This window comes from Manis pentadactyla, chromosome 1 (assembly GCF_030020395.1).
Source record: "Manis pentadactyla isolate mManPen7 chromosome 1, mManPen7.hap1, whole genome shotgun sequence".
Lineage (NCBI taxonomy): Eukaryota > Metazoa > Chordata > Mammalia > Pholidota > Manidae > Manis > Manis pentadactyla.
In genome coordinates this window covers 91,416,276-91,477,223 of record NC_080019.1, presented here as the reverse complement: position 1 = coordinate 91,477,223, position 60,948 = coordinate 91,416,276, and the positions used below count along the sequence as shown (strand labels likewise).

At 35.9% G+C, this 60,948-nt stretch overlaps 2 protein-coding genes across 6 annotated transcripts in view; both read right to left on the bottom strand.

The window, feature by feature from the left end:
- Positions 1-1,039: 1,039 nt before the first annotated feature.
- MLF1 (myeloid leukemia factor 1) lies at positions 1,040-36,377 on the bottom strand. 5 transcript variants are annotated; one of them, XM_036904101.2, is made up of 8 exons: positions 36,217-36,377; positions 14,579-14,726; positions 11,088-11,129; positions 7,501-7,584; positions 6,296-6,424; positions 4,451-4,610; positions 2,739-2,877; positions 1,040-1,342 (listed from the first exon to the last, which is right to left on the bottom strand). In XM_036904101.2, exons 1-8 carry the CDS (start codon positions 36,261-36,263, stop codon positions 1,237-1,239), a joined length of 855 nt encoding a protein of 284 aa, XP_036759996.2. In that variant the 5' UTR covers positions 36,264-36,377; the 3' UTR covers positions 1,040-1,236. The 5 variants fall into 5 exon arrangements, with proteins under 5 accessions (XP_036759996.2, XP_036759998.2, XP_036760000.2 ...); XM_036904103.2 differs by having other exon boundaries at positions 7,501-7,560; XM_036904105.2 differs by lacking the exon at positions 11,088-11,129 and having other exon boundaries at positions 7,501-7,560.
- Positions 36,378-53,489: 17,112 nt separating this feature from the next.
- The window catches only part of RSRC1 (arginine and serine rich coiled-coil 1), a 470,761-nt gene continuing 463,302 nt past the window's right edge, over positions 53,490-60,948 (bottom strand). Inside the window, exons 9-11 of the mRNA XM_057488446.1 lie at positions 59,751-59,857; positions 54,462-54,614; positions 53,490-53,826 (exon numbers count right to left, since the gene is read on the bottom strand). Of these exons, the coding sequence (XP_057344429.1) occupies positions 53,734-53,826; positions 54,462-54,614; positions 59,751-59,857 (353 nt within the window). The 3' untranslated portion in view covers positions 53,490-53,733. The remainder of the gene's footprint in view (positions 53,827-54,461; positions 54,615-59,750; positions 59,858-60,948) is intronic.

Here is a 60,948-nt window from a genome sequence, read left to right as displayed (position 1 = left end):
CATAAGAGGAAAATTTTAACATCTTTAATACATGCCCAGTTACTGTCTATTGTAAAAATGTACTGAGACATATGTATCTTAGTATCTTATTTTAGTGACAAAAGGCCTGACATGCTGACTAGTAAAATAAACACGATATGATATAGAAAATTAGAAAAGTATAAGCACAATCACATAATTCTACTTTCAAAGTTAAAATAGATATTAGGATTATAGAATGATAGTAGAGTTTGTTTTCCCTCCTTGAAACAACAAAGACTGAAGAGTTAAGATTTTATATTCTCATACACTTCAAACCTAACTTTTATAAAAACAGGTTAATGCTTGAATTCTAGAATAAAAAAACTAGAGCTGAATTTTTAAATGGTATAAAAGGGAACAATCGAATCATTAAGTACCTTGCTCAGATACACACATCATCTGCCTAAGGTTTGCTGAATACTAAATGCATTTTTCTAAATGTCACAAAAAGGCTGAGCAGAATTTCTCCACGGGCAATCCAACTTTAGAGTGTTAGCCATGGAGATAGATTAAGCTGTCTGTGGGAAAGGAGCAGAAATATGCTACCTTATGTCATTTAAGAGAAAGGTGAGTGTAAAGTCTGATGAATGTTAGGAATGTAATATAGAACAAAGAAGAGTAATAAACTGTATAAAGAAGTTATAAGAAGAAAATTTGTTTATATTAGCAATTTAAAATCTCTTTATCAAAATGATTAACTTATCATAAAACAATATTAGTATAGTTTTGCTATTTAGTCCTTAATCTAGCTGGCTACATAACACAAAATCTGAGATGAATAATTTTAACCTTTATTAGTATCAGTCACTTAGTATAGTGTTAGTGAAAATTAAGACTATTCTATAACATTTTATTTTCTTGTAACTAATTATATATAATAGAACTAGCTCTACATTCAATCTTGAATATATAAAATACACAGTCAATAGGAAAATAGTTGGGAAGTCAAAATCAGCATGTGAGCTTTAAAGCTTAATGTTTTAAATGAAGAGTTTTATAAAATGTTTTAACAACTTACTTGCATTGGTGAAAATCAAAAGTTTTATTTCTAAAAAATAGGGACAATATAAAGCTAGCACTTTCAAGAACATTTGAATATCAGAAGAAAGTTGCTAAGTACAGTACTGATTTAACAAGAGATTGGTCGTATATATATTACCCAGCACCATTACTTTCTCTGTTAAAACAACCAAAACTAATCACATGCAAGGCTTTTTATTTTTTGTTGATTTTCACAGGTGATCCTTTGATGTTCAGTTTGTCCACAAAGACATCTGATCTTCTTCCACATTCAGTGGCTGGACTTTGATGAGGTTTCTCCCTGAGAAATATACATAGACACTAATGACATTTTTTAAATGGTCAATGGTTTATAAATAAATATGAACTTAGTAAAAATCACCATAATTTAAGGGTAGTTTTGTCTCAAATATTCCTTGACAGCTTGAAAAACATATGGCTTGCTATTCCACTTAATATTTAAAAGAGCAACAACTGCTTTTCTGAGATAGATTTAACTGTTAATGGCTTGACAATGCTGTCCAATGTGGTACCCACTAGCCACATCATTTATATTTGAATTAATTACAACTTAAAAATGTAAAATTCAGTTTTTCAGTTGCATGAGCACATTTCAAATGTGAGTCAATAGCCTCATGTGGCCCCCATATTGGACAGGACAGATACATAACATTTTCATCACTGCAGAAAATCATTTCAGAAAGTTCTGTTAGCAGTGCTAGCTTATAGAAATGCCACTGACAAAGCCCTAGATGATAGATCATCTATAAAGAACATGCTTTCTCTAAGTGGGACCTGGATTTCACAGTCAAACTTAGCACTTGTACATATTATCTAAAATTATTAAGGGAGCAAGTTTTCTATAGAAGATATTAGATAAAAGATGCTAGCACGTGAAATTGTGCACAAGGCTTCTGATTTACTTGATGCCCACTTGTCCACCGCTGGATCTGTGAAGCCTTCCACCTTCTGCAGCAATTCTCCACTCTCTTACAGCCTCAAGCAGATTTCTGGTTTAAGGCCTTGGTGAGCCCTCTCTCTGTCTTAGTGTATTTTCAATAGGAATTAGATATTGTTTTCAATTTTTTCCCCAAAGAACCAAATTAAATTGTAACTCTAGAATGTACACTGTGTAAAAATCTCTATACACTTTAAGGGGTGGTTTCAGTACATTTATATTTCACTGCTATGCCAAAAGGTAAAGGCGGCTAAAGTTTAGCAAAATTCTCCCAAAATATCTAATACAGATGTTGTTATATACTATACAAGTGTTTAAAAATGCTTTTGCCACTAAATACTGAATTTTGACTTGTTAGGGAAGTTTTGTTAAGCCTTTCAGGTACAGACCCTCTCTATCATATCTCTAGATATCTTTACCTGGTATGAAATGTAGGGTCCCTACTATGTCCAGATTATAATTTGTTCCCAAGAATAACTGCCTTAGAGTATATCACTTTCCCTTTGGAGGAGCTTAGCCCTGTCTTCTGAAACATAATTTGCTAGGGAGCTACTAATCATACAATCCTAAAATCTTAATGGTTTTTAGATACAGATTTAAATGTGTGTGGAATACTCAGATATAATGTAAAATTATTATATAAATTAAACAAAACTTCCTGACAACAAAGGTAAAATTACATAACCTTTCTTCTAATTCTGCTTTAAAAAACACAACTTGTTTTACAAGTAACTTTTACCTTCTTTTAAGTTCTCGGGATCCTGAGTTCTCAAGACCAACACTTCGCATCCTGGTGTTTTCTAGATTGCGCCGTTGTCCTCCTGGTTTGTACTTCAAAACCTCACTTTGCCACTCATCATCAAAAGCATGAGCATCACCTACATTAAATATCAAAATAAAAAGGTAAGTAGTAAGGTAATTACCTTTGATCCCCTTATACTTCATTCTAGCCTGGTGTTTCTATCGACCTAACCTCAAGATAGAGGCAGGAAATAACTTTAAATACAAAGGTCTCTGACTCAAGGTAATATTTCCTTTTCAGTTTGTTATTCTCCTATTCCTACTGATAATTTGATTGTTGATAATCTGCTTTTCCACGCATCTGCTTGGACATCAGATTATTCTACCAAATGGACCCCTTGGTTCAATCACAGTGACTTAGTCTTTCTTCCTGGGTTACCTTGTGGTGACCATGCTTTTCCTCTGCATTTGGACACTCCTTCTGTAGCTAGGTCTTCCTGTTAACCTCACCATGTTCCTACATAACTTGGCCTCACAAGCTTCTGTTGTCATTTTCCTAAAACAGGTTATTCATCTCCACTGTCAATTTATGTTCTTATGAAGTAGGAAATGTAACTTTCATAATAATGACAATAGGTAAATGTTAATACTTATTCTTTCAGGTTGCTTTTATAATAATGTGTTCGTTTACTAACTTTTTTCTCCTACAGGTTAATTATTGTGAAGTATTCTATATATATATTAGATATGACAAAATTAAAGGTTAAAATTAATAAGATGATGTAGCTTTGATCAAATTATTCTCATTGCCTGAGAATAACTTGATCAAACTCCAACCTTAAGATAATTTCTTTTTCAAAAATGACATAATAATTTAAACCTTTTACTACAATAAAATATTTTTATTCAAAATACTTTCTGAAAAAAATACTTCTTGAAAATAGCTTTAAAATATAATGAGAAGAGTTCGGACAATGCAAGGACTTAAATGCATTGAAGAATGAATATAAAATGTAGAAAATGGAAAGATTTGTTTGATGTATGCATGTTATATTATCTAACAGTGCCAGAAATTAAGATATTTTCTATTCAAAAGCTTAAGTACCCAACAATTCAGAATGATTTAAATAAACTATGGCCTATTCATGATAAAATTGTTAGGTAGCCATTTAGAATGTTTTTGAAAATAACATCATAGATGACTATTCACAGTTATTATGGTGAATCAAAATAAGCACAATATAAACTAGATAGTAAAATACTAATTTTGAAAACAGTATGAGTGTTTATATATGCATAAAATGATTAGGAAGAAATACACTAAAACATATAGTATTTTGGGTTCGGGTTATGGCTAACTTTAAAATTTTCTGCTTTTTTTATGTTTCAAATATACTTCTTTGATAATCAGAAATATTAAAAAATTCATTTTGTCTTGACAGTAAATAACAATTCAAATTTTCCATTTTCCAAGTATAAAAGAAAAAAATGATACTCAACATTACCAAAAATCCTATAAAAAACAGATTTACTGTGAAACAGTGAACTACAACTTTATTACTTTGATAAGGTATTCCTTACACATATTATTCATAAACTATCTCAAAACATTTTACGAAATGTTTCTACAAAAAATATTCATCAAATTCTACTAGTACAGTTGCTATTTTAACTTTAAGAGGAAGAATGCTATTCTCTGTAATTACTTACATTCGTTCATATTGATGAACTCTTGATTGACCTCTTCATCTCCAGTCTTCTTGTTCTTTGACTTTTTAACGACATGAGCTCGGTCATGGAGATGATGACCAATAGCCATTTTTTCTAGTCCACTGTCAGAATCTCTTAGTGCTCTCCTAGTTTCCTTTATCTGCAAAAGGAAAACAAAAACTAGTAATTATTTAAATATAGAATGGATATAATTCTAAACTCCTCGGGGCCTGTTTACATATAGAAGTTAAGATCATATATCTACTGTTTTAAAAATAACAAGTACTTAATCCTACTACTAACTTGGCAGTAAAACTGTAGTAACAGTTCTCTGATGTTTCCTTAACTGCTTATAATTAAAGTGTCTGGGAAAAACAGAACAAATACCGTTTAACCTTTTTCCAAATTATAATCAGACATTAAAATAAAGAATAACAATTCTTGTAATAAAACTTAGTTCCTTCAACACTGTCTTTGAAAATGTAATAGTTGGGAGTGCCACTAGCAATCCTGTAAGTAAGGGCAACTAACTAGTCAGCAGTTCATGTTGATGGGCTTGAATATCACGGCTCCCACCTCCCAACTTTCTGGGTTACTAGAATATTTATGACAGCCATGACTATCAGCATGGCTTGCTGTGGGACTACTACAGTTACATTCTGTGTACAGGTAAGATATCATGTATAGCAAGTTAAAATTAAAATGTCTGAGATGAATTAGCTGTACTATGGCAAGAACATTATTAAAAAGTATGTTTTGATATGTAAGAACTAAAAAATGAACTACTCATACCCATTACACAGGCAAACCTCATTTTTTTTTACTGTAAGTACTAACAAGGAAGTGGAGAAATAGGAACTCTCATACCAGAATTTGTGGGAGCTGTTTCCATCACTATGTGATAGTAACTTGGTAATTTCTAGATAAAGACACACACCTAAAACCTCACAATATCATTCTTAGACCCTTTGCACAAGGAGACATGTATAAGGATGAGTAAGTAAAATATTAGAAACACCTAAATTTTACCAATAGAAAATAGAACACTGTGGTATATTCATATTTTGATATTATATATAAGTTAAAGAATACAGAGCTACACACATCAATTTGAATAAATCTCAGAAGCATATTTTTGAGCAAAGTCAAGTTGCAGATGACACATGGAACATGAAGCCATTTATACTGTTTAGAAACTTGTAAAATAATCCATTACATTGTTTATGCAGCATACGTAGGTAATAAAATTATAAAAACATACATGAGAATGGTAAGTTCTATATATAGGAAAATGGTTCACTTTAGGGGATGGAGTAAAAGAGAAAAGGAACCAAGCAGAGAGGTGTGGTGGAAGCTTTAACTGTGTCAGTAACATTTTTGCTTAAAACAAAGCAAAGCAAGAGGCAACTTAAAGTAAATAGAGAAGAATGTTATGATTTGGTTAAACTGGTTGGATGGAACTTAGGTATTTATTATATTATTCTTTATATCCTTTCTGTACACTTGAAATGGTCCATGAGTTTAAAAATATTAATTAAAAACTTTACTACAAATATAAAAGTAGACAGGTATTTCATGAAATACTTTAGTGTCTACTTACCTTGTCAACAAGGTAACAATAAAGGTAACAAACATAAATAGATATTTACATGAAAAAAGGAACCTGGGATGGGGGTAGGAGTCTCAAAAAATGTCTGAAACTAAGTAAATACAGTAAGCTTTACTGCTTTTCACAGTGACTTGTTATCTTCTCCCCTACCCACATAGTATCAGATCAAATTTGATACAGATAATGTATCATTTCACAACTTTTTTAAGCTCCAAGAATGTTCAGAAAATACTTACTCCTCCTGGAGCCCTACGGGTTTGAGTCGAGGCCTGGAAAACCTTTGGTGGTTCATCTCCTACTTTGGAATAAGTCATAACTGAAGAAGAACTAAATGAATGTCCATTTGGATCCATTGAAAGGTGATCCTAGAGGTAAATATAAATTGTAAATCCAGGGAGTTTAGTCAAATATGAAGATTTAATGTCAGAGGATTCAAATAAGCAACAACACTAGCTAGAGGTTCTACTAAGGATACTATCCTTCCAGTATAAGGTGTCCAAATGGCACCCCCAGGAGGGCCCTAACCTCCTTCCATTTTAGGGACCAATCCCCACTCTCCCTGGGAGGAAAAACAAGAGATTTCACTCAGAGATGCTTAAGTCTTGGGGATCAAAGATTTGTGCCTTAGATTTAAATACAGATGCTGTGCCCTGAAGCTTGTGGTACTTTTTCAGTCAGGGGTTGACCCCTGTGTGCAACTTTGCCACTGTGGAGCCAATCAGCCATACACCAAGAAGTTTATACCTCCTGTGGGTACCAGATTGTTACATTACTAAAATCATTAATAAGTTCCTAAATTTGGACATTCTGAAATGATCCTTAGATTACAAACTGGATGACAAAAATAATACATGGCTTCTTCAAACTGAATCAAGTTATTATTTTAATGTTAATATTGTAAGTAAAAAATAAAAATATTAGTACTAGTTTATAAGTATTTGGACTATACAATGCCTAAACATCATTCCTGACATTTTTATTTTCATCGGTTTTTTTTTACACCCTAAAAATGTAATTTCTTAGATGCTCCCAATCCTTTTGGGTTGACAAGTTATAAATGATTAAATTCATATAAAACATTCATTTATAATAGTGACCTTCAGCAGAACAAATGTTTTTGAGGTTTAGTTTTTCTTAATTTGAAAGTTAATGCTATTTTTCAAACTCTAGTTATGAAATCAGTTTGGTGGGTTGTGACCAGGATTTTTGAACTATGAAGTCAGATAGAAAATACCAGCACACACTGTAAATTACACAATCATTTTCTCATGAATTTTTGTTTCAGGTATATTTATACAGTAAAAAGCATGTACTGGGTCATGATATAAGATATATACTTTTAACCACTGTGGACTGTGGTTAAAAAAAGTTTGAAAGACACTATAATAGAGGATTACCAATAACTGAAAACAAATGTTTTCATCACTTTTTTTGTACTTACAAAGTTTCTCTGTAATTCCTGCATACTGTTTCGCATATTTAACATCATTCGGTCCATTGCCTGAAAAGGGTTGACATCTGTATGCTACAGGATTTTAGGAAGTATGTTATTAACTACAAGTACAACATAAAAGAAGCAAGTCAACCTTCCCAAAGAGCTGAAAATTTTTTTTCTCAATTTTGCAGTGGTATCTCATGCAGTAATCAAACAGGAAAAGATAATTTAAGAACTATACAGTGAAAGTGATTTGTTAAAGGAAAAACTGAAGCATACACAAAAACACAAGCAGTCGACATATAAATGATTAGGGAGTTGTAACACTATAAATATAGGCATACATACATGTGTATATATGCACACATATGTACATGCATGAACACAGAAATATACACACACATATCACTCGTCAACTTTCTTAAAACATAATTTGATTAGTGTTTAAAATACTGAATAGTGTTTTCTGGGCTGCAATTCTGGGCTCTCAATACCCCACTATGCAAGTAAATAAAACTTGGGTATAAGAGACCAGTGTCATCTCCACCAGTACCATATGGCCCCCTCTGGAGTAGCCAACCCTCCTTTTCATCATGGGAAGCATCTAAGCAATAGAGGTTAATTCACTCTACTAATAGGCCTTGAGTTTGCTGCCCCCACTGAAAGTTGAGTAGGGCATACTCTTGAAGCATGAGGTATGCTCCTTTAAAGGAACAGTTAAGAATTTCTCTAGAACAGTGGTTTCTCAACCAAGAGTGTTTTTGACTCCCAGGGGACATCTGGCAATAATACACATTTTTGTTTGTTACAGTTGAGGAGGGTGTAAAACTGGCATGTGGTAGGTAGAGGCTAGCGATCAGGCTAAACATCCTACAAAGTGTAGGACAGCCCCTCAGAACAAGAATTATCAGGCCCCAAAATGTCAGTAGTGTCAAGGCTGAGAAACTCTGCTCTAGAAAAATCTATTTATTTTACTTTTATCACTGGAACACTTATCAGAAATTAAAAAGCGAAGCACACATTCTTGTGTGTCACCCAGTACATCATCATTATTATAAAATGGAGTGTTTGCTTCAAGGAACTCCTCTGCTTAAGCAGGAGAAGTCTTTTGAATCCTGGAAGGCACTGTGGGTCATGGCTGGGATTCAATCCTTCTGGGGATTCTTTTGCTGTGTGCCAATGTGGTGCTCAATAAAGAATTATCAAAGGCCTGTTTATGTCTCTGCCTTCTATTGGGTTTTTATTGCTAGAAACAATGGGAAATAGATGGGAAAACCAAATTCCTCTCTAGAGCCTGTGTTTGACACAGTCGGGAACAACAAAGGTATTTAGAATATACTGATACATCTTTGGGTACAAAGAGACTGCAGTAAAATTAATGTGCATTGCAGAAATTCAACACAATTCAGGAACTATTCTGAATATTTTGTTTCAATGCTAGTGGAGAATCAAGGCTGTATAAGAGACAATTCATGAGATATGGAAGGACTAGCCCTAGGAAAGAGAAGAAGAGGAGATAGGATATTTGGATATATTCCACCCTTCAATTCACTGTCAAAACAGCGATCAAAAGATGTATCTGTACTTGCTATGGGGTGGCCTAACCACCATGGAGTAACAAAAAGTGGGGGTACAAATTAGAGCTGGGATTCCAGTGGGCATTAAAGGCCTTCAGGAACTTTGGACACATGCTCTTCTCTCTGTCCTGAATGCTTTCTCCTAACTCTTGGCATAGTTTATCATTCAAGTAAAAAGGTCACCTGTCTAATCTAATCTCTGCCTCACCTCCCATCTGTCCCTACATCATTACTGTGCTGCATCTCCTTTAGAGTACTCTGAAGTACTCTGATTATCTGAAATTATTCTATTGTTTATTGTCTTCCCACTCTACAAAAATAACCTCTGTGAAGGTACTATCTTCTCTGTCTTATTCACTACTGTATTTCCAACACTTTGAAAGTAATTTAAAAGTGCCCCTCCAAGGCACATAGGAGAGAGCTCAATAAATATTTGCTGAATGAACAAATTATCTCTAGCTCAGTTGAAACCCATGTATCCAAAGGTTTACTAGATAAATCCACCTGGACAGCCAAAGATGCCTCAAATGCAAAACACCCCACACTAAAATAATATTTTTGACCAGCCTGCCCTCCCATCTGCTGCATCAGTGCCACTCCTTAGCTCAGTGGCATTCCTATCTACCTAATTTCTCTATTTCTCTCGCCAGAAGAATGAGCGTAATACTTTCCCTCTTCCTTTCTTTTGTTCCTTCAATCTAGTCAATCACCAAGCTCTATCATTCATCTCTTTCATTTTCTCTCAGATGAGATTATTTCTTTATCGCCACAGCCATTATCCAAGTAGAAGTAATCATCAATACTTCCCAGAACACTTTAACAGGCTCCTGGCCTCCCTCCAGTCACCCTTCTAATCTCTCTCCCCTCTGTAGGCATAATAATCTTTGAAGATGAGAACCTGACTCTATTACTATATTTTGATGAAAATTCATCAACTGCTTCTCCTGCTCTTAAGATCATGTCCACAGTCCTTACCAGGGCCCAAGGAAGTCCCTGGTTGCCTCTGTCCTCATCTATATCTATCTTCCAATTCATATTCTAGAGCTAAGTGATTCTAAATATCTTTGAGATCCAAACCTCCAGATCTTTGCACATGCCATTTCCTCTGTGGTGAATACTCTTCTCCTCCCCTCCCTGCTTTTCCTGGCCAACTCCTATTAATCCTTAAGGCTCAGGAAGTCTTTTCTGATTGACCTCCCCACCACCACCCCAAAAGGTCTGAGTTATAGGCTTTTTCTATCTGTGCTCTTGCAGCATGCAGAACTTCCTGATCATTTTACTAATAACTCTGCTGTAATTGCTTTTTTTCTTAGTCATTTGTTCCACTAAAAACTCTGGTCAGGAAGGGCAAATGTTATGTCTAACCTTATGGAGATAAGTGGTTGAAATCTAGCACGAGAGAATACAAATAAATTTTTTCATGAGAGTGTAGATGCACCCATAGGAAATGTTCCAAAGACATGCTATTTGTTCTCTGCTACTCCTCAGATTGCCTTACAGTGTTACAAACTAGTATCACAGAAAACAGATCCAAAGCTAAAAGAAACAGTGGGGAGAAAAGCTGATTGCCGAGTAGCCATACTTGGACAAGGAAAAGGAAAAGCAGCATCAACAAACTGACGACAGAGTCCTAGAGAAAGCAGTGGATCTGAGCTTTTTCAAATGTCCTGTCTACCGTTTGGTGCTTTTTCACCTTTTGGAAAGTCATCATAAGCATGTGAAGTCTCCAACTTTCAAACACAACTATGGGGATCTCTTTTAGAAATCAAATGAATATTCAGCTATTAAAATGTACTTTTTCTTTTTGAAGACTGCTTTTATATATGTTGATATGACTTCAGAAAACACATGCCTAAATACTCTAAAATAAATTTAATAACATGCAATAGGTTTTCAGTACAAATATTAAAAAGCCATTATGAAAGTGAGACTGCATTCCAATTCAGTTTGAGTTAATGAAAAATATATATTTGTCAGGAAATACTGCTGAAATGGTTTGTGTCTCCTGATACAAACCATACCACCCAAACTGCCAGAAGGCACAAGAGAATTCACTGCCTAGAAAAAAAAAATCCAATTAGTTTTGGTTATATTATATGACAATCCCTAAAAAAGAAATGAACTGAAAAATCACATAGTTAAGAGCTAACAAAATTACAGAATCTTTTAATCAAAAAAGAATTGAACATATATTTTTAAAATTTGCTTATAATTCATTATAGAGCCTGACAGGAAAATATGGAGGCCATATATCAGTTTTAAATATGACTGTTTTAGTATTTATTAAAGGCAGTTGAAAAATAAGTACTTACTATAGATTAAGGCAAACATTTCTCAAAATGCAAATCACACCAAAATTAATTAAAACATAAGGCACAATGATGATACCATCTTTCCTTTACTCAACTATTCTGCATTTTTAAACATCAGTTAATCCTGTTTGTGACCAATGAAAAATAAAAATTATGTACATTAATTAATAGTTCAAAAGACTAGTAGGGATATTGGGCAAAAAAATTAACAGAGCACCTCCAAAAACTAATATATGGAATAAGAAATACAGACACAGATTTAAAATAGATTTAGAGTCTTTGATAGATAAAAGAATGTTGAGAATTATAGATGGAATAATCAAAATTATTGGCTCACAAATTGTATTCCTCAGTAGGCACAGATGAATAAAAAATTTTTAGACACAGATTAAAAAATTTTATTTTTTGACGGTTTCAAATGTTGAATTTATAAAATTTGAATTTCTGGCTGAAAAGGCATATATAAAGTTTTACCATCATTCAGTGAAAATATTCTCCCTGCGTAAGTTTTGTTGAAAAATAGAGAAAACTTTGTTTATGTTAAATCATAATAAATTATGTCAGATAATATATTCTTATACTGTATGCCTAGAACAGTAGTCTCCAAAGTGTATTGGATGCATTAATAACCCTTTTTCTGTATCTTTTAAGTGAAAGGAAAAATGGATTTTAGATTGACTCTGGCACCTCAATCTAAATGTTGGATGGTCAGATGTCATATCTTAAATTATAAATTGCCTAATTAAACAAACATACAGATTAGATTATCTAGTTTTAAACAAAACAGATCCTCCTAAAGTGGAAAAGGTGAAAATATCCCCATAAAGAAATAATGAACTGAAAAACTGCTAATAAATACCCAAAAATGGCAAAACTGATGCTTCTCCTATGTTTATAGAAATCTCTGTCTTCCCTCATGATATGGCTGGTAAAGATGACAAACATCAAGAAATGGCCCAAAATAGAAGAAAAAAATTATCAAATTATCTATTTGAAATATAGATTTTCATTCACTATACTTAAAAGCATCTGCATAATGGCTCACTGCTCAATCAAAGCAGTCATTTAAAAGCTTATAACTTCATGAAAAGAGAGGTTTTGATGAATTTTTATTAAAAGTCTGAATAGACTAGGACAGCTAGCATGCTCAAAAAGCCTACTGTCTTATTGGCTGTGCTCTATTTGTAAAACTTAACAGTCTTTTCCATCTTCTGCATTTAATTTCTAATTTCTGTTCCTACCTTCACATGTAGTTATGAAACACTTGCTTAGAAAAATCAAGGTAGGATAGAGGTCTTTTGTTGTTATTGTTGTTTGTTTTTGTTTTTTCTTAATTAATTTATTACTTTTGCTATTATTAAAGTCCTTCATACTTAGGCATAAACATGTCAAATGTATCCCACTGTAGGGGAAAAAAGGAGAGCCACAGCTCACCAGTGTATAGGAAAAAAATGAGTTTTGCCTAAAAGAAAGGCTGAATGTTCCTTGGAAAACCTGCTATAATTGGATTGGAAATTCCTGTATTTTAAAAATTATTACTGCTCTTTAACTTTTAGGACAATGCTCAAAACTCTTGGTTGGCAAATTTTGAACAAAAAAAAATGCATTGGTGTTAGCTTTCTAAGACAATTGATACAATATAATGTAATTAAAGAACAATGTATATGGCTTGATATTTAAATGTCAGATAGTAAATATCAGAACTTCACAGCTGAATTATAAACCAATCTCCTTCCTATGCTTACACGGGAATAAAATTATCACTTCTTGTTTCTTCCACAAAAGCTATGAGTAATTCATTTGTGTATATAAATACAAAACATTATATATAGCACTACTCTTTCACTTTGGTGCTCATAGAAAGCTAAAATTTCAGAACGTCTTATCTGACTTTTCTGCTCTCTTTGATAATTTCTCCTTTGGTCTTAATTTTAGACTTTTATGGAAATCGATGGTCCTAAAAATAATCATATATATATATATATATATAATTTATATATATATAAAATGATACCACTATTCACTATTAAAAGAAAATGAATTGGAATGTGAATTATATGTGTATATATATATATATTCATATATATATGATATGAATAACATTCATATGAAAAAAAGGTGAAGATTATTTTCACTTAAATGGCAAATGTAATTTTATCCATCAAAATTCTTAGATGTATTTGAAATATTTTGCTCTGTTAAAGAGTATTGCAAACAGAACATACAAAAATGTTTTTCTGCACTGATGGACAGTGACTGTAATGGGTATGTGGTGGGGACTTGATAATGGAGGGAGTCTAGTAACCACAATGTTGCTCATGTAACTGTATATTAATGATAAAGAAAGGAAAGAAAGGAAGAGGAAGGAAGGAAGGAAGGAAGGAAGGGAGGGAGGGAGGGAGGGAGGGAGGGAGGGAGGAAGGGAGAGAAAATGTTTTTCTGAAACATTCTGGAAGTTTCCCAAATGACTGGTTCAATATTTACTGATTTCTAAATAACTACATTTCAAATGCAGAGATTCATATTTACAGAAACTCCTGTGGATTTGTTATCCTACAACTGTCATTCCTGAGGCTGAAAAAGCAACAGAAAAAACAAAAAAGTAAGATATGTAAATATTCCAGGTTGTTTGGTTTGTTTTGAGTTGAGTATGTTTGTAATCTTCAAACTTTGCTCTCAGACATGACTTGTAAAGATCTACAGCAGTTATGCAAGGCTTTTGAATATAGTTAAAAGTGAATCTTAAGTTCTGAAAAGTCCAACACAGCCATGCAGAAGATTGTTTCTCTTGGTTTGATAGAGATAAAGCATTGTACTATAGCTTTGGCTGCTATTTTAAAGTGGAGGGAAAATTACTGTATGGGACAAGAAGGATATTTCCTTGCCTGTTCTAATTTAAGATATGGGAGGAAATTCTAAGGTGAAAACAAACCATATATACATATATGAAAAATAATGCTTTATGTTTGGCTTATGATAGAAAACCCTAACATTAAAGGGTTTGGTGACACACTGCAATTCTATACAGCTAACAATTCATTGTTAAAGGATTCACCTTTCCAATAGCTTCCTCCTTTTACATCTAGTTATTTCTATAACATAAGTATTAGTAATGTATCATCATAGATCTATTCTACTCTAATACTCTTCTTTAAATTCCCACAAGACTTTCTAATTTTAAAATAAAATACTCACAGTTAAGGAATTTTCACCATCATCATGCCCCATATGATTATGAGCTCGTCCTCGACCATCAGAAATGCTGAGCAAGTCTCTTCCAAAAGGTTCAGAGAAACTTCTCATCATCTGTCGCATACTTTCTCGGTGTGCAATAAAAGAATCACTGTTGAAAATGTATATAAATCATGTTTAAGAGTAAGCATTGGGATTTAAGTAGGCTGCTAATTACTATAAAGAATTATTTTGGGCCAATATCCTTGTTAAAGAGACAAAAGAAGAGCTTAGGAGAACAGAATTATCTCCTAAAGACATTATTCATAAATACAATTTAAAAATTGAAAAATTTCATAAATAAAAAAATTCATGAATACAAAAACTTTTGTTACTCACTATAATTCACTTATGTATAATAATAAAAATACACCTTTATTTATCCCTTACTGTATAAAAATGATAAGCACAAAGTCACACAGCTCACGTAGCTTTAGCCAGTACTAAAGGAAATGGTAAAAGGACTTCAAAAAACACTGCTAACAAGTAGAAGCTACTTTGGATAGTCAATAATATAATTGTTAATGAGCATTCATACAGAATGCTGGCTTGTTTTTTATTTATGAAATATGAGCATTGAGAACTACAGCTGTGTAATACATTATTTTAATAGACAAACACAAAACTACAGATCTCCTCTATAAGGCTAACTTTTATTTCTAAGAACTCTTAAATACTGGAAGTCACCACATAGAAAAATATCGCCTAAGTCTGAAGATAGTGGTTCTCAGACTTTTTCTGAAATTACCAACCAACCAGTGAACAGGTAAGAGATGCAAATTCCTGTCCCCCACAACCTCCCATTGGCTCTAGGTGTGTTTGTGGACATGCATCCTTGTTGATTTTAACTCAAGTAGCCCCTTTCCAATCTTTGAGGAGTATTTCCCCTTCTGTGTTTGTGGTACCTGAATTAATTAGAACCTAAGCCTCTTTTTCTGAGCCTAAGTTTCCATAGCTGTAAAATGAGGATAATATTGCATATCCTTCTTAAGGTTAAATCACGTTATCTGAAAGCCCAAAGCACAAGCCCAGATAAAATATTGAATGTTAATTTCTCTTACCTTCTTAACTCATGTGTGAATGGCACTCCCTATTATTCTATTATTAAATCTTTCATGGAAAAAGATGTATTTCATTTAAAAACACAGCAATAATCATGTTCCAGGCCCTTTCCTATGTACACAAGTATTAATGTTCTTAATCTGAACATTGAATACACCATTCACCCCAAGTCCTATTCAATCTAAAAATCTTTATTGCCTTATCACAGTGTAGTCCATTGGAGTCCCCACAGTTTGCCTTCCTTTTAGACTTCTTCACCTTAGTTTCATCCTCAAAGGTCATCCTTTCCCCTTCTAATTATAAATTCCAGTCTTTTGATATCATCATGAGGAAGCTCAAAAATTGTCCTCTTTCAGTAGTACCAGGCAGAAAGAGCTTTTCCTTTACATTCTGCAGTATTTGTATGCATAAACCTGTCCCAAGGGAACTCATATTTATTCATATATATATCACTTGGGAGGTTAAAAAAAAGGCGTCAAGTGCAATTGATTAGTAAAGCACTTTACTGGATTTGTGTTTGGGTAAATAAGTTTTAATTCACCTTTGTTTAGGTATAACTTACATAGAGTTAAATTCATCCATTTTAATTGTATAGATGGATGAACTTTGAAAAACGTATACAGTCATAACCACCACCACAATCAAGATGTAGAACATTCCCATCACCAAAATTTCCTCTTGCTCCTTTGCAGATAATTACCTCCCTCTAACCCTAAATACTGCTGGTACAGGCTTTCTGCCACAGTCGTTTGGACTTTTTCAGAATTTCATATAATGGAATCATACATTATGTTGCCTCTTCTGTCTACCTTCTTTCACTTAGAATAATATTCTGTGATTCATCCATGCTGTTCCATTTATCATAGCTCATTTAGTTTTATTGCTATGTACATAACTCAGAGTACGTATATATCTCAATGTAATAACAAAACTGTTTCTAGTATGGTTTCATTTCTCTTTTTAGTAAATAAATGTAACTAGTAAAATACATAAAATATACATGGTAAAATACTAGGAGTGGGATTGCAGGTTTGTAAAGTAAGCATTATTTAACTTTATAAAAAATGTGAACTGAGAGTTCCAGTGGTGCTACATTCTTGCTGACACTTGGTACTGTCAGTCTTTTTAATTTTAACCATTTGAGTAGTGGTGTAATAACCTCACTGGGATTTTATTTTGTATTTGTTATTTGTATATCTTCTTTCATAAAATGTGTGTTCAAATTTTTTCCCTTTTAAAAAGCCAGGTTGATTATTCCAAGGAGTTGTAAGAGTTTTTATATATTCTAGAGATAAGACATTCATCAGATACACATCTTACATATTTTTTCCCAGTCTTGGATTTGCCTTTTCATTTTCTTTTTTTTTTATTAAGGTATTATTGATATACACTCTTATGAAGGTTTCACAAGAAAAAAAATGTGGTTATTACATTTACCCATATTATCGTGTCCGCCCCATACCCATTGCAGTCACAGCCGATCAGTGTAGTAAGATGCCACAGAGTCACTTTTTGTCTTCTCTGTGCTACACTGTCTTCCCCATGATACCACCCACACAATCTGTGGCAATCATAATACCCCTCCATCCCCACCTGCCCTTTGCCACCCCTCCCATTTGGTAACCTCTAGTCCCATCTTGGAGTCTGTGAGTCTGCTGCTGTTTTGTTCCTTCAGTTTTGCTTTGTTGTTATACTCCACAAAAGAAGGAAATCATCTGGTACTTGTCTTTCTCCTCCTGGCTTATTTCACTGAGCATATCCTCAAAGCTCCATCCATGTTGTTGCAAATGGTGGGATTTGTTTCTTTCTTATGGTTGAATAGTATTCCATTGTGTATATGTACCACCTCTTCTTTATCAATTCATCTACTGATGGACACTTGGGTTGCTTCCATATCTTGGCTATTGTAAATAGTGATAACACAGGGGTGCATATGTCTTTTTGAATCTCAGAAATCATATTCTTTGGGTAAATTACTAGGAGTGGAATTCCTGGGTCAAAAGGTATTTCTATTTTTAGTTTTTTGAGTAACCTCCATATTGCTTTCCACAATGGTTAAACTAGCTTACATTCCCACCAGCAGTGTAGGAGGGTTCCCCTTTCTCCACATCCTCGCCAGCATTTGTTGTTCTTAGTCCTTTTTATACTGGCCATCCTAACCGGTGTCAGGTGATATCTCATTGTGGTTTTTATTTGCGTTTCTCTGATAATTAGTGATGTGGAGTGTCTTTTAATGTGCCTGTTGGCCATCTGAATTTCTTCTTTGGAGAATTCTCTCTTCATATCCTTCGCCCATTTTTTAATTGGGTTATTTGCTTTTTGGGTGTTGAGCCATGTGAGTTCTTTATGTATTTTGGATGTTAATCCCTTCTCGGATACGTCATCTACAAATAAATTCTCCCATACTGTAGGATGCCTTTTTGTTCTATTCATAGTTTCCTTTGCTATACAGAAGCTTTTTAGTTTGATGTAATGCCATGTGTACATTTTTGCTTTTGTTTCCCTTGCTCAAGGAGATGCACTCAGGAAAAAGTTGTTCATGTTTATATTCAGAAGATTTTTATCTATGTTGTCATCTAAGAGATTTATGGTTTCATGACTTCTTACATTTGGATATTTGATCCATTTTGAGTTTACTTTTGTGTATGGGGATAGACAATAAACCAGTTTCATTCTCTTGCATATAGCTGTCCAGTTTTGCCAGCACTAGTTTTTGAGAGTTGGCATTTCCCCATTGTATGTCCGTGGCTTCTTTATCATATATTAATTTACCATACATGTTTGGGTTTATATCTGTGCTTTCTAGTCTGTTCCATTGGTTTATGGGTATATTCTTGCACCAGTACCAAATTATCTTGATTACTGTGGCTTTGTAGTAGAGCTTGAAGTCAGGGAGCATAATCCCCCCAGCTTTATTCTTCCTTCCCAGGATTGCTTTGGCTATTTGGGGTCTTTTGTAGTCCCTTGTGAATTTAGAACCATTTGTCCTAGTGCATTGAAGAATGCTGTGGTATTTTGACAGGGATTGCATTGAATCTGTAGATTGCTTTAGGCAGGATGGCCATTTTGACAATATTAATTCTTCCTATCCATGAGCATGGGATGTGTTTCCATTCATTGGTATCTTCTTTAATTTCTCTCATGAGTGTCTTGTAGTTTTCAGGGTATAGGTCTTTCACTTCCTTGGTTAGGTTTATTCCTAGGTATTTTATTCTATTCTTTTTGTTGCAATTGTGAATGGAATTGTTTTCCTGGTTTCTCTTTCAGCTAGTTCATCATTAGTGTATAGGAATACAACACATTTCTGTGTATTAATTTTGTATCCTGCAACTTTGCAGAATTCAGATATTAGATATAGTAGTTTTTGAGTGGATTCTTTAGAGATTTTATGTACAATATCATGTCATATGCAAACAGTGACAGTTTGACTTATTCTTTACTAATCTGGATGCTTTTTATTTATTTATTTTGTCTGATTACCATTGTGAGGACCTCCAGAACTATGCTGAATAATAGTGGAGAGAATGGGCATCCTTGTCTTGTTTCTAATCTTAAAGGAAAAGTTTTCAGCTTCTGGCTGTTAAGTATGATGTTGGCTATGGGTTTGTCCTATATGGCCTTAATCATGTTGAGGTACTTGCCCTCTATATCCATTTTTTGAGAGCTTTTATCATGAATGAATATTGAATTTTGTTGAATGCTCTTTTGGCACCTATGGAGATGATCATGTGGTTTTTGTTGTTCTTTTTGTTGATGTGGTGGATGATGTTTATGGATTTTCGAATGTTGTACCATTCTTGCATCCCTGGAATAAATCCTACTTGATCATGATGGATGACCTTTTTGATGTATTTTTGAACTCAGTTTGTTAAAATTTTTTGAGTATTTTTGCAAATATGTTCATCAGGGATGTTGGTCTATGATTTTCTTTTCTGCAGTGTCTTTGCCCCATTTTGGTATTAGAGCGATGCTGGCCTCATAGAATGAATTTGGGAGTATTACCTCCTCTTCTACTTTTTGGAAAACTCTAACAGAATGGGTATTAGCTCTTTAGTAAATGTTTGATAAAATACAGTGGTGTAGCCATCTGGTCCCGGATTTGTTCTTAGGTAGTTTTTTGATTACCAATTCAATTTCATTGCTAGTAATTGGTCTGTTCAGATTTTGTTTCTTTCTGGGTCAGCCTTGGAAGGTTGTATTTTTTCTAGAAAGTTATCCATTATTTTAAGGTTATCCAGTTTGTTAGCATATAATTTTTCATAGTATTCTCTAATAGTTCTTTGTATTTCTGTGCTGTCCATAGTGATTTTTCCTTTCTTACTTCTGATTCTTTTATGTGTGTAGACTCTATTTTCTTGATCTAAGTCTGGCTAGGGGTTTATCTATTTTGTTTTCTCAAAGAACAAACTCCTGCTTTCACTGATTCTTTCTATTGTATTCTTCTTCTCAATTTTATTTATTTCTGCTCTAATCTTTATTATGTCCCTTATTCTACTGGCTTTGGGCCTCATTTGTTCTTCTTTTTCTATTTTCTTTGTGAGGCTAGACTGTTCATATGAGATTGTTCTTCTTTCCTGATGTAGGCCTGTATTGCAACATACTTCCCTCTTAGCACCACCTTTACTGCGTCCCACAGATTTTGCGTTGTTGAGTTATTATTGTCATTTGTCTCCATATATTGCTTGATCTCTGTTTTTATTTGGTCATTCATTCATTGGTTATTTGGGAGCATGTTGTTAAGCCTCCATGTGTTTGTGGGATTTTTTTGTTTTCTTTACATAATTTATTTCTAGTTTCATACCTTTGTGGTCTGAGAAGGTGGATGGAACAATTTAAATCTTTTTGAATTTACTAAGGCTCTTTTTGTGGAGCCTCAGTAAATTCAAACGTATTCTTGAAAACATTCCGTGTGCACTTGAGAAGAATGTGTATCCTGCTGCTTTTGAGTGGAGAGTTCTGTAGATATCTGTTAGGTCCATTTGTTCTAATGTGTTGTTTAATGCATCTGCCTTCTTACTTATTTTCTGTCTGGTTGATCTATCCTTTAGAGTGAGTGGAGTGTTGAATCCTAGAAAGAGAGCATTGCATTCGATTTCCCCTATTATTTATTCATTTATTTATTTTTATTTTGGTATCATGAATATACAGTTACATGAACACTGTGGTTACTAGATTCCCTCCATTATCAAGTCCCCACCACATACCCCATTTACAGTCACTGCCCATCAGCGTAGTAAGATACTAAAGAATCACTACTTGTCTTCTCTGTGCTATACTGCCATCCCTGTGACCCCCCCATACATTATGTGTGCTAATCATAATGCCCCTTTTCCCCCTTATCTTTCCCTTACCACCCATCCTCCACAGTCCCTTTCCCTTTGGTAACTGTTAGTCCATTCTTGGGCTCTGTGAGTCTGCTGCTGTTTTGAACCTTCACTTTTTGCTTTGTTCTTATACTCCACAGATGAGTGAAATAATTTGATACTTGTCTTTCTCTGCCTGGCTTATTTCTCCAAGCCTAATACCCTCTACGTTCATCCATGTTGTTGCAAATGGTAGGATTTGTTTTCTTCTTATGGCTGAATAATATTCCATTGTGTATATGTACCACCTCTTCTTTACCCATTCATCTACTGATGGACACTTAGGTTGCTTCCATTTCTTGGCTATTATAAATAGTGCTGCGATAAACATAGGGGTGCATCTGTCTTTTTCAAACTGGACTGCTGCATTCTTAGGGTAAATTCCTATGACTGGAATTCCTAGGTCAAAAGGTATTTCTATTTTTAGTTTTTTGAGGAACCTCCATACTGCTTTCCACAATGGTTGAACTAATTTACATTCCCACCAGCAGTGTAGGAGAGTTCCCCTTTCTCCACAACCTTGCCAACATTTGTTGTTGTTTGTCTTTTGGATGGTGGCGATCCTTACTGGTGTGAGGTGGTATCTCATTGTGGTTTTAATTTGCATTTCTCTGATGATTAGCAATGTGGAGCATCTTTTCATGTGCCTGTTGGCCATCTGAATTTCTTCTTTGGAGAAGTGTCTGTTCAGCTCCTCTGCCCATTTTTTAATTGGGTTATTTGCTTTTTGTTTGTTGAGGTACGTGAGCTCTTTTCATATTTTGGATGTCAACCCTTTATCAGATCTGCCATACTTTAGCATGCCTTTCTGTTCTATTGGTGGTGTCCTTTGCTGTTCAGAAGCTTTTCAGTTTGATATAGTCCCACTTGTTCACTTTTGCTTTTGTTTCCCTTGCCTGGGGAGATATGTTCATGAAGAAGTTGCTCATATTTATTAGTCTAAGAGATTTTTGCCTATATTTTTTTTCTAAGAGTTTTATGGTTTCATGACTTACATTTAGATCTTTGATCCATTTTGAATTTACTTTTGTGTATGGGGTTAGACAGTGATCCAGTTTCATTCTCTTGCATGTAGCCGTACAGTTTTGCCAATACCAGCTGCTGAAGAGGCTGTCATTTCCCCATTGTATGTCCATGGCTCCTTTATCATATATTAATTGACCATAAATGCTTGGGTTAATACCTGGAGTCTATATTCTGTTCTACTGGTCTATGGGTCTGTTCTTGTGCCAGTACCAAATTGTCTTGATCACTGTTGCTTTGTAGTATAGCTTGAAGTTGGGAAGTGAGATTCCCCCCTGCTTTATTCTTCCTTCTCAGAATTGCTTTGGCTATTCAGTGTCTTTTGTTGTTCCATATGAATTTTAGAACTATTTGTTCCAGTTCGTTGACGAATGCTGTTGGTATTTTGATAGGAATTGCTTTGAATGTGTAGATTGCGTTAGGCAGGATGGCCATTTTGACAATATTAATTCTTCCTACCCAAGAGCATGGGATGAATTTCCATTTATAAGTATCCTATTTAATTTCTCTTAGGAGTGTCTTGTAGTTTGCAGATAATAGGTCTTTCACTTCCTTGGTTAGGTTTATTCCTAGGTATTTTTTATTCTTTTTGATGCAATTGTGAATGGAATTGTTTTCCTGATTTCTCTTTCAGCTAGTTCGTTAGTGTATCAGAATGCAACAGATTTCTGTGTATTAATTTTGTATCCTCCAACTTGGCTGAATTCAGATATTAGTTCTAGTAGTTTGGCATGGATTCTTTAGGGTTTTTTAGGTACAATATCATGTCATATGCAAACAGTGACAGTTTGACTTCTTCCTTTCCAATCTGGATGCCTTTTATTTCTTTGTGTTGTGGCTAGGTCCTCCCGTACTGTGGGGAAAGTGGGAAACCTGGTCTTTTTCTCAATCTTAGAGGAAAAGCTTTCAACTTCTCACTGTTAAGTATGATGTTGGCTGTGGGTTTGTCATATAAGGCATTTACTATGTTGAGTTAGCTTTCCACCCCCACTACTAACCAGAGCACCATGCAATGTGCATTCATGCCCCAGAGCAGATCTCCAGGGCTAGGTGTTTAGCAGTCCCAGGCCTCCACTCCCTCCCTGCTTTTCTCTTCCTCCTGCTGGTGAGCTGGGGTGGGGAAAAGGCCTTGGGTCCTGCCAGGTCATGGCTTTAGGTATGTTACCCTGTTCTGTGAGGTCTGTTCTTTTCTCCAGGTGTATGCAGTCTCGTGCAGCCTTCTTTCCTGTTGCTCTTTCAGAATTAGTTATATTAATTATATTTTTGTATTACATGTTTTTGGAGGAGTTCTTTGTCTCACCTCTCATGCCGCCATCTTTAATCCTCCCCCTTTCATTTTCTTAACATCAACTTAGCCACCCAACCATGAATCTTTATTAGGTCCTCAGTCCTCACCAGACTATGACATTTGTTTGGCAGTTTTATTTCTTAATTTTCTCCATCTTTCCTTGCATGTTTGTTCAGTCTCAATTCTTACCATATTTTACATTTCTCTATAAGATGCTTTTGATTTTTAGAAGATGAGTAATAAGCAAAATTTTAAAAGGGAAGTATTGGAGTGGGAAGTTAGAAGCATATTATGAAATCATGGCAAAAAAAAAGTAAATCATGATTATTCTAATATGCTTCTGAACTTCCTGTCTAAAGGTTTTAAAAGGCTTCCATTTTTACTTTACTCTTCTGTTAAATTTATTTGTAATTTTTTAAACAAAATGTTGGTATTATTGAACTTAATTTCAGTTAGGAATATTATAAACTATCTAGTCTCTGATAATCTAATTTACATGTGTGGAAGGCAGCTTCTAAGATGGCCCCTAATGATCTCCATTCCCTTGTATTCATGCCCTCAAGTAATTCTCTCCCCTTCAGTATGGGCTGGTCTTAATTGATTGCTTCTAATAGAATACAAGAGAGGTGATGTTAATTCCAAAATTAGGTTTTTAAAAAGACTGGTTTCTGCTTGGGTGTTCTCCTAGCATGATGGCTCACTCTGGGGAAGCAATGCCATGCTGTGATGTAGCCAGGTTACAAACGGATTTTTGAGACCAGCTATCAGCCCCATGAAAGAACTTGGAGGTACATGCTCCACCAGTCAAGCCTTGAGATAACTGCAGCCCAAATAACTTGACTGCTGCCCCTTAAGAGGCCTTGAGTCAGAACCACCCAACTAAGCCATTTCTGGATTCCTAGCCAATAGAAATTATGTTATAATAAATGTTTGTTGTTTTAAGCTGCTAAATCACAGCAGCAGTAGATCACTAATATATGTTATATCTCAAAGAACACACTTAAACTGCCATCTTCAATTTTGTTGGTTTTCTCTATAATGACTGGAAGGGAGATTAATGCAAATCTGTAAAGATTAGATTGTCGGTCTGTTTTTGCATCATAAGAAAATATAGATTCTCTCCAAATTCTGTGACTATGTTTGGGATGGTATGAGTTAAAATATAAGCTTCTATGGCATAAAGCAAACACCCTCAATCAAGAGTGGTCTTATTCTAGAACAATTGAAACTGAGACACAAGAAGCCCAGGGAACTGTTGATCAGGAGATACTAGTCCATGCATTAAAACACTTGGGCCAGAGAAAACAAAGTCTGGTTTAAATGAGTACCTCTTCCCCTATCAAAGTCACTAGAGAAGAAGTTCAGAACTGCTCCTATTGATGTCCATGGAGATGCTTCTCTAAGCACATGCACCCAGGTGAGTGGAGGCTCCAAGAATGGTAAGCCACTATAGGGAAAATGTAAGTTTCTATGGCCATGATCCTCACCTGACCATAAACTACTTGACGTAATTGGCCTACTGTATAGCTAATGCCTACAGATATGCTAACAATGAGCCATTACTGTCAGCATTACTATATAGAAAGCTCCAACCAGCGCTCTCCCAGAGGCAGAGATGGAAACAGATTGTGAATGCCCTAGAGGCAGACAACTCCAGCACCCAACCTGCCACTATGGGAATAAAGCTTTGTATACACCCTTTTACCCCTAACATTCTGTTGTTGTTATTTGGTATCACAGAATCCAGAGTGAACTTCCCCATGGGCAATCCCCATCAGGCAAGAAATTTGGCATTATCAGCAGGATAAGAGATATAGTGCTGCAAATGTCTCCCTTGTCCCTTTGGGCCCTTAGTGGTTGTATTTGCTCCTCACCTAGGGCAGCCCATAAATAGGTACCCACACTGTGGTAGGTTTCAGAGGGGTGGAAGCAATGCAGGCACAGTGGGGAGTATGGTCTGCGACTGAGAAGGGTCTAAAGTGCCTCATGAATATAAGAGCATCTTACTGGGGAGTTTTATCTTTATAGCTAGCGCATGCTCCTCCAGTAGCACTATACACAGACCCCTCAGTAACCCCCAGAGAGAGAGAGGGGTAAAGGTATGGTATACTAGACCTGGACAGACCCCCTTCCTGCCATGGTCCTATCACAGGACCACTCTCTTGCATGTATCCTACCTGATGGACAAGATTTGCCTATGTTAGCATCATTAAAATGTGTCTTATTGCCCTTAAGGTTAACCTCCTCTAATGTCTTCATGGACTGGGCACATACACCAGCAAAAACTGCTACTTGCTGGGTGTGCATTGGGCTCCCTATCAGTACCGCTACTGACCTTCTGTGGAAAGTGTGAATCGTGAACTGGGACTGGTTTGAATACAGCTGGAATGACCACTTGGTGGCAATCGCTCTCCTCAGGCTTGAGGACAACTATTATCATCATAATTTTTGTTGTTACAAGGTTCCAGCTTTCTTGCACAGGGACCATTGCAGAAGATTGATTTCTCCTGTGAAAAGTCAGAGTCATGAACTCATCTGAGTAGAACTGGTCTGAATGCAGCTGGAATGACCACCTGGTGGCAACTCCTCTGGCGTGAGGATTATTATAGTTTTTGTTATCTGTATCATAATATTGTTATCTGTATGTTGCTGTCATCCTCTGTTGCTGTTGTGGAATCTAGTTACAATGCTCCAGCTTTCTTGCACAGGACCATTGTGGAAGATTGAGAGCACACAGATTGTGAGGTGAGAATCCAGGTGGGTGAAGTATAGGGAAAATGGAAGTTCCTATGGCCAGGATCCTCACCTGACCCTAAACTACTTGATGATGTAATTGGCCTACTGTGTAGCTAATGCTTACATGCCCTTTGTCAATGACCCATTATTGTCAGTGGTACTACATAAAAAGCTCCACCCAGTGCTCTCCACCCAGTGTTCTCCCTGGAGGCAGATGTGATTCCAGCACTTAACCTGCCGCCCATGAGAATAAAGCTTGGTATAAACCCTTTTGCTAACTTCTGTTGTTATTTGGTCTCACTGAATCCAGAATGAACTTTCCTGAGACACTGACTCTCCCAAGAAATGGTGGAAAGACCATCTAATATATAGGATAGCTCAAACTCAATAAACATTTATCATGTAAACTGTGTCAAGCACAGAGGTTGATTATTATTCTGCAGGAACTGAGAGTCTGAGAGAAGTGAGATTTTATGTTTTAAAACAGATTAAAAAGCATGTGTATTGTATTAATTTAGTATTGCTTCTGTAACAAATTACCACAACTTAAAACACCACAAATTAATTTTATCACAGTTCTAGAGGTCAGAAGCCCAGCATGGGTGTCACTGGGCTAGAATTAAGGCATTGGCAGGGCTCTGTTCCTTCTGGAAGCTGTCAGGGGGAAAACTGCTTCCTTGCCTTTTCTAGAGACTGCATGTGTTCCTTGGCTTGTGGACCCTTTCTCAATTTTCAAAGCCAGCAGCATAGAAAGCATCTTCAAATCTCTCACTGCATCTTTCATATTTAAAGGATCCTTTTGATTAAATTGAGTCCACCCAGATAATTAAGGTTAGATGATTAACAATCTTAATTCCATCTATAACATTAATTCCCCATTGCCATGTAAAATAATATATTCACAGGTTTTGAGGATTAGGACATGGGCATCTTTAGGAGGGCCATTATTCCATTACCACAAATACAGTCATAAAATCACATTAATTAAAGCAATTCCTAAGTGTTCCTGCCAGTCTGCATAAAATAGTCTTGTAAGATTGAAATGCTATAAAATACAGCCTATGATTAACCTGGCACTAGAATGCTGAATGGTATTTCCATAACTGCTTATTAAGACAGTAGATTATAGAACATAAATCTGAATTAGGACAAGACAAAAAGGATCCTGAAAGCATCATCTGAATAAGCATCCACACCAATGATAGCATTCTCTCCACTAATGGCCTGATTTGTAATGATTATTTCCTGGTATAATTCAAGGGGACTTTTGAGTTCCTTTCTCAGACTAATAAAATGACAATAAAGCTAAAAAAAACAGTAATTAGTGAATCCAGGCCAATGAAAACTATTTTCTCTTCTTAAGGTAGCTAAGAAAAGCTTCTATTATACTTCCCTTCTCCCTCCCCTAAAGCCCTTTCCTGACAATCTCCAGCTATTGTCTCCTTTCCTTTTGCACTTAAAATTTTCCAAGTCATATATACTTGTGTCCTTATAGCTCATTCACTGTATTTCTTTACAAATGCCTTTTTCCTTATCTCAACTCTGCATTAAAACTTCAAGGATTCCCGTTAATCTTCCAGTGATTGAAACTCAAAGATCATTCCTTTTCCTTCAATACTCAGCAGCATCTCTAACTTTGGGGCAATGCACTGGTCTCAGTCTTAGATGAATTTCTTCTTTAAATTCTCCTTTGATTGTTCATTTTCCTTGCCATTGCCTTGACAGAGCTTCCTGAGTGTCACATAGACTACTGCCATTTCCAAATGTTGATACCTTCAGACTTGAGGCAGCCAGTGGGGCCTGAGCCTGTCAAGGTTACTTGCCCAGGTTACTTCCGGTTTCCATCATTCTTCTCTGGTACCCCAAGGTGCTCTGCAAACATTTTCTAACTATGAATGACATTAAAATGTTGAAAGCACTGCCTCCTAAAGACACAGATGGTCCCTGACCTAGGATGGTTTAACATACTGATTTTTTTACTTTCACAATGGTGCCAAAGCAATATGTGTTCAGTAGAAACCATACTTAGAATTACGAACTTGGTAAGTTTCCCAGGCTCTTGATATGCAGTATGATCCTCTTCCAATGCTGGGCAGTGGCAGTAAGTGGCAGCTCTCAGTCAGCCATGCAATTACAAGGGTAAACAACCAATACACCTACAACCATTGTTTTTCAGTTTCAATATAGTATTCAAAAAATTACATGAGATATTCAACACTTGATTATAAAATAGGCTTTGTGTTAGATGATTTTGCCCACCTGTAGGCTAATACAAATGCAAGTGTTGTGAGCATGTTTAAGGTAGGCTAAGCTAAGCTATGATGTTCAGTAGGTTAGGTACATTAAATACACTTTTGACTTACAATATTTTCAATTTGCAATGGATTTATCAGGACATAACCCCATTGTAAGTGGAAGAGTATGGCCCAGTAATCTGCATTTTAGCAAGCATTTCAAATAATCCTAAAGTAGATGTTCCAAGGACCTCACGTGAATAAACACTATGCTCTTCAACCATTTTATCAGGGTCTTCTAGTTCAATTGCTGATTGTTTTGATGCAGTGGTCTCTATTTAATAAATATTAATGAATACCTATGTAAAACACACTGTGCCTGGCAGTGGGCATAGAGTCCTGAACTTCAGAGAGTGAAAGCCAATTTTCTTGAAATGTTTGCTAAAATGCAGATTACTGGGCCATGCTCTGAATATACTGAATCAATCACTGGGTGATTATCTCAGGAATCTCTATTCTAATAAGTACCTTCATTGATTTTTAAGCATGTTCAAGTTAAGTAGAATAGTCTACAGAGGGCAGGGAAAAGCATACTGGATAAAAGATAAAGCTCAAAGAAAATACAGATCTTCTTCCACTTCAATGGGGTTATGTCTTGATACATCCATTGTAAATTGAAAATATTTTAAGTCAAAAGTGTATTTAATGTACCTAATCTACCAAACATTATAGCTTAGTTTAGCCTACCCTAAATATGTAATACTTTCTGAAGTACTCAGAGTATAAATTACAAATGATGATAATTATTGAACATTTGACCTATTTCTATCCTAGTTTTAAACCGAGTATTTTCAACATTGTCTTTTTCTTTGGCCAGCTTTTCCTCTTTTTTTTTTTTTCAGCTTTTCCTCTTTGTGTCTCTATTTCTATTAAAGGCATAGTCATTATTCTCTTAAATCATCCAAGTCCAAATGTCAGGACGGATGTTGGGCAGGTTTTAATCTGTCCTGTGCTAGCTTCGAGAGGAAAGGGGTCAACTTAGCTTCCATGGTAAGAATAAAGGAAGTGGCAAGTGCTCAAATTCAATTTCCCTCCATCAAGAAAAGTTCAGGTTGGTTTATTTCTGAATTACAATTGCTTCTTCTACCTTACTATTTCCTTCCTGGATTTGAGCACAGTAAACTTATAGTAGTCCTGTATCTAAATGTCTATTTCACACTTAAATGGAAACAATGGCTTATCTGGGCATAAAAATCTACATTACTTCCCCTCTGTATTTTGAGGATATTGCCTCATTATTTTCCTTATTTGGTATCATTAGCCAATCTGGTTCTCATTCTTTCTAAGTAATCTATATACACCCTCGGAGCTTTATGATTCTTTGAAATTACATTATCATGGGTCCAAATGTAGAACTGAAAAAAAATTATCCTGTCAACTCTCAAATTTCCCTTTTCAATCTAGGTTCTAAGGATTTCTGGCTTTCATTAGTTCTAGAAATTTTCTTGAACTATTTCTTCAGGCATTTTTACAGTTGTCTTCTATCTGTTCTTCCTTCTTTGTAGAACTTTTCACCCCCTATGAGTTTGTGCTGCAGGTTGTCTTTGGTTTAGTTTCCCAGGTTACTAATATAGTCTTTGGTTGTGAACATTCTGCCTAGTTTATTTTTTTTTTAAGATCAAAATTTTACTTTCTGGTATCTCTGGTTAAGTTTTTTTTTTTAAGTGATTGTACTATTTTCTGATGTCTCTGAGGCTATTTCACATTTATCCACATATTTAACATTTTTGACACTCTTCTTTAATATCCAAGTTGCCATCTGACAACATTTCTCTTCACTAATGTTCTTGTTCTACAAGTACGCTTGCAACAATTCTTAGTTTTCTTTTATCTGAAAATATTTTCACTCTTTAAAGGATATTTTCACAAGATAAATGTAGCTTGAGTTTTTTCCTGAAGCACTTTAAAAATGTTTCATTAGTTGCAATATAACTGGGCTAAAAATTCAGCAACTAAATGTGGCTCACTTAAAGTGTTGCTCTTTATTTAAATAGGCATACATATATTTGTACATAAAGCAAATGCTAAAAAACATCTTTATTTTTTGAGTGACATGAACAAAAGGCTGCCTGTTGAAAGCATTAAAACAAAAGTGGGCTCACAGTCTGGATTTTGCACCTGTCTGAACCAAGTCTGGCTGAGATGAGTTCAACTCATGTCTACCCAGAACAGCAGCTGCTTGGAAATAAGACTTTATGATTTTTCTTGTTCAAGCTTGAATCCAAAAATCAAAAGCAAAAATCTCTTTTTATCAAAGCCAAAAATCTCTTGTGGTAGCAAAGAGTTGTTTTAAGTTTTTTAATTAACCTAAGAGTTTGTTCAGGTGAGAAGTTAATGGTTTTATATTTTTCTATTTATTCATATTATTCTCTTTTGAAAATCAAGGTTTTATCCTTCTAGGAAAATAAATTGGAAGTATAATGCTTTATAAATTTCATACCCTATAAACTAGTCATTTCATAAATTAGTACATAAACAAAGCAAAAATTTGAAATGTGGCTAAGAATTTTTTGAAAAATATTCTTTGAACATCCACAGGGGGCAGTATTTTGCAGACACTAAATTCATGCTTTAAAGATATCTAAAGACTAGGAAAATGCTTATGGTAACTATGAAGTTTGGTTTTGGTTTTGGAAAAAAATTTCATATATGGAAAATGGAAACAAATACACCAAAATAATGATAGTAGCTAAAATCATGGGTTGCATGGTTTCCTTTACCTAACCTTCTATAGTTTTTAGATTTTCAAAGAGAATGCATTTTCATTTAAATAAGGAAAAATGTACTTATACTAATGGCCATACTATCTCTTTCTGGATTGCTGAAAGAAACCACAACCAAATGGAATGACACCTGGCACCAAATACACTATTTCTCTCCACGTTATTTACCTATCACAAGTTAGGGAAAATAAACTGCTGCCTTTCCCCCGACACAAAAAATGTTAACTCTTTGACTCTGGATCATTTGGGAATAATTTCAACATAGGGCTGGTAATGTTTCACTTCAGAATAAGTTCCTGTTTGTAAGACTCTCCCAAAATTATATATATATTTTAGCCAGAGCTAAATATATATATATATAAATAATATATACAAATAAATACTTTAATATATATAAATACATATACATATTTTATTTAAATATATATAAATATATATAAATATATATATATATATACATATTATAGCCAGAGCACAATTTTATTTGGCCTGTACAAGAACACAGATATTTGTACTTCTAAGCAAAAAAGCATTACATTAATTTATTACATAAGGGTCTCTGATAATTGACATGGCAGTCCCACTCATCATGGGAAATTCTTTCCTTCCACTATACACAGCATTGGCAAAAGCTTAGCCAGATTGTTAATGGCTCTTTTGATCATAAAGAAATGTTCCCTAGATTCAATGAGGTATATGGGTCCATAGAGAAAATACATCAGGTGATCCAAGTCTTGAGACTAGAAATCAAGCATATAATATTCATAGGAGAATCTTGAGGGCACAGGTTATGACATCTGCACATTTATAATACAGTTCACAGGGCTGGGCATACAGTAGAAATCTAAGAAATACTTAAAGGATGAATTATATTTCCATAGGCCAATTCTATTGTCCCACTCTTCAGAAGCACAGCTTGAAATGGTGGTGTGGCAGAGCCTTTTATATTAAAAGAGTTGAGGAAAAACAGTTTGTTAAGTTCAGTTCCAGGTTCATCCTACTTTTGTGTGGCTATTTATCATGTTCATTGATAGAACTAAGCATTATGTGATTAGATGCTATCAAGTAGCATTCCTTGACCCAGCAACTATGTCATAACTGTGTTGTGCTTCTTGACTAACTCAATGGTTTGTACCTAATGCAGCACAAAACACCCCAAATGAATAGTCTATCTTAGAAGTTCTTTCTAGGTTTATAGTACCTTCTATCAAATAAGATTTTGATATCTGCCAAGTTCACTTATAAGAAATATCTATATTAAAATATTTATGAAAACAAATTTTTAGGTGCTAAAAATTACAGTAGCTATTAGGGGTCTTAATACAAAAGAGGACCCTGTAAATCAAAACCTTAAATTTTAGCTAAGTACTCTCAAGCTACCTTTATTGAATGATTATAATTTGAAGTTATGTGGCAGAACACTGGTTAGCACCAAACTATGTCATCTTGATATACCCTACCTCAGACTATATGTCTGAAAACAAATATTTAAGTAAACTTAAACATTCATTGTTACAAAGACTTACATGTAAGGTGATTTTGTTTTATTTCCTATCACAACACTATACTTAGTCAAGAAAATATCAATGACTTTTGTGCATGGAATACATTCACTTTCAACTCAGTGAACAGATCAAATCAGTGTCCCCCAACTACCTCCAAAGTGTAAAATAAATATAAATTTAAAAATAGAGATTATAAATACATAAGTTTTAACTCCTGCTGCAGGCAAGAAAATGGAAAAAGTAACACCTGTGAATACATGTAGGGGTCCTTTGATCAACAAATGGTCACTACACATATGGTGTCCATATGAAGAATTGGGTAGCTTAAGGAAGTGCTAATAATTTATGATTAAAAATAAGGCTGAGAACGGAGAAGACAAGTAGTGACTCTATACCATCTTACTATGCTAACGGACAGTGACTGCAATGGGGGTGGTGGGAGGGACTTGATAATAGAGGTGAATGTTATAACCACAATGTTGCTCATGTGAAACTTTCATAAGATTGTACATCAATGATACATTAATACAAAAAAAATAATAAGGCTGAGAGACTTGCCAACCTGTTTGTGAGCCTTAAATGTCTAATAGCTGAAAAGTGGTAATATAGCTATTCTTTGTAGACTTTAACAATCAGAATTTCATTTCTGCAGCTCAGATTTAAAGTTCACATCTGTACAAACTAGAAATTTCTAGACTGTACTAGCTATATGTAAACTTTTATATTAAATAATCCATGTTTTTTTAGGATGTAAGGTAGATGCCAAAACCTTAAATTTTGAGCTCAAATTCATTTTCCTGTCCATACAAATACGTTTTTATTTCTTCTTCAGCAAATGTAAATGGAAAGGGAAAGAAGTATTTTTGAGAGAAAACTGCATGGCAGGAAGTGCGAGCTATTTTTGCCTTTGTGTTTTAAACCAAATTACAAGTATTATTTGCTTACTTAGGTATAGATATATATGACAGCACACTATAACACTGAAACAACTTTGACTCTAAAACAAGATCCAACACCCACCACCCAACAAAAAAGCAGCAATAACACCAAACTCAAAAATACCACCTTTAAAGTTTCCCTTTAATTCCTTGATGAAACATTTAACATGTGCTGTTATGGAAAGATAAACATTGGAAATGAATACATTTTAATTCAAAACTATGTATTTTAGCTGTTTTTTAATCAAATCCTTTAAGCATTTGACAATTTGACCACAGTATTTTACCAGTCTCAAATTATTTAATATTTCTAATTTTATATCCAAAAAGTATGTTTTCTTGGTCTGCCCACTTCTGAGTAATGAATGAATTAGTAGTGTGTGCTTAAATTGATATTCTGAACTACCTAACGGATTATTTAGAAAAGGGTAGTGTTCAAATTAGAAAGCGCCAGCACCAACAATGGCATCTGTTGAATGCAATTAATTACTTTTAGCAATCACCTAAATACTAGATTAATTACAAGTCCAAGAGTAAAGAACGCCAGATGCTCATTAAACAATACTGAATACTTTTTACAGGTCAGACATTAAACTAGCCACCAGGAACCCAATGACCAGACAAAATGTTAGCAGTAGAGCTAGAATTTATATAAGAGACGGTGAGCATGGAACCCTCTGTGTTCAAGATGACTGGATGACTTAATGAGGAGTCTGTCACCTTTATGAATTCTCTTATATAACGTAATAAATAAATAAAAGGGGTGAATCAAATGGCAGATTACTTGACATAAATGTAAACTCACATATACTTTCTCCCTTATGTCCCCAAAGAATGTTTACTCCCTACACAGTTAACTGTAAAGCAAAGAAATCAGCAGCATGAGTCACTTTTATATACTTAATTACAATAAATTTAGCCTAAATTTTTGTGATATGGCTGTCGCATTTGAAGAAGGCTACAGAGACATCTGTTGGCATGTAGCTGACACGATGGTCCTTTCCATCTTAAGTATAAGCGAAGAGTGTTCTTTGATGTATGCCTACTATTTGTGGTCTGTTACTATTTCTGACCCTGACTCTTGAGTTCATTGCCTTTGCTCAGAAAGAGTCACCCAAGAGTTTAAATTACACTTTTGCTAGATCTTTTTTAAAAAGGTATTAATTATACATTCACGTTTAAGGCCACTGCCCTTTTTGATATAATCAAGGATAAGTACAACTCAAAAGTTGTCGTCATATTCTTAATTGTTACCCATTGTACAAATGTTACAATTACATAAGAAACACTGCAACTGCTCAAATTATCTACGGATATATTTAGTCCCTACTCTCAGAAGCTTTTAAGAGAGCAAAGCCTAATACAAAATTTGAAATGTGTTAAAATAACACTGATGGTTAAGTGTCCCAAGAGCTCCTAATCAAGTGAACTAAAACAGCAATAATAAATATGCTTGAGTTTATTCACCCCTTAATTATAATAACCCTTAGAATAAAATGTTATTTTTTCTATATTAATCATTTCATCTTTTCTACTGTTAATTATCTCTTCAATTATTGCTTTTATGTTGTTCAGTTTTAATACTAACACATTTAAGCCCATATATTTTCCTTTAAAAACAACAAAATCTATGGAGTAAACTGCCAACATCTTAATCTTAAAAAAAAAAAAGGTCTCCAAGTTGCATAGACAGAGAAGTTAAGAGATCAAAATAAACTAGGACACCAGGTCAGTTCAAACTTGGGCAAAAAATGACCACTCTTCCTGTCTTAGGAATTGAACTAGATTGTTATTACTTTTATATAATCGCCAAAGGAGGAACTTAAACACACACAGAAAGAAAACTGAATCATAATGGAACAATTTCTGGATGCCTTCTTCCTAAGGCATTACACTGTTTCACTTGGAAACGTTCTTAGGGCTGGCAATTGTTTACCTGAAGTGCTCTCTCTGCTTCCCTGCCCTATTTGTACCTTTGATAGAAAGAGGAGTCTCTTTCCAAACAAGGCTAGCTTTGTAACAAAGCAAGCAGAGAAAAGCGCGCATGGAAACCCACAACCACTCCAGGTAACAGCAAAACCCTCCAAGTTTGTTGTGCTCTCATGAAAATTTATGAAGAAAATGGTTTTAAAAATATTTCTCTTTTCAAAGAATTGTCATCTCATAGAACATTCGCTGCCCCTCATTTGGAAATGAAACAGGTGTGGAGACGTTCCTGTAAAGATAATTCTCATCAGAAGTTCCACGGAGATGGCAGTTCCCCTCATCTTGCAAAGCAGCTGCGAGGGCAAGACACTGGACGGGGGAAGCAGGCAGGGCACCCTTAGTCGGGCCAGGCTGAGCGCAGCCGGCACCCGGGTTTGTGTGTGTCGGGGTGCGGAAACCTGCTTGGATCTTTCCCCACCTCAGGCCCCCAAACCCTTCCCTTCCCTTCCCTTCCCTTCCCTTCCCTTCCCTCCCTCGTTCCCAAGTTCTCCCCACTTCACCTCCCGAAATCCTCCTCTCCCACCCTACGCCCCCAAGTCCTCTTATCCCTCAAACCGCCTCCTGGAGTCATTTGAATTTCCTCTCGCCCGTTCGAGTTCTAACCCGTTCTTTTCCGTTAATAAAGCTCCCCTCAAGATCCCTGAATTCCTGCACGACGGCGGGCTCTCGGCAGCCGACACTCACGAGAAGAAGGGATCATCCTCAAAGCTGCTGCTCAGCATCCCGAACATCCTGGCTCAGTCTCCGGCGGCGGCGGATGCAGATAGAAGACGGTGTAACTCGCCGCAGCCGCTACCGGAGCCTCCCTCCCCGTCGCACCCAACGCTCCTCTCCCGGTTTCGAGGGTGGTGCCTGCCGGGATAGGCGGCGCGTGACACCTAGCTGCTTTCCCATTGGAAGTTGGTCCGATGACGTCACCAAGCGGAGGCGGGAACAATGCGTCGCTGTCAGGGCAACTGCGATCAACACAGGGGAGGCGAGAGGTTTGGCCTCCCGCCAGCCAGGCAACCAACCCTTCGTGAAACCTCCTGAGCTACGAGATAGCTTGTTCTCATGGCTTCAGGAACACAGAAATTAGACCACCCTCTGTGTGACCTTGGACAAATCGTCCTGGGCCTCGAACACCAAGTCCCTTTGGGAAAATGGAGATGGGTCAAGATTTGGGCTCGATGACATCCGAAGTCCCATTCACTTGCCACTCCTATACCCCAAACACTAAAGGTAGTCGGTCAAAAGCTGGGCACAAAAAAATTAGAACGTTTACGTAGACTTGATATTTAAAAATGAGAAAGTTGTTCTCTTTTTGGTCCTATTTCCAGTCTCTATTTCAAGCAGCATTTCTTACTTTGACGCCAGTATGTCTTTAACACTTCTCCAGCATTCCTTAACCTAACAGAGCAGGACTCAGGCACAAGGCCTACAGCAAGCGGCCACATCCACCTAAAATTCCATTACTATATTTTGTTCTAATTATATTTATATATGACCGTTTTGTTTATGGCACCTGAAACTAGTTTAAAATTTAAAGCAGTGCTGTTCATTAATAGCTAGTTTTTAAAAATTTAAGTGAAAAAGCTAATTTAAAGAAATAGTATGGATGGGATTTGGACACCAGGGGAGTGGGAGAAAGATATTATGACAGTGGTACTCAGTGAGTTCTTAAAAACACTGTCCTGAGGCCTTCCAGGAGCCTAGACACACAGGTGGAGAAGACAGAACAAAGACACCACATTTAAGAGAAGAATGATGAGAGTATTAAGAAGAGAGAAAATGCACTTTGCATATTCACCCTTAATTCAGTGGACTCCCCAGCCTCTTGAGGGGACTGTTCTGTGGAGATAGAGAGCCATGCCTCCACAGGGCTTCCTGGGACTGGGCTGAAAAGGTGGCACTCTGCCAGCATGAAGAAGTGCACAGAGCCTGATTTGGAGGTGGCAGGAGTACTTAGGGGTTATTTTGGGAGGCCGGGAAATTTAATCATTTGGACGTTTTACCTCCCCACCTTTAGCCAAGTTGTCTGACAGCCTGCTTTTTCTGAGACTGGTGGCAGGACATAGGGCAGACTTCATAGCCTGAGTTAAGATAGCATAGCCCTTCTGGGGAAGAGGATAGTTTCTTCTCTGGCCTCAGAATGAAGTTCAGATAGCATATACATATTAGTGATTTTCTAAATTAGTTTGAAGGCAAAAAAAATTGTTTTAGAATACCTGAAATTATTTTCTCTTTAAAATAATACAACCCAAGATGTTAAGAAGGCTATACTTTCTTAAAAAACTTAAATGAAATGGAATAAATTACTGATGATAAATGACAGTATTAAAATAGTTCTGGTTTAAGTTTGAATAAAACAACTTGTGAGAAATTTTCACTCTGTTCCCATGGGGATTTTTCCTTAGAAATCACATTGTAAAAACATGAAAGCTTTAGTACAGGAACAGGTTAGTCAAGGAGTTAACTAGAGCTTCTAAAAGCAGTTTGGGCCAAGTGGCAAATGCTTTAAAAAAAAAAGTGACGGAAAGGAGAGTTGAAGCAGAAGAGACCCCATCAGATTTGTATCTGTTGGGTAAGAGGTAGGTGATGAAAGAAGGGGCAGGTGGGAGAGGATGAATACTGGAACAGGAGAGAATACAAATGTAGAACAGGACTAAAGGGGAGAAGGTCCTGGACTTGGCTGTAAACAGAATCACAATAGCTAATATTTATTGAATGTGCACTGGACACTGTTGTAGGTGCTTCATGAACCCATTGAAGCTTCACAATATTTTTATGGAGTAGATATGGTTTTCATCTTAATTTATAAGTGATATAACGAAGCCACAAGGAGGCTAAGTAAATTGCCAAGGTTCAGATAGCCAGTAATTGAACTGGGCTGGGTGCTTGGAGTTTTCCCTGGTAGAGGCTGACTGCATGGAATGTGGGTCATAGGCAACACTTAAAGACACATGATGAAAGCAGGTAATCATCTCTCAAAATCATGCTGATAAATAAAATAATGGGTCCAAGCTAAAAAGCATAAAATTCAGTGGGAATATATTCTTGTCAACTCAGTTTAACAGATATTTATTGAGTACCTACCCTGTGTCAGGCACTGATATAGACACTGAGGCATTGGTGAATGAAACAGACAAAAATCCCTGTCTTCCTGGGTTATATTTTTGGAGCGCAGAGTGAAAATAAATGACATAGAAAGCAGTATGTTAAAAAGATTGTAAATGTAAAGAGAAGAAACTGAGCAAGGTTAAGGGGATGGGAGTGAGAATTATGAAAAGGGAGTTCTGTGTAGGCCTCATTGGGAAGGTGAACTTGAGCAGACTCACTGGAAGGAAGTGGCTATCTACTGGAAGAGCATTCCCAGCCAACACAAAGGTCTTGAGGTAGCATACGCCTGGTATAGTTAATGTGCAGTCTATTCATATGTTCTGAAACTTACCTTCAGAGGAATGAGATGAGCCAAGTAAAGTGAAAATTACGTCTTAGGATAACAGCTCCCACTTATACTTCCTATGTTCCAGGCATTGCATTAAGTGCTTACATATATTTTCTCATTTTAGCCTTACAACAACCCTGTATACTAAGATTTATTCACGTATTACATATGAAAAAACTGAGACCCAAGGAATTTGGTGGTTGTCCAGTCAATTCAAATCCAGATTAGCCCTAATACAAAACATTCTTGTCACCACCCTACTTTGCCTCCCCTAAAAAATTAACCATCTACTGAGCACTTTTACATGTATAATCTCTAACCACACTACAATTATATTACATTTGGAGGATCACTGGTTGCTTTAAGGGAATATAGAGAAAAGCATGAGACTCAAGATACCCCTACAATTCTGTTAAAAACATCAAGAGTTCAAAATGCCAGGGAGTCCTATTTTCTTCTATCCATTAATTCATCAGCTATTTATTAAGGACCAATTATATCCCAGGCACTATTCTAGGCACTGAAGATACGAATCTACTCAGCCTCTGAGAGCTTACATTCTAGCAAACACTTTTTTGCCCCTAATTCTTCAATTACTGCTGTGACAGCACTTCAGAATTTTCAAAATGCTTTTGAAGACATTATCTCAAGTGTCCAAGAAGAAATAAACAGGCTCTTGAGTGCTAGACTTCCAGAGTTAATTGTAGTCCTCCAGACACCTTTACTGCAGTTAATTTCAATGTGTCTAGGGTTTCACTGTCCTAATCCCTTTGTCTTACATTTGCACAGAGGTGCTCCAGGGGTGAGAGGTCACAGCAAATTCACAGTGGGCACCACGGACATTTAAAAATTTTGAGGGAAACAGAAACTTCACATCTGTTGGACATTGTACAAACTACTAGTTTGAGATAGTTCACATAGTTCAATGTTAGATTGTACTACATTCCTTTAGATGATGACATATCTTTGGGAAGCTGGTTTTTAAAAAGTTACTATGATGACAAAGAAGTACCACTTGAAAATGAATGTGGAACAGGAAATGCTAGTGGCAAAGTTCAGCATGTTCCCATATTTTGAGAAGTTGAGCCATGTTATATTGCCATCCACCCGTTAAGTGTGATTACTTAAGAATGATGTAAAAATTAATTTTTCTTTCAATTTCTGTGCATTATTATTTTTTAAAAAGCTACTGGATTTTTAGGACATACCTAAGTTATTGTATTGCACCTTACTACATAATAAACAAAACTATTCAGTATTTCTTTAGACCTAGAGGGATCAGTGAAAGTATTACTGAGGCACTAAGCCCTCATGAACTGAGATAGTTTGGGGTCTTCTGTCCTAATCCCATGATGTTTCTTTTCCTAGAATTAATTTTTTCAAACTTTAAGTTATACTATGAACCAATTTTCTCTAAGAGGTATGATTCCTTTTATCTTCTTTTCAGCTAGCTGTTCTATCAGTCCCATAACTGGTATGCATTATGCCCTTCTGAAAGATAGGGAATGGTGCATAGTGATCATGTGACTTCCCTAGTAGGAGCATAGGTCCCCAGCTTTTAAAACTCCCTTTCAGGGCTGCCTCTAGTCCACATGGCACCATTGTTCACATTAGAACAGGTGCTTTTCTCAAGATACTTTCCTAAAAGGGAAAATTTTTTAACAAATCAACAGATCTACAGTGTACACAGTATGACGGGTGCTCCTTAGGTGATGCGCACTTGTCCATGGCTGTCGCACTCCCAAGCCTGAATTCTTCCTACTTGACAGAAGTTAATGAGTTCTAAGCTCCATCCACGAACTCATGAATAAGAAATGTAATTTTATTTTCCTGCACCTGAACTTAACTTACCTTCTGGACTCCCATTCCACCAGGAATACCAGTGTCCTCCTCTCCCAGAGAGACATTGCCCAGCTGAGCTGGTCTCCAACCACTGCATCACTGAAGGCGTCTTTATTCCCCTCACTGGGTGGAACAACCAATGCAAGGCACCTGTGATGTGAGGCACAGCTCAGCACTATGAAGACTTGTCTTGCTATATAGGCCAATAGCATCCCTCTTCGTTTGAGAAACAAACTCTCTAGAGCAAGATTTCCCTGTAGTGAAGTAAAAATTCAAAGAAAATTTGAGTTCACAGAGGGAATTCTCCAGGGTTAAATTTTCATTTTTGGTACCTGCTATGAGGGGAAGGCCAGGAGTTTTGTTTACAACAGGCTGTGAACAAACAGCAGACTTCTTTGATCATGTTTACTTTATCTTGTTTTCTCTGTGGACATGCAGATTCATTCCTGGGAGTTCATCTTGCACAACTTTAATTTTATTTGGAAAAATATTGAGAAAATGTCATCTTGTGGGGCGTTGGTAACAAGAGATCTGCCTTTGTGGAAAGATGCTTTAGGCAGCCTCTTGGGGGCAGAAGCTGAGGTTGCAGGCCCAGGAGTGGGGTCCTAATCTCAGGTGACAGAGAGTTCACGGCAGAGAAGCAGAGGAACGTTCTGTTGTAGTGATGGAAGGCATGAGAAGATGGAGTTGCCAGAAAAAGCTAGGCGGGGGTGGAGGTTAGTGAAGACCCACTCACTAGGGTTAGGGCTGAGCCAAAGACTGTATTACTGTTAGTAAATACGGGTAAAATATGGTCTTTCCCACCTTTCTTAGATATAAATCTTTAGGTTTGGATACTTTGGAGTATCTTTTTAAAATAAAGACTTAGGTAAGTACTCACTTTCATTTAGCAGGTTTCCATTTAAAAAATGTGTATCAAGCATTTTACAAACTTTATCCTAATGAATTCTCTCAATAACCCGTGAGGGAGACATCATCTCCATTTTGCAGATGACACAGATTCAGGGAGGTGGACTTATTTGCCAAGATCCTCTAGCTGGCGACTGATAGAATAGGGATTCTGGGACACATTCTGACCATTTCAAGGCCATTTCTTTCCCACTACGCCCATAGCCAGCTCTCATAACAAAAGAGGACTTGATGGTGTAGAATTACATGAAGCTACCAGAACTGTCCAAACTTTGATATGTGCTGTTTGGTTTAAGTGCAATTAAGGGTTTTTGAATTTTCCTGGAAAATAAACAAACATTTTATCTAATGAATTAAACAAAGGCTATTACTCCAAAGATGAAGAATTTGAAAGACAGTGTAAAATATAAATCTGTTCTACTAATTTTTTTTAGTGACAAAACAAACTTTTCATGGAGCCCCTAATGGAGTCACGTGTAGTTGATGAAAATCCATATCCAAAGCCTGATTAGTTTTTTAATTTACTTTTTAATTGATATATAATTTAAATAATGATAAAAGTCCACTAATCTTAAGTGTGCTGCTTAATAAATTTAGACACACAAATAAACCTATGTAAATACCACCCAGTTGAAGACATACAGCATTTCAAATTCCCCAGAATATTCCCTCATGAACCCTCAGTCAATTTCCTCAAAGGTAACAGGTATTCTGAATTTATTTCTTTTGCTTAACATCATGTCATGTTAAATTCACTCATATTACTACATGTAGCAGTACTTTATTCTTTTTCATTGCTGTGTAGTACTTTATTATATGAATTTAGAAGTAATTTACCCATCTACTGTTGATAGATTTTTGGATTTTTTTTTGGCTTTTAAAAATAAAGCTGCTATAACCATTCTTGTGCATATCTTAATTCATTTTTAAAATCAATTTAATGCTCAGCTATCAATTTAATGTATCATCACTGAGATGTGGAAAACTTTTTTCTGCAGACAATTTCATAAGGAGGATTTTCCTATTGAGTCACCACTTTGATGTTTGCAACTTCCTCTATTTCTTTTGTGTAAAGAATAGAAGAAACACTTTGTTGTTTTTTTTTTAAAAAATGAAAAAGTTTAGAATCATAGAGCCTAAAACAAGTTGAACAGTAGCAAGCATTAAGAAGTACTGTTGAGGTCATCTATTCTCATGAACTGTTTAACATGACTGTCTAAAGTATTACTTTAAAAGTTATTTTTAAATCTTTGATAAGATTTAGAGAGAATTCAAGCTGTGGGTGGATGCCCCATTGTGAAGGCAATCACTTGAGAAGTCTGTTCAGAAGTTGAGGGAATTATTTTGGAAAACATTAAGAACTTACAACACCTGCACCTCTTTGTCATATGCGTATACGATTTTATTTGAAATGGTAGGAAAAACCTGCTTCCATTTTAGAAGTGTTCTTTTTCATTTCAAGGCCATGCAAGTTTTAGTGCTATCTGGGGCATATATTTTGGAGTGATAAGATAAAGCGCAAAAAGAGAGTTAATAATGAGTGGTTCCAAGTTATACCAGGTTTCTTCCTGATTTGTATGTTCCTCAGACCCCCTTGGGGACATAGCCTCTACCAAGGCTCAGACTACTGACTGGCACCAGCAGCCTGTTGAGAGAACCTGAGGTGGCCTAGGCCCGTGGTTGTTAGTGGGTAGGAGAATGCTGTGGTTTGCTGTGTGTTCTTAATAATAAAAGCTAAAATCTACTGTGTGCAAAACACATTGATTTATAAAAGTTCCATTACTATTTTATAGATGGAAATCAACAGACATGAGAGAGTGAGGTAGCTTGTCTAAGGACATACTGCTAGGAAGAAGTAGTGTTGGGAGTGGAAGCCAGGTTGTCTGGCTGTGGAATCTGGGCTCAATATTCCGGGTGTAAGCCCGGCTGCCTCACTGCCTAGCAAGGAAGAGACTCGCTGTCTTCTCTCCAATCAAGAGTGGGGCTTTACTTAGAGCAGGAGTCCAAAACACAAACAACAATAAAGGTCAGGTAAGAATGAAAGTGAAGGAACTGGGGTAGGTAAGATGAGAAGAATTAATAATAAAAGAACATTTATCGAGTTTTCTCTGTGGGCCAGGCACTGCTCTAAGTGCTTTACATGTGTTAACTCCCTTAATCCCCCAAATAATCTAGTAAAATAGATACTATTATTATGCTCCTTTTACATGAGGGAACTAAGGGTCAGAGAAGAGAAACCACTTGCTCAAGGTCACACACCCCAGAGTTGGCCCAGGAACCTGTACTCTTATCCCTGTGCCTTAGGGTTAGGCACTCCCATGGGGGTGTGCACAGTGTGACACTGGAGGAGGCTTGCCTCCAGAGAGGGGGAACTGGTATTCAGCTCCAGATGATTGCTCTGCAGAAATTCATGCCACTGCTAATATGAAATTTCACAGGAAATCTACCAAATTTAAAAAATGAGCAATTAATTAAAAACAAAATACCTAAGCAGGCCAAACAAAATAAGCCTGTGGGGTGAATCTGACCTGTGGACTACGAGTCTGTGATCTGGTTACCAAGAGTGTATTTTCCTGGCATGCAAGGATACCCGAGCCCAGTAACATTCACAGATCGGCTTCTCAATGTAATTCAAAACTGCATTGACGGCGAGTCCTGGGAAGCACCCTGACTCCTAGCAGAAGGCCTTTGTGAGTGGACACCAGTCACACCACATCACTGGCTGTCCATATCTTAAACTAGCAAGGCTGTGAGGCAGTAGTTTCATTTCTGCAGGATATTTCGCTTACAAACTAACATTTGCAATTGGTTTGCAAACATTTAGGGCAGATTTATCAGGCTCTGGGTATTACCTTTCTAATTCTGTTCAGTCTTAAAGTGGATCTGAAATCATCTTGCTTGTGCTCTATAATGCTTGCATTCTAATTCTTAATTTATTGAAGATGGTCCTCCCTTTATCACGTTGGAAAAATTAAAGTCACATATGTAATAATACATCAAAAGCCCATTTACCTATATAAAAATAATCTGTTAAACTAAATGTGATTTGATGCTTTCGAGATTTTTTTCACTTTTAATATTCATCACCTGCTTCTACTGTTTTATCACTGGCCAGCATGTAAAGGAGAGCCATAGGTTTTAAACAGAAACATTTTTAGAATTTTCTTTCTTTTACTTCATTTTTTCCCCTCCAAAACTTTCTATTCATACTGGACATGTATTCTAGGTTCTCAAGAAAAAATGTTTAAGCATTGTATTAGTTTCCTAGAGCAGTCATAATAGACCACCGCAAACTGGGTGGCTTAAACGACATCAATTTATTCTCTCTAATTCTGGAGGTTAGAAGTCAAGCTGGAGGTGGGGCTGTGCTCCCTCGTTGGCTCTAGGGAAGAATCCTTCCCTGCCTCTTCTGTGCTGACAATCCTTAGTGCTCCTTGCTTGTCCCTCCGTCACTCCAATCTCTGCCTCTGTCATAACATGGCCTTCTCCCTGGTGTGACTGAATCCAAATCTCCCTCTTATTAGGATACCAGTCACTGGATTTAGGGCCTGCCCTAACCCAGAATGACCTCATCTCGACTTGATTATATCTGCAAGGACCCTACTTCCAAATGAGGTCACATTCACAGGTTCCAGGTAGATATAAATTTGGGGGGAGGCACCGTTCAACCCAGTACATACCACCTATGGGTAATGTGTACAAAACAACCAGGATAGGAACAGAAAAAATTCTCAAAATTAGTTATTAAATAAGACTTAAATACAAGCTAACAATCAACTGGCAAGCTTGAAAGTATATAACTTCACAAAAATCAGAGTGATTCTGCAAGTTAACCTGATCCCTCCTAACTTCTTCGTACCTTTTCTCTTTTCATTCTCTCCTGTGTCCCATTTTCTTTGTTGACTTGTTGAAATTTCTCTTTTATCTGGTCATTATTCTATGAATATTAAATACTTGATGCTTTTCTGGAACAAAGAATGGTAGGAATAAATATATATAAGTAAAATAATATGATAAGCACTGTTAATTTGATGGTAGTGTTGAGATATTGGCCTCCATTTGAGGACAAGCTCATTATGAGATGTTTTCTAACATGATAAAATGCCAGTGTGGATTTCAGAGTGATGTCTCTAATTGCCCAGGCCTTTTCACATTAGGTATCTGCATGAGTTATAACTCCTTTGTGAAGATAAAAAGGCTGTTGTAAGAAATTGCCCCAGTGCTGTCAGACTGGAGGGCATCGCAAATGAGATTAATGATGTCTGACTTAATATAAGAAGATTTAGCATAACCAAGATTACGGATTCTGCAGAAACCTGTCAGCACTCATTTATTTGGAATAAATATTATTTTTAATTAAAGTCCTAAGGTAGGTTATTCCTGAACTAATGAGATCTACAGTGATTTCCTTTGGGAATTTATTCTCTTTCTTAATTCTCAGTCATTTTGATAATCATGGCTCATTCAATCTTACATGACAGTCAGCTTTGTAGGACATGCTGATTTCTAGCTAAAGGTGCTAAATATAACTCTCTATTTGTTTTTACATGGCACTCTCATTTTCTAATGACATTTATCGTTTAACCCAAACATTCTTATAGATTTGTCTATCCAACTTAGCTGTATATGGTGAGTTGGATTTATAAAATAAGGAGATTATTTACAGGAGAATGGAGCTTCATTCTGAATGAAATGACATGGAACATAAAATCAAAACCATAGCTCTTTTATTATTAACTATTTGATTTGGTTCTTTGCTAAGCACTGTGTTGAGTGTTTTACACATATCAGCTCTAATCCACACAGGAACTCTCTAAGACACGAATTACTATTCCTGTTTACTAGATCATGGAACACAGGCTTGGGAAGTACAGGTTTACCTCTATATAAAATCATGTACACAGCATCATGCCATGCAGTCTCTGCTAATGGTGGCAAATCACCAGCTCCCAGCAGACCTCCATGGAAACACCTGTGTTGCTCAGTATGTAGTTCAATCAGATTTTCATTACCTCGGTAGGGTTGGTGTTCTGGTTACTACTTGTATGCTACCCCGAAACTCTGTGGTATAAATGAGCCATTTTATTACACCCACAGATCCTGTGGGTAAGGACTTTAGACAAGCCAACAAAGATGGCTTATCTTAAGGGCCTCAGCTAGCGAGACTCTGATGCAGGAGTCATCTTCACTCACATGCTGGCTGTTGGCTGGAACTTCAGTTGGGACTGTCAGTCAGAACACCAACATGCAGGCTCTTCTCGTATTGCCTGGGTATGGTTACAATATGGCAGCTCCTCAGTAGTTAGTCATCTTATGTGGCAGCTCAGGGCTGCAAGGGTGAGTATCTCAAGAGAATTAGGCATGAGCCTCTTCCACATTTAAGCTAGAATCTAATATTCAAATCCCCTTTGACATTTAAACATTAGATTTTTTTTTAACTCTCAAAGTATAAATGCATTTCAAATCTATGCTGCTTTTGTTAGTAAAAGGGCATAGATTTTTGTCATAGATTGTGGAAATTCTAAAATAGGTTTTTCAAAAACTCAGAAGAAAAAGCAGAGTATTTTTATAATTCTTTCAAAGCTAAGGTCTTTGTAAACACCTTTCAAAGGGATTTGGAAATTAATTGAACAATGTCTCTTGGGAGTTACACTGCACAGTTATTATAGCAAGATAGAAATACTTAGAAATTGGAACTTCCAGTTAAGGACCCCAAATAGAAACTGAGATTCTGGTATTTTCTAGGCTGTGGTGAATGCTAACCTACTTACGAATCATTTGTTACCTTCCCTTATTAATTGTAAAGGTGGTTAAAAAGTCTCTGAGCACCTTTTCTTAAAATGGTCCACATGACCTTTGAAACCTAAGTGTGGTTGTAAGAAAACAAGTGTTAATGTGAAAATGGTTTTCTCCTTGAAGGTTCAAGTGTTTCTGATGGAACAGCTATTAAGTAATGCAGGACTTGGGATGCTAATTATACTCTATGGTAGACACACAAACTTTTTTTAAAATGAAATAATTCAAACATGGAGAAAGTATATTTATTGGAGATTATAATCTTGGATGCCTTTCCATTTGCACCTCACTTAATGAGATTGCAACTGATTCAAATACACAACACTTTTCAGTTAAACATAATAAAGCAGAAAGAGGAAAAAGCTAAAATGGGGCTGAAAAAGTAATCTAGTTACCAAATTTGTTTAAAAAATCTACATTATCTTTAATATAGTCTTTCAATACATTGTGCTGTTATTTGGAAAACATTTATTTCTCAGTTACTTATGTTTTCATTTCCATTTTAAGTTTATGGTATAATTTTTGTGGAACACGCACAGGTACATAGACTGTAGTTATGGATTTTAGCAGCTCATTTTAAAACTGATTATGAAGGGAACCTGCACTATACTAGGCATTTTACACTGGGGGTTTGCAGCCTGAGTACTGTTACCAGATGCTGAGAAGAGAGGGTCAGTTCAGTTCATCATTCTCTCTGAAAACTGCAGCAGGATCATTTTGCCATTCCTTCTCAAGACCTAAAAATAAAACAGTACATTATAGAGTTTACAGTATTGCTTTATTATACTGGTAGACTTTATTATTTGAAAACTGACCTATCGCTTGCAAGGAAAGTAATCATAGGAGCCAGTGGGTGGACCTTCAATGATCACATCCACATAATTGGAAATAGTATTTATATAAGAAGAAAACAGACCAGAAAGAAACTCTGGATAAGAACAGGACTAGGAGGATCCTTGCTTAGACTCTAGCTCCACTGTTAGTTCCTTACAAAGAGAGAAGGCACTGGTACTCTGTACTTGCTCATTTCAGCCAAACGCCTTTGTCAGCTCAGAGGCATTTGGAAATATCAGAGAAGCCAAACTAATTTTGTTATAAAACTCATCTATTTATTTGAAAAATTTAATATATTTTTTATCATGGTGAAGTACACATAACAATTACCATCTTAGCCATGTTTAAGTGCATGATTCAGTGGTATTAAATAAATAAAATAAATAAATACATTCATGTTGTTGTGCAACCATCACCACCATCCATCCCCATGACCACCCTGCAAAACTAAAACTCTGTATCCATTAAACAATAATTCCCCATTGCCCCTCCCCCTAGCCCCTGGCAACAACCACGATACTTTTGGCGTTTATGATTTGACTACTCTAAGTACCTCATGAGTGGAATCATTTGTCTTTTTATGATTGGATTATTTCACTTAGCATAATGTCCTCAAGATTCATACATGTTGTAAAATATTACAGAATTTCCTTCCTCTTTAAGGCTGAATAATATTCCATTGTATGTATATATCACATTTTGCTTATGCATTCATCCACCCATGCACACATGGGTTGCTTTCATGTTTTAGCTACTGCAAACAATGCTGCTATGAGCATGAGTGTACAAATATCCCTTTGAGACCCTGCTTTCAATTTTTTTTTTTTGCTATATATCCATTCATTCTTCTTTTTTGAAAAATATCTGAAAGCCTTCTTTGTGTCAGGCATGGACTAGATTCTGGGGATACTATGACAGCAAAAACACTTGGAAATACATGAATTTTCTTTTAGAAAGAACCACCAAATACAGCTGAATATATTGATCAGCATCCATTCCTACAATAAAAGGTGAAGATGATTAGAAATTGATAGTGTTCTTTCTTACCTCCATTTTTTTTTTCTTTTCTGCTGGAAAGACTCATTTTCTTATCAAGATGACCTGTTTTTCCATTATTCCATAAAGGAGTTCCAAAGAGTAAGGCTTACATTTAAAGGATGTCATTTAAATATTTTCTAAATAATTCAAGCAGTGTATCAATTGAGTAGTGGCCAAGAGCTGGCTTAAAATCTCTACTGTGATACAAAATTTTGGGGCAGGGAAAGAGGGAAGGCAGGAGTAACATGGGTGCAAGAATTCCAGGTCAACCCACCCATAGTTTAGTGAGCAAAAATGTACCACATCTTGTTTCTGGAAAGAGGGAAGGCAGGAGTAACATGGGTGCAAGAATTCCAGGTCAACCCACCCATAGTTTAGTGAGCAAAAATGTACCACATCTTGTTTCTTCTCTAGCTTTTGTTACTTTTTGTTCACTTACAGATTTTCACTTGATGCCCAAAGAAAAGGAAAATTTGGAGAGAGACCTACCACAGGCAAGTGAACTGTCTTTTAGTTACAAAACAATGCTTTCTACAACAGTACAGGTGGAAAAACAAAGAGTATCAGTGAACACACAGTGGTCCACATGACTCTTCAAGGCCTTACTGGCAAACGCAGTTCTTAGAGGTACTGGAAGTCTTCTTTTTGTACCATTCCATGTCTTAGCTCATGTCATCTTGGCTGACAGGCACTGGTGATACAAGACTGTTGATGCTAGTGGCCAAATGAAGGCTTGGCTTATTCAGCTGATTCATCACCAAAAGGAAGAAATGGTCAGAGACAGCAGAGGGTAACCAGGAGCCTAAAATTTTGCCTGGATTTTTAGTAAGATTGGGCAGAGATAACTTGGGTCTTTTGTTAGAGGGACTCTTTCCTGGGTTAGAATGCACCAGTCCCAGCCTTCTAGAGCAGTTATCAGGAAGATGGAAGTGGATGGCTGTGAGTTCCAATGGCTCCAGGAGCTTTATCCTTCAAGTTTTTTTGTTCAGTTGTGATTTCTTCCATGAAGTCTTCCTTACATTTCTAATTTGAAGCAATTTCTCTCTTCCTTGCAACCATATCCTCTCTGCTGCCACAAAGTATTCTATCTCTTATAGCATATAAATGTCTGGGCTCCATAACTAAGCCTCTCGAGGGTAGGATCCCCACCAATTTCATTTGTGTATACCCAATTGCCCTTACTGTGTCCAGTACAAACTAGGTATTGAAAATAATGTTAATGAATAAGTGGGTAAATCTTGAGGAAGACCTGAGATTTGTCAAGTAAATAGATAGTAGGTCACTGACTGAGAACAAATATGGTTTCTTGTGGTCTTGGCAGGGAAGGAGATCCAGATAAGCTGGGGACAAGCCTGGGATGGGGACTATTGGTCATGCAGTTAAAGCACACACTGAAGTTGGGTGTGTAGCTTTTTAGCTCATTACCCATACAACTACGATTCCATATTTCATTAATATGGCTACCATGCCAAAATGTTAACTTGGCATAAATGTACATTTTTCTATGAAGGACTTTTTTTTTTTGGTATCATTAATCTACAATTACATGAAGAACATTATGTTTCCTAGGCTCCCCCCTTCACCAAGTCCCTCCCACATACCCCTTCACAGTCACTGTTCATCAGCGTAGTAAGATGCTATAAAATCACTACTTGTCTTCTCTGTGTTGCACAGCCCTCCCCATGCCGCCCATGCACTATACATGCTAATTGTAATGCCCCCTTTCTTTTTCCCCACCCTTATACCTCCCTTCCCACCCATCTTCCCCAGTCCCTGTCCCTTTGGTAACAATTAGTCCATTCTTGGGTTCTGTGATTCTGCTGCTGTTTTGTTCCTTCAGTTTTCCTTTGTTCTTACACTCCACATATGAGTGAAATCATTTGGTACTTGTCTTTCTCTGCCTGGCTTATTTCACTGAGCATAATACCCTCTAGCTCCATCCATGTTGTTGCAAATGGTAGGATCTGTTTTTTTCTTATTGCTGAGTAATATTCCATTGTGTATATGTACCACATCTTCTTTATCCATTCATCTACTGATGGACATTTAGGTTGCTTCCATATCTTGGCTAATGTAAATAGTGCAGCGATAAACATAGGGGTGCATCTGTCTTTATGAAGGACTTTTAAAAAAATGTTATTTTACTAAAAAATCAAAGTAGACAGGCCCACTATTAATATCCTCATTTCACATACTAGGATGCTGAAGCAAAGCTGGTGAATGACTCAGAGTATTCTGTCCTCATATCCTTAGGTATATACCTCCTCATTATTAGGGAGTACTAAGAAAATGTTCTTATCCCATTTTCCCTAAAAAGGCACTCAATTCAGAAATGAAAACCCAATCTGTATTATTACTAACAATAATCATTATGTACAAAACTCATCATTTTGTACAGAATCAACTCTTCAAAAAATATTTTGAGGTTCTCATGTAAGTCTAAATTGTAATTATTAATCAAGTGACATGAAAGGGATTGTTTTGTTTTATAGACTCATCACATTAAGATATTAAAGAAGGCCAGATGCACCACCTAGCTTGAGTTTGCTGATATGTTTGATAGTGTTCTATGAAGTCTTTCTCATTAAATTTGATTTGGCATGTGTGGTAATATTGCAGTCTTCAATAGGAATTCAGGCAAACAAAGTTAATAATACATTAAAATGAATCTTTGGATATCAGGAAAGAGGGGAATAGTCATTGAATTCCTGCGGGGACTAAGGTTTAGTTAATTAAAAAAATAACTTGATTCTCTATCTCTACAAAAAATTTAGCTTTAAAATACAAATCTATTGAAGTGTATGCTTCTGTACTTGGGCTACTAGCCACAGAGGAACACTGGCATTTAAATTAGATTGATTAAAGTAGATCATAATATTTTCCTATTTTGTAGATGAGGAACATTGGGCATACTGAGAAAAAAATGCTGGGTTCTCTAGAGAATCACTAGTGGCCCAAATGACAAACCATATTCTGGCCTAGATCACTGAAATATACTTTCCAAAAGGGTGACAGTATTTTTATTGTTCACAAGTTATATAAAGAATGAAATAAAAATATTTCAGAAATGGGAACACCTTTTTTGAGCCATTAAAAATTTGTATATCTGTATTAAAAACCACATAAACTGAGTTCATACTGGGCACTTTCATTTATAGCAAAGAAAAAATGAAGAAAACACTAATATCTATTTAGAATGTGAAAACATGTTCATATGAAAACAAGTATTCTGTCATCAGTCTATTTTCTATACCTTTTTCAGTTGAGGGTAAGTTCTTTATATTTTTCATTTTTAACAGGGATTAGAATTTTAGTAGTTTCAAAAATATAAAAAAGATGGCATTAAAATGTCCTATAGATGGTAATCCTATCCCAAGAACTTCAATGCTTATTTTGTGTTCTGAGGTATAGTCTTCAAAGAGACCAAATTAGAATGAGATCAAATAACAGAACAAAATAGAAAGGGGAAATATTCATGTTAACTATTGAAAACTAGTTTGTAAGGCAAGGCCTGAAAGTTTTTTTATCTCTGGCATGTTCAGTATGGAATGCATTGTTGCTGTTCATTTAGCTACTACAGAAAGGCATTCTACACTGCCAGATAGTCTTATCAAAATTACAGTTAGCTGGCTTTCTCTACAGGGAATAGCAATTCTTAAAAGTAAGACTGAAGTGAGGGCTCTTACCAATTTTCTCAGAAATGATTTCTCTATCATGGGCCAACTAGGTGTAGCATGAACACATGATTTCTTAGAGAATGAGCTGGGATCTGCTAATGTGTTTCAAAGGAGCACCTAGTTAAAGGTGATCTCTAAGCAATAAATCATCAAATTATTTAATTTTCAAAAATTTTTTCAATAAATGTTATTCTAAGATTAACGTGCTCATTCGCTTAGATTGTTTAGAGTGCTCTTTATTGTGCCTAAAATTTTGCAACAAGGTAATATAAAAGATTCAAAAATGTTTTCATAATATATGGAAGATGAAATCTCTTATGTATAGCATATAGTTTGATTCTTATACATCTATGATTAATTGAATTGTGTCTGTAAGTGACAACTTGATATTTTGACTCAGAAACACTAATGTATACCGTTTATTTTGACACTGATATTTTTAGGATTAGCTTTATTAACAGTATGACATTTGCATGCATTCTTAAAACTTACACTAGTTTTAATATTCACAATGTTTGAATAAATTCAAATCAACAAATATTCAATCCTACCCGAGAATGAAATGAGATTACCTTTTTATATAATTAACTTAATTCTTTTTAAAAGTACAAAGTTATTACTGGGACTTAAAAACCTTAATTCCCAATGTTACTATTAATTCAACTATATGTATATTAATTAGGCCACAGGACTGCCCATAAGCCTTTCTTGTCGGAGAGCAATTAATCTTTTGAACCACTTTTCCTCAGCATCAGCTTTCTCAATAAATAACTGAAAGAGAAGAAAAAAAAAAGTTATTGTTTGCTAATAACTTAGATCTGACCTTACTTGATACAAATCACCTTTATAGAATATATCTTCTAGTACAATTTTAATACTGTTTAACTTGTGATGACTTCTTAATTGAAGATCATATTTGGAATTAAAAATGCTCAGAAAGTCTTGGAGTACAAGGACTAATATCAATGTCATTGGTTAATAATTTTACAGCTTACTTTGTGAAGTTTATTTCCTACAGTTTTCTGAGTAACACAGTGGGATGTTATCATATCAGAGAGGACAGCAGATATGGTAGTGACACGCTCACAGTCAATAAACCAATGAGAGCTGAGCCAGTAATAGACCTTTTAGTGCCACATTAAAAACAAAACAAAACTCTTCTTTTGTCTAGTTTGTTTACCATAGAAAGGATACTTCTAGAAGCTAGGCAACATAAGCTGGACCATTCCAGATTCAAATACATGTAATAATTCTAGGGCTGGGCGTTGGCTGCCTATTTTTGGTAAATAGAAACAAATGAATCCATTTCCTCCAGTGGTCTTATTGCCAGCACCAAAGGACGAGAGTTTGAATTAATTTTAGTCAACGAGACTTCAATCGACATTCTTAAGGCTGAAGGATCTTACATTTGGATGTGCCAGAGAATTATCATCTTGGTACTTGATGGTCGTAGGGATAATGCTAGGGTCTATTTCCTTTTCATTAGTGGGCATATCAGCAGCTACTGATGCTTGTCCTGAAGCTGCAGTTGTATGCTTCACTTCAGTAGGTTCCACTGACTGAAACATAAAGCAAGTACAATTAATTGGGTCACAATATAAAATTAGAATTTTGCTTTAATAATGTTTCTGATTTTGAATAATAATTGCTCATTTAGTCTTCTTTGAGATGACACTAATTACCAAAAGGCCCTTGGTAACTAATAAGAAACAATTAGTCCTAAAACAAGCAAACAAATATAAAAACATTGAGGAAATGTTTATCATTTCTTATGATCAGCATATTTTTCTTAAGAAATTGGTACTTATGAGTCTATACTATCGAAAAAAATATTTCATGAATCTAAATTTTATTAATCAAAAGAAGTCTGCAACAAATCTCCAGCATCTAGTTGACATCTTTAGGTATAACAAGCAAATTCAAAGGTTATTTTTGTTTTTTTTAATAACAGCCTTACTGAGATATAATTCACATATCACAATTCATACTGCCTTTAGCTCATCCACAGTTTTGTAACTATCACCACAAGCAACTCCAGAAAATTTTTTCATCCTCCCCCAAAATCCTATACCTATTAACAGTCACTGCTCCCCCATTCTCCCCAAATCTACTTTCTCTCTCTATGGATTTGCCTATTCGGCACATTTCATATAAAAGGAATCACATAATATGTATTTTTTGTGATTGGCTTCTTTCATTTAGCAAATGCTTTCAAGGTGCATCCATGTTACAGCATGTATCAGTACTTTATTCTTCTTTATTGCTAAATAATATTCCATGGCATGGAATATTATGTGCCAGGCACTGTACTGAATGCTGGAGACAAGAAGACTAATAACCCATTGTTCTTGCCTGGAAGGAGCCAGCACTCAGGCCAATTTCAATATTTCTTCCCTGATTAGCAACAAGGTTGCAGGGGTAATATGAAACAGATTAGACGAGACACTGAAATTAAAAATTAAAATAAAAAAAATTTTGGGAGATTAATTTTACCGCTTAGTCTTTCTACACCTATAGTTTTTGGTTTTACACCTGTAGTTTTTTGATTTCCAATTTCTTTTGACTTATCTACTTCTCTAAACTGCAAAAACAGAAGTCACTGGGAAAAACATCTAGAAAATGAACTGTGCATGAATTAATCTTTTCTTAGAATAATTTACCTTAGAATTGAAAATTTATGTGTTTAACCAGTAGTTACTGAGTACTACTAACTGCTAAGCAATGGATACACAAGGGAGAATAAATGGATGTGCTACCGTCTCAACTGGAGATTACATTCTGCTAATGGGGTTGACAGATTACTAGCAAATGAATATCAAAATAAATACATAATCAAAAATTATAACTTGTGACGTAGAGATATTAAATAAATATTTGTAAACTTGATTTGGCAGTTTTCATCTTTTATTTTGGAGCCAATACTTGCCCTTCAGATCTCAAACATTTCTATGTCTCCCACATACTGGGCCTAGAAGGCTTACAGGCCTAAGTGATACTATACTGATGCTTAATAAAACTGAGGACATATAACAGCAAAGCATAATATTCTGCATACGGAACTAATTCAGCGAGGTCCAGGACATCACTTTTTGGTAGTCTCTGTTGCCATGCAGAGATTATCACAGCATGTTATTCTGCACATTTCAGCTATGCTTTGACAGGGCCTAGCTATCCTTAACAGACTGGCTGTCTGTGTTGAACTGCCTTGAAAAATTGTGGAGTACTGTTATTTTACTTGTCAAAGATGTAGACTGCACATGTTCCGGTGGCAGAGAGAACATTCTATCATAAAACCAAGTAATCCTATTCTGTTTTTACCTTCCTAGTATTTAACGTTTTCTTTGAGAAGTGCTCATACACATATAAAGTTCTCAGAGCTTAGGAGCTTAGGATAGGAGCATGGATGTTGGTATTTAATAATGGGCACTTAAAAAAATGTGTGAGGAGAACCATTAACTGTTTACCAAAGTGAGGAAAACTGTTAGAGAAAATTTGACTATAAGAAAACCCTCAACAAGTCACTACCGAACATATGGTTTTGAGTAGCACTGCCACCTGGTGGTTCGGTTTGGAAAAGACTGTTTTAAATGTATTTTAAAGTAAGAACAAATGATCATTTGGCTTAGTGTTATTTACCCACTTTTTTGAACACAGGCAGATATCTGCCAGATTAGAATAATTTTAGGGTTGAACAGTACATAATAAGCTTATCTTGTTTGAAAAAACAAGCTGCATCTTGGGTCCTGAGGTTTAGCAGGAGCTATGAGATTATCTACTCAGGCAAAAGAAGTATAATTGCAGAGTTAAACTAGCTAAATCAATATGTGTGGCAGGAGAAACAATGTCTAGCATGTCATTGGTAATAGCCACTTTTCTGGTAACAGCTCCCTAACTTAATTAATGGAATTAACACAGCTAGAGAAAGACTCTACCAACTGAAGGGGTAGCTAGTATAGAAAAGCCTTTTTCAGAGACACAAACTTCATACCAATGTGTGTAGAACAGTCCAGGAGAGAAAGATATTGAAACATGGGTCATGGGTAATTTAGTCCTAAAGAGAGTGTTTGCTTTGCATCAGGGAGAGCCCATCACCGCTCCCCATGATCTGGATGAAATGGTCCTCAAGATAATTTACCTCCCTTTGCTAAGTAATCTTCTGATAAATAATTCAGCTTCTTGGGCATCCTGAATCCCTACCTTATACTGCAGACACAGACATTTTAGAAACTAGGAAGGGATATCACTTTCTAAACTAATACACTGGCCTTTTTTTATACTATGGTTGAGTGTGAATTAATTCATTGTTGGCCAGTCTCTGCTCTTCTTTCTGATCGTTTTGAAATGCAGTGACCAATAAAAGTCCAGTGCTGGATGGCTACTAGTTCAGTCTACTGCACACTCACCAGGGTAAATGCCATTTTCTGAGGCACAGTTCCCTATGGGTGCCACTTCCCACCTTTCAATGCATGCTTTCTTTATACTTCAGTAGGGAATGTGCATTGAGTTCACAATTATTAGAGACAGCAGATTAGTTGGAAAACATGGGCTCTGGAATTGGGTAGATTTGGTGCAGATGCTGCTTCTTGTCATTTATTAGCATTTGACCCCAGGCTATGAAATTTGCTGCATCTCAGCTTCCTTAGCTATAAGTAAGGGTTATTGGGATATTAGATACATTACATATGTCAAATATCTAGTATTAATGGTAACCACTATTATTTTAGTTATTTTAAGCTACTTAAAAAAAAAAGTGGGTCCAGGACACACCTTGTTTCACAGCATCTGCTTAGTGTTTTAGTGCTCAAGTGGCTATTTTGAAACAAACTGGCCTAAAGCTGTACATGAAACCGGTAAGTTACTGTGTGAAGCTGAGAAGCAATTTTTAGCTATTTGCTCTGTGAGAAATACAACAGGTCACCAAGCCTCAAATGACGAGAATATAAAAAACTATATAAAACAATCCTTGGCCCAACCCAAATGGGAAGCCCTGTATCTCCAACCCCTCTGAAGGAAGCTGCAGGCAATTACAGAACTCAGCATTAAGGTAGAGCCTGTGCAGGTTTAGCGGGTGCTAAACCCAAGACACATTGTAATTTGGTTTTGATTTTGGAGGAAAGAAATAGAAATGTTGTTAAACTATTTTAACTGAATATATTTCTAAGTGGCTTAACTCACAGTGCTAGGTTAATAATATTTCTAGGCTGCTTTTGCTTCTTTGTCATACTTATCCAACCTAAAATTATTTGTTTTAGGCTTCCCAGAATTGATTTTATTCCTTTCTATGAATTACTGCTATGGGAAACCTCTTTTAAAAGATAGCTGAAGCAGAAGACGGGCTTCTCTCAGACAGGCTAATGAGGGCTCCTTATGAATGGGAGAGGCCCCGTTTCCATCTCAGTCCTCTCGGTCCCTGATCGTGGGGTCTGCATTGGAAGAACAAGGAAAGCTATCCTGAAGCTTGAAACAAATTCCAACTCAGCACTAAAAATGAAGCAAACAGAAATTAATTATTAAGACAATAATTCTTGTCAACACAATGTGGTCCCTTTGACCAAAAGTCTTTTAATATTGATCTCATGGGAAGCCGTTTAACCATACAGGGTTTTGTTACAGATTTGGGAAAAAGAGTTTTTCTCCCAGATTTAGTCAGTTATCTTAAGATTAGTAACCTTTAGGGAAATAGTTTTAAAATTTTTTCTAGAGAATACAATGAGGTGAAAATATCACTAATTCTGGAATTGAAACAGATATTGTTACATTTCAAATGACTTTTAAAGTAGAACCAGGTATCTAAAGAATTTCTATGTTACTCAGCAAGAGGTCAGTCTTACTGGTGAGCATGGAGACTTGGAGAAAATAAGGGGAACTTCTGGGTGGAATTTTAATTGGTAGCACCTTGAAGGAAAATAAATAATATGAACCTTAAACAACTCCATCTTCAAAAGTTTATCTTAAGGTGATAATAATGGATATTTGCAAATATATATGTAATACCTACAAACTTAAACTACTTAAATATCTAATATCAGGGAAAAAATTAATTAATTATGATACATTCATCAGCAGGATACCACATGGTCATTAATACATTTCCAGATGTAGAATATTTTTGAGTAAGTGGTAACTTTACCATGTCTTCATTATATGTATGTATTTTATAGTAGAATGCTTTTTTCCTACTAAAGGAATATACATTTATAAAAGGACCCCTGATAATGAAAGAATACCTGAAATATTCAACAGAAATAAAATGGCAATCAAAACTCCTTGTATTAGAGTTGAATAAATGATACCCATCTGGGTAAAGACTGTAGATACATGTTACTATTTAGGTAGTAATTTTACTGTCAAAGCTCTTTTCTAACTTAATGTAATTAAAAAAGTAGATGTATACATTCAAAAAGAAAATTGTGTATGTTCATGAAATGCACATTACTGTTATGAAACTTTCAGGTTGACATTTTACTTTATCTTCTCAGTGAATTTTAAAATAAAAATGTCATCAGATACATTTTTACACTACTTTATTTTACATGTTAAACTTGAACTGATTCAATCTCTCTCAATATGCTGACACGCTTGCACCCTATTTCATCTATTAGAGGAAGCACTTATATTTAAGCAAAACCCATAAATAAAACATCTCTTCAGTGGGCATCTAAAGGCTTATTTATAATGCCTGGATGGAAACTTACCTTTTTGACTTCTTTACTGGATCTGAACGTCTGCTGAACAAAAGAATCACTTTCAATGGCTTCAATTTCTTTTACTCTTTTTACTTGTTCTACCAGGGTGGCTTGGTCTGAAAAAGAGAATATAATGTCAGTGTGTTTTGGTGTGAAAGTTTGTTAACAATGCTATATCTAAGCCATGTTCCTTCTTTCTATGATGTAATTATACAACTTATGAAATTCCACTGGATGAAAAAAGAGAAGACATTATAGTTATGTTATAATAAGAAACTTTTTCCCCCCAGAGATTTACCAATATTACATCCTACACATTAAGACTCACGTAAAACCTACGGTGCTGCTGAGAAAGCACTACTATAAATGATCTAAATCAATCTGGGCTAATCTGGTGGGAGGGCCTAAAAAAAAAAGTATTATGGAAATACATATAAAAGGAAGAAGAGCAAAATGAGTCCATCTGCACTCATCACCCAGCTTCTATAATCATTAACGTTGTTATTCTTAGTCTATCCACCCCCAGTTCATTTTTGGGGGGTGGATTTGGAGTATTTAAAAGTAAATCCCATACATCATGCCATGTTATCCCTAAATATTTTAGTAGGCATCTCAGAAGGGCTTAAGAAAAAGAAAACCCAAGCAACATAACTATAAAATCATCTTCACATCCAACAATATTATCAATAATTCCTTAAGATCCTTCCTATACAAGTCTATGCTTAATTTTCACTGATTGTCCAAAAAGAAGTCTTTTTACAGTAGTTTGTTTCAAACAGGATCCAAACAAGGTCCACAAATTACACTTGGTTGATAAGTATCTTAAATCCCTTTGAATTGCTTATGGCCCACCATCCCACCTTTTCACTGCCCTTTATTTATTGAAAAAGATAGATCATTTATCCTTTGAATTTTTCTACATTCTGAATTTGGCTTATTTTATTCTTATGTTGTTGTTTACCATGTTCTCCTATTCTTCATATTTTGTGTAAACCAGGAGCTCTATCTAGAAGTTGGGTAAGACTCAGGTTCAATTTTTGGGGGTCAATAATACATCAGAGGTGGTGCTGTGTAACTCCTATGACATCATATCAGATGTGCTTCTCCCACTTACACTGTCGTTAAGATTGATGGGGGCCCAAGGTGATGTCAGCCTGACCCTGTTATAAAGTTCTCTTTCAACCTTTAACTTAATGGTTTCACCAGA

Excerpts from the sequence above, each read along its gene's own strand:
- MLF1 (XM_036904101.2), bottom strand. The coding sequence starts at position 36,263 with ATGTTCGGGATGCTGAGCAGCAGCTTTGAGGATGATCCCTTCTTCTC. Across the intron at positions 4,611-6,295 it reads CCCGTAGGGCTCCAGGAGGA|ATAAAGGAAACTAGGAGAGC; the intron begins GTAAGTATTTTC and ends TTCCTTTTGCAG. Across the intron at positions 2,878-4,450 it reads GTTCATCAATATGAACGAAT|GTGATGCTCATGCTTTTGAT; the intron begins GTAAGTAATTAC and ends TATTTAATGTAG.